Source organism: Polypterus senegalus, chromosome 4 (genome assembly GCF_016835505.1).
Source record: "Polypterus senegalus isolate Bchr_013 chromosome 4, ASM1683550v1, whole genome shotgun sequence".
In the NCBI taxonomy this organism is placed as follows: Eukaryota; Metazoa; Chordata; class Cladistia; order Polypteriformes; family Polypteridae; genus Polypterus; species Polypterus senegalus.
The window spans coordinates 250,365,348-250,437,436 of NC_053157.1; the positions used below are offsets into that span (position 1 = coordinate 250,365,348).

A 72,089-nucleotide genomic window follows, 5' to 3' on the forward strand; every position below is an offset into this window, starting at 1 on the left:
GGTTAGACAGCATAAGTCTGAGACTGGAAGACATTTCTGCTTGTCCCAAGTAACATTAATTGCTGTCAGTCTTACAGAGGCCGTCGCTTCAGTGATGCTGCCTTACAATAAGCAGGCAGTTCATGCTTTCAGTGGGCGCGTTCTGGTGTCGAGGGTGTATCGTCATGGTGTGGGCGTCCCATGAAAGACTTTGTGGGTGTGTCACGGTGTTGTGGGAGGTAGTGATGGGCGGAGTGAAGCCTCATGAAGCATCAAAACGTTTGAAGCAATTGTGTCGGAAATCGTATCGAAGCTTCGAAGCATTTGACACTCACCTCTTTAGTGACCCCTCCTGGCCATTTTCATTAACATTACACAAACTCATGATCCACTTCAATGACGTCTGTTATAACTCTTATTGCTTTTATTTTTTCGCTGCTACAGACTGACAACGAAGAGAAGGGTTCGTCAGCAACTTCTAGTGTCTGATGTCTAAAAATATCAATATATAAATAACTAACGCCGACAAGCAGAATGCACTATACGATAGCAAGAGTTAAAATAAGACGCCTCACGCATGGATTCCCGGCTCTTTCAATTAGTATTTACCTTTGCACTGTATCATTATAATCGCTCCTGTTATTAGTATTAGAATTAACCCTCATCTTTTCTTGAGATCACATTTAATAGCCTTAAATGTTTTCCTTGGTTTGACTTAATTAAAATGGAGTAGACGGAAAATAATGGTTTATCCCTGTACTTTGCCATGATATAGGTAAGCACATTTGAGAAAGAAAAGGTGAAATCCTTAAATCAGTTGTTATTATTCGATCAAGTATTGAAATATTTCATTTATTAGTACTTTACAATATTTTGTGGAGCACGAAAATAACGAATTAGCTACAACGAAATGACGCCGTCAATGGCACAATTAACTAAGATGGTTGCTTTTCAAATTCTGAACGTAGTGCTAGCCCGAGTTCGATCCCACTTAAAGACTCATCAAAATTAACAATAATAAAAAAAGGATCAGAATTGAAATCTTTATAACCAATTTGAACTAAATAATTTTGAGAGATACTGTGGAAGGATCGCATAAGAGATCTGTTCGGGAATCACCAAAATCGCCATCAAAATGCGATGTCTAATTGCGGATGGCAGCTCACGTATTTACATTAATCCATTTCTATTCATTGCCATTTGACGTCCATGAACCCCTCCATTGAATAAGGCAGTGGTTCTCAACCTGTGGGGCGCGAAGTAACAAAAAGGGGGGCGCGAAGATGTGAAAAAAAAAATCTGTTGGAACCAAAACAAATTAACTTAAACTACATTCTGATAATAGAACAATAAATACTGTATAGAGTTAGATAAATGTCGATAAAACTTAAGTAGGTATAATCAAATATGCATCTACATTTCAAAAATGTTGGGGCGCGATTAAAACTGCTATGAAAACTCGGGTCGCAAATACTTAAAGGTTGAGAAACGCTGGAATAAGGTGATAACAAACCCACTGTGGTAGATCAGGTTGAATTTGCTCTGCTGCACCAAACATTCAAAGGTGTCAATCCAGAGCACATCAGAGAGGCTGAGAGACACGGCGCAGATCAGTCACCGGCACACCGACACACACGGGACACTCCAATGTGAGCAGTGCACATATCAAGGTCGGCATTAAAGATTGAGTGCTGAGGCAACAAAAAGCAGCGGGATAAACACATCTGGACCTGCTGTTGAAAAACATTTGCTTTTAACAGCAGCATCCCTCCCTCGTGAACACATCTTCAAGGTCCGGACAGGTGATCAGTAAAAAGTGTTTTTGTCACAGCACAGTGCAATAATAAAACATTTCCTAAAACACATAGTTGTCCAGTCTGTATCATTCCTAAGCAATCTTCCAGTAATAGAGGCGCAATCCCAGTTACTAACACATTAACACTCAAAGCAAGAACACATTCCACCTTATTAATTTAATATTTAAAATTTAAACCCGCCATCAACAACTACAAAAACAGTTGAAATCGTTACTCAAATATTTTTTGTTATAGACATAAAACAAGATTCACATTTCCATTTGATATATCTTTACTAGTGTTCTCGCCTTGCTCGCTTCCGGTCCACGCTGAAATTTGCTGTTTAATAAAAAAAAAAAAGAAAATCAGACTCTTTTGGGTCATAATTTACAGAGGGTGGACGTGGGACCCGAACCCACGTATGCTTTAGTATGAAGCGGTAACGCTACCCGCACTACTACTATTTTCAGGAGGATGGTATATAATGTATGTTTTTTAATGTATACATGTATGTATGTACTGAAGACGAAAACAATTATATATAGATGTATACTATATGACATACCTTCAGTGTTGCATGAAAACGTTGCATGAGGCGAAGAATGGATATTTAGGAGAGTATTATAGTGAGAGATGTGTCGTCACCCGTATTGCTAAAGCTCTTCTTTGCAGCATTATGCATTCAACAAGTCGGCGTTTGTATGATGTATAATTTATAATTGTATTTTTTGCCACAACGTATTATCGGGCACGATCATTTAACATGTATTGATCATCTACAAACTTTCATTTCAATGGGAATTCTGTTGAGTTTTTTAACTCTGTTGATGCCATATGTACTTCAAACGGGAGCTCGTTGAATAAATAATGAGTGGAAGCTTTGCGCAAAGTACTGAGATTGCGTCATGACGGGCTTTGAACGAGTCTCTGAAGCCTCAGACATGCGTACTAGTGAGATGATGACGGAGCTACCGAAGCCTCAGACATGCGTACTACTGAGATGATGACGAGGCTACTGAAGCCTCAGACATGCATACAAATGAGATTGCGTCATGACAGGCTTTGAACGGGGCACCGAAGCCTCAGACATGCGTACTACTGAGATGATGACGAGGCTACTGAAGCCTCAGACATGCGTACAAATGAGATTGCGTCATGACAGGCTTTGAACGGGGCACCGAAGCCTCAGACATGCGTACTACTGAGATGATGACGCGGCTACTGAAGCCTCAGACATGCGTACAAATGAGATTGCGTCATGACAGGCTTTGAACGGGCACGAGGCCTCAGACATGCGTACTACTGAGATGATGACGCGCTACAGAAGCCTCAGACATGCGTAGTACCGAGATTGGATCATGATAGGGCTTCGAGCAGACATGGTCACTGGTTACTGAATCTTTGTAAAGCCTCAGCACACTGAAAGGCATTGACCTCTTAATTTTGAGAGTCTATCTGACACTTAACTCTCTAGTTATATTTTGTAATTCGTATTGACATTACACATTTCAGTTGATATGGTTAAGCTACAATTCAGGTAGTTGCTGAGAATTAATTATTGTTCTTGTGGATTGCTGTGATTTCCTTTGTCTGATACATAGTGTCAAAGATATATTGTCATATATTAACTTTATATATATATGAAAAGATTAGGTAAATCGTTCAACCTTTTATGGAACACTTAATTTTGTTCAAAACCGACGTCATATAGTATACATCTATACATATAATTTTTTCGTCTTCATTAGGAGAATACAACAATGATACTCTCGTATCAATTAAACCATTTTAACGTGCATATGTCAAACAACATATTTCATCCGCCGCAGTAAGAACAGTAGTAGTAGTTCAGTTGTGCAGAGCTCGTTAATTATCCGGATTAGGTGGCTCAGTGGTGTTGTTGCTCAGGTTCGTGTCGCTGATCCTCCTCTTGTGAAAGTTTTTTTTCTATTCCTCCATTTAACAAGCTTGGACGGATAGCGAGCGAATCGAGCTATCGAGGGAAGGTTGGGCCACCGTAGTCGGGCAGGTGGCACACGCCCTAATTATATTGTGTATGTAAAGAGTTTCACTGTAAAATGTAATAAGCTTCATATTTGTGTGTTTGGAGACCCAGGTGTCGTACTGAATTTGTATTGTAGAAAAATAAACTACTGTCCATTATGCCTAAATGTGTCTTTTCGTGTCTGATCGCTATATGGCACTTCCAACTTGGGACAATTCGCTATAAACAGTTTCAGCCAACCAGCGCCTTCTAAACATGCAGAACGACAGTGTGAACCTTAATTGTTGGCGCAGCATCTTCGTTTCAGTCAGTCATTGTCCTGTTAGACTATTTACTGTTAAGTGCTGCTTGAGCTACCGTTTATAGTACAACAGGTGGCCTACGTAGTTCTTAAATCGATATTGAAATGCACACACAAGTCTCCTAAATTATTTATTGAAATGCCTACATTTACAGTGTCCGTTTTAGGAAGTCGTAGTTTTACTTGTTCCCGTTATTAGGAATTATAATTTCTCAGTGTCACATATTATTCGTTACTACTCGCGAGTCCCGTATCATTGAGATTCTGTTTTATATTCTGTATAAGGAAACTTTTTAAAAGTAGCGTTGATTAAACTGACTATAGCAGACTTGTTATCTTCTTAAAATGACTTTATTGATTTGATATTGACAATTAATCATTAGATCAAACATCAAGGAGGATTTGAGTTTGCATGGACTGCGCTGTTTCTTTTTTTCGTGACATCGTGTCAGTAGAGAGTGCGTCACGTTAACAATGCATTCTGTCCTAAGTGACAGCGCACACACTTTTTTATATTTCCTAAAGGCCAATGTGTCTCAATTTTCTCATTAGTATATTTTGACAGTGTCTTTTAGTGAGAATGATTATAAACATATTACCTGTGTTCATTTCCCATGTAGATCTGTAACGTTTGGTGAGTATAAATAAAAAGTAACAACACATATAATAGTTATGTTGCATTGTTTATGATTAACAAAATTCATCGTTTATCTGAAATGTTCTACGTATACAGTCGATTTATTCCACTTCTGAAGGTGTACATTGTCGGTATTACTTTATTACATGTTATTACTTTAACATGGCCTTTTATAACTTCACTTTAACTTAATACTGATACTCTGTATGTTCAATTCTTCATAATAACTATTCACAGTGGCTCCAAAATCCATACTGACCCCTACTCTCTCTTCTGTTTTTTTCCGGTGGCCTGCGCCACCACCACCTACTCAAAGCATCATGATGCACCAACATTGATGGACTGAAAGCCAGAAGTCTACGTGACCATCATCATCAGGTCCTTCCATGAAAACCCTAAATACAAAGAGGACTGTTTGACTTATGTTAGGTAGATTGCCAGAGGGACTGGGCGGTCTCGTGGTCTGGAACCCCTACAGATTTTATTTTTTTCTCCAGCCTCTGGAGTTTTTTTTTTTTTTCTGTCCACCCTGGCCATCGGACCTTACTTATTCTATGTTAATTAATGTTGACTTATGTTTATTTTTATTGTGTCTTCTATTTTTCTATTCATTTTGTAAAGCACTTTGAGCTACATTTTTTTGTATGAATATGTGCTATATAAATAAATGTTGATTGATTGATTGATATTCTCCATTGCATTTGCTCCAGAGTGTAACGTGTGCCAGTGTAACCGAGGGATGGCAGACGAGCTCACGTAATGGGTGACAAGGCACATTCTCATCCTGATGTCCAGGCTCTTGTCATAAATATTCTCATCTTGTGCTTTTCTCGTTCCTGCAAGTTTACTATTATTATTGGACATGTAGAGGAAATGTGTTTTATTTTATGTCTATGAAAGGAAGGACGGTAAAGCCTTGAATGAAACTGAGTGTTGATGCTTTGGGTAACAAGACAGGTTAAGGAGCAGAGAACATTGAATGTGACATTGACTGCGGGGGATTGTGTAACTGGAAGATGGTTTAAGAATACAGAAACGGCAAAAACTTAGTCTTTCAGTAATTCTATTTACATCAATTATTTACTCTGTTGTGCTGCACTTCGGAAGATTACTTATTTACCCCCCCAGCGCAGCCTTTGATAAGATGAATTCACAACTAAAGGAATGTTCATGACAAAGTCAGGTGCTTTTTTGAAAGTTTGGCTCCAGATGTGCTTATCCAGCTGCTCCTTCTTCTCAGTACTTGAGTGATCTTTACGTTCACCTTTGGATGAATTTGCAAAGTTTCTTTACAACTTTTTTGTCTCATTAACGCAGAAATCCCAAGGCTTTCCTAAAATTGCAGAAGACACTGTTGATGGCGCTGATTCTGTTTTAAAGACAATTGTGATTAGTTATGCAGAACACGCTTTTACTCACATTGCTTTTTGGAAATCAATAATACAAATCAGCAACAGATCTGGGAATCACTGAATAGTAAAAACGTTTAATGAGGAATGTCTTGCGCATATACTGGTGTAATGACCACGTCGGCTTTAGTGAAGCATTTCTTAGCCTCTGTGATATGATCGACATGGGGTAGAATAGATTCTGGATTGTTACAATACGTGCTACCTTACGCAAAATATGCTCATCGATTTGTTACAGATTCTTGGTGGACACAATTCCACACCGAGGAAAAAGGTGCCCCATGTAAATCGTTCATAATGTCTCCAAAATATATTTGTTAACTTTCAAACAAGTACTACTTAACTGTTTTATACAAAATCCTTATTTCAACATATGCGAGCCCCAACTAGGATTTGAACTCGTGTTAGCGTATTTTATCAATATAGCACAGACAACCGCTTTTACGCTTTGAGCCAAAGCACTTCAGCAGACTAGTGACTGACCAAATCGACTGCTGACTGCGCGGATATCAATGACGTCATTACGCTAGCGTGCTCAAAATCACGTGACGGGCGCATTTGAAGCAAGCCTCGAAGCGGTGCTTCGATCTCCAGCGCTTCGAAAGCTCGACACAGTGTCGAAACCTGAGTATCGAGCGTCCCATCACTAGTGGGAGGTCCGTGAATGAAGTACTAGATATCTACCGCGAGCAGCAGTTACTCTCTGTTTGCTCTTATGAGACCCTCGTACTGAGACTTTTTCACGGCCAGAAGATCAAGCAAAGGTGCAGAAGGTGAGACAAAGTCGAACGTGGGGATCGCGTGAGGGTGGGAATGGTAGTAGTGAGGAAGATCACGATATGCTAAAACGGCTTTAAATTTGAAGAGGTGCCTGACGCCGCGTGGTTCGCTTTTAAGTGTTGGGTAGTGAGCTCTACGTTTTGGAGGCGGTACAGTAAATTGCACCTTCACGAGTTTACTGTGGATGGCGGGGGGGATCACGCATTTTTTTTAGCTGGTGCTACGTTAATTTATTTTCCGGTCGGTGTTCCGTTTATTGTAAATCTATATCTGACTTGACGGAGGTGCTTTAACTCGGGATTGCTTCTGCTCACTTCGCGCTCGTGCACTTTTCCGCTCCGATCTGTGCTGTCCCCCGGGCACGCGCTTGTTGAGCCGCTCGCTCCCGCACGGTCCCGTCGTTCATTTCTGATTTTTCTCGAGCTCTGCGTGTTCTTCGCGTTTTTTCCGATTTCCTCTAAAGCCGTCATCGGCAAACTTAGTTTGATTTCATTTTTTTTTGTATTTTCATCAGAAAAGATGCTCGTGCGGTTTCACTGTGACAGGGAGACTTTGATTCGTTAGATGGGAAATAAAAAATAAGTTAATTACAATCGGATGCATTACACTAGTAAATGTGCAGTTAGTTTCAGTGTATTTATAAAGCCGCGTCAGGAAAGTAAGGAGTAACCACACAGGAACAGTAGCATTGCTTTGACGCTGGGTGCTGCCAGTCTACAAAACCGAGCGGAGAACTTGCGTACGACATGGTTTGAGGTACCGTGGAAAAGTGCGTGGCTTTACGCCAAGTGTAGGTTTTATACATTGCGATTTGAACATGGAAAATTTCTTTACACAACATTTCTGTGCGTATGCACCATTTATACATGAGGCCCCAGGACACTACCACCCTTTGGCCAATGACCTTCCAAATTATTTGTTAATGCTTGTCCACACACACGCACAAACACACACAGGGAGCCTCTGTATATCCCTGCACTTACCTTTAGAAATGCAAACTAGAAATGGGACTCAGGGTGAACAGGAATAGAAAAGAAAGCATTCACGAGATCAGTAACAGAAAACCACATAGCAGTGGACAGGACTGTAGAGAGAATAGTGGAAGGATTCGGGAGTATAGGAGTCCTAGGGTGTAGAGCAGCATTGACTCCACGAAGCTCCTGAATGAACCTCCACGAGCCATCACCTTATCTAACTGGAAGAATAGGAGAGTTCACAGGGGAGTATTAGATCAGAATAATGGCACCCTGCTTAACTAAGTCAGCATGATCAATGGTAATACCGGCCTCTGCCTCAGGTGAGAGAGGATAGTTTGCATGATGTGAACGGAAAGATGATTTTGGGAAAACTACCAAGGGTTCAACATGAGCTATTCAGCCTAAATCATATTTCTTTTGTGCCCAGAGAGATGAGACGAGTGAGTCAAACGAAAAGATTTGAAAGGTAAACAGCATGGGTGTAGGTTTAGGGGTGGAAGATGAATGACAGAGTGATTGGGTTACAGGTACAACTCATCCTACTGCAGTTTTCTTAACAGATATATCTGGGGTGGACCAAATATCAGGTCCCACATACTCCAAATCCTCCCTTTCCTGACATGCTAATACCCATGGTCTCACATCACGCCACTGAAAGTGAACAGATTTAGCAATGGAGACATGTGGAATGGAACCACTCCTGAAGAAAGGCAGTTGTTGTGATGAAAGAGATATTCTGCTGAGATTTAACAGTTCATTAGGCAGATAGACTCTTTTTTGAGAGTAGCAGTTAAAACGTCTGAAATCCAGACTTCATCATAATGCAATCCAAAAAATTATGCAGTACAGTGAAAAGATTGTGAATACTGTAATCCAAGAGGAACCCGGGACAGCAGAGATTCTTCCTGTACTGAGGAAACATGAACAACCCAGGTAGCATAGGAGGATGTAATGGTGGTGGTCAGTGCAAGGGCAGCGTGATGTTCTGATGTGACCGTCACTCCCATTTTCCTCTTTTAGGGTGGATGTTGACTTTTGTTGACAGGAGGGGTTGAGGGTGCATGTCGACAAAAGTCGACATCCAGAGGTAGAGGGCGACAATCAGCTGTTAATGGCGACAAAACTCACTGTTATGTCACAAGAATTCCCTCTCTGCTTGGAGGAATGTTAGACTCGTTGACTTGGCATCTAATTCTTGCGTGTGCATGAGTTCCGAAATGTAAACAAAGGCAAGATGGCATCGACATCGCACGAGGGAGCAAAGCGAGTGCAGAAAAGAAAATACTCAGCAGATGATGTTTTGCGCATTATCTCTGAGTTGGACTCTGATTTTTCAGAATCTGATTTTGTTGAGAGTGATCAGGAGATTGAGCAAGAGAGTGAGAAGCCGGCATCAGCTGATTGGACACCAGACAGTGCCGCCCCAGCTGATCGGCTGCCTGCTGAGTGCATTCGCACAGCCAATGCACCTATGGCAAGGTTCACGTGGGAGGAATACCCAGACATTGATCCGTGGGAGCCAAAATGGCTGCCGGACTTCACAAGACAGTATGGCTTGCTGTTGGACTCGACAGATTACCAGTCACTGGACTACTGAAGGCTGCTCTCTCTTGATGCCGCTTTTCTGCTACAATCAGACAAGACAAACAGGTAGGCAGAGCAATTTTTTGAATTGCGGGCTGCGCTTGCAGCACATTCTCAAAGTTATAACCAACAACAAAAGAGGAGATGAAGGGCTTTGTGGCATTACAAGTGGAGATGGGACTAGACTGGCGATATACCTTCAGGGAGCATTGGTCCAAATGTGCTCTGCCCTCTGGTGGCTTTGGACAGGTTATGCCACATGATGATAGGTACGTGCTGCTGCAAAGTGATAACCAGAAGCAAATCCTAAGGGGTGAGCCAGGCTATAACCCCATGTATAAAGTTCAGCCCCTGCTCGACGTCATGGAACCGACATATTAACAGTTTCATCAACCTGGCCGTGATTTGTCTGTGCGTGAATCTATGACAAAAATAAAAGGGTCGCCTTTTTTTTCTGCCAAAATATGCCAGACAAGCCCACAAAGTATGGCATAAAGGATTTTGTACTGGCAGAAGCAAACACTGGTTTCTGCCTGAAAGTAATCACATATACAGGAAAGTATTTCTTTCATAGAGAGAACTGTCACATGACAGTCAGGTTGTGCTGGAGCTGCTTCAGGGCTATGAACATTTGGGTCATGTTGTGTACATTTGGACAATTTTTATACATGCCCAGAATTGTTCATGGAGCTACAGAGCAGAGGGATTGGAGCTTGTGGCACAGTGAGGGTGAACAGGAGACACAGGCCTTCACAGGCTGAAGATGAAAAGAGGTGACAGTAAGGTTTTCATGCAGGCTGAAAACTTGGTGGCAGTGGCATGGCACGATGTCAACGGGTAACTTGTCTCTCTACAGTACACACTAACAATATTTGTGAGAAAGTGCAGCAACAGACAACTGAAACCAGTGCAACACGTATTGTAAGGAGTGCAATGTGGCAATGCATGCAATTGGCTGCTTTGAGCGACATCAGACTGCGCAGGACTTTGCTGTAAAACATGCATGTGAAATCATAGAGTAAGCAGGCTCATACAACATGCAAGACAGTAACATTTGTCAAAAGTAAATATTTTTTGCTGATTTAATATGTTAAACAGTTGGTTTGTGTTCTTTTAAAAAAAAAGTTAGTTTTTGGAAAAATATTCAGCCCTGTGAGAAAAGAAACAAACAAACAAAAAAAAAAAATAGTCCTAAAAGAATAGCACAGGCGGGCTATCAAGTCTTGAGTTGACTGGGCAGTAAGGGCTGAGTAAAAATTGATGGTTTAACAAAACGCTTGAAAACGTGACTTGAACAGGAACAGGTGAAGAGAGAAAGAGCCCAAAGATGGTGGTCCCATTCTGACACTGACTTCCCATCTTTCTGTTTAGCATGTGTTAACTGGGACCAGTCAGTGCTCTTCTTATATGTTGCATTTATTTGTGCTTGTAGCTGAGTCCACTAAAAATCAAACTGGCCACTGTCAGCCCCCTGTCCTCCCAGAGCCTCACTCCATTGCCCTCTCACATCATTTCAGCTTGGACCTAGCTTCCTTCTAAGGACCTGAGTCCATTCTGCAGCATTTGCTTTATACATGTCAACTTGCTGTTTCACCGCCATCATGAACTTCAGTCCCCCTACTTTTTTTTGGGTTCGGTCCCAGTTTCTATGCACCATCACGGTTTTAATCTGTCAGGCTGTTGTGCACTATATCACAGATTGGGCACTTGTATTAATGGTGCTTGAAATTCCGTCCTTTCATACTCATGTTTGACTGTGAGGGGGCAGAATCAGGACTTGTGAGGCGTCCCTTTCTCCAGGCTGTGTCTTTGTGCCACAGTACTTGCTCGCACCAATCGTAACTGGGGTCGGTGGTGATCACTACCCTCTCCCTCTTCTTCATCTCTCTCAGGCTGAAACTCTTCATCATTGAAGTCATCAAGATAATGTTCTTCCTGTCCCTCATTAATTCCTCCATCAGCCTCTTGAGGTGCTCATAGGGAGGGGAGCGCATGCTGTCACTAAATCAGGGTTCAATGTATTCTTTTTTATTTATTTATACAGTATATAAATTTATATATATATGGTTCTTACATTATCAAGAACAGCTTGGCTTTGGCTTTGCAGTCCCTCGTTGGGTTTCTGCATCGTTTCCATCTTTAATTTACAGTTCCCATCTATCAAACATTTACATTCTATATGGCCCTCGACTACAGCACCATCTTGTATTTCTACATAAAATCTTCCTAACTTCCTGTATTTCACTCATATCACCAGAGCCTTCTGCTGGCCCCCTGCAGCCTGCTCTGTTTATTCCACCGTTTACGTTCTTATTATTTTTAAAATCTAACCCTGTTTTCTGTTCTATGTAGTGTCTTGGAGAGCCGCCTTTCTTTCCCTTTGGTACATTTTCTGAAAATAATCCTCCAAACAGAGGCTCCACATTCACACCCTGTTTCTTAATACATTCCCCATCGTGACCTCCCCAATGTCGCTTCACTCCAAATCCCTTCCTTTCTCCGGATTGCTGTCTGTCGTTTCCTTCTTTAGCAGATTAACAGTCAAGCTGGTTACCACCCATGGTTTCCACGACAGACTTAACCCGTTGAGTCAGGAATATAACAAGACTATCAGAGTGAAGAATCTCGCCCTCCCACTTAGCGGTGCTTTCCCTGACTGTGAGGTGCTTAACAACTATCTGTTCTTCCCACTCCCCCCTTTTTTATTCCATGCCTATAAAAAGACTCCATCTCGTTCCAGGGAGTGTACTAACTCAGCATTACCAGCACATCACTAATTCTTTCATACTTAATGCTGCTCAGTGTCCTTTTACTTTAGCGATTCTCCAACCAAGAGGTCCTTTCCCTTTTTACTAAACTTCCATCTCTTTCTCCTAATTCCGAGTCTGCTTAGGACTCCGTCTCATTCCCAGAGGCGCTCTTATCGTTACATCCCAAGTTCCTCTCCTGGACGGTAAAGCAGTTGTACTCACCAGTCACCAATCTTGTTCCTGTCTGCAATTTGCACCATCACTTGGGTTCTTGGGGCGGCAGGAGAGGAACTGAGGCTCATGGCTCCCATACAGACATATTTTTTTTATTGTATTTTATTTTTTTTATTTTTTTTTTATTTTTGTATAGCCCAAAATCACACAGGAAGTGCCACAATGGGCTTTAACAGGCCCTGCCTTTTGACAGCCCCCCAGCCTTGACTCTCTGAGAAGACAAGGAAAAATTCCCAATAAAAACCTTGTAGGGAAAAATTGGAAGAAACCTCGGGAAAGGCAGTTCAAAGAGAGACCCCATTCCAGGTAGGTTGGGCGTGCAGTGGGTGTCAAAAGTAGGGGGTCAATACAATACAATACACAGAACAGAACAATTCCTTAATACAGCATAATAATAAAAATTTTAGAAGTACGGTTTAACAGTAGATGATATGACATAATTAGGTTTGGATATTTTAGAGTCCTGGAGACCTCATCCATCTAGCTGCCTCCCCATTTGGCCATGCCACGGCTGAAACGTTGCTCATGAAAGGACCCTCTTTCCCATGATTCCTGTGATCCTCCATCAGGGATGACTTTACCATAGGCAGGCAAACAACTTGGCAGGTGGGCCGTGGCACCAATTGCCACATTTGGGTACCGAGAAAAGAAACAGAATAGGTGAGGGTTAGTATTCAAATATAATTATCATGTTACTTATGTTTTAGTGCTAATGACTAACAACAGAGATGCAGTCTGTACAGTTAATCAGCAGCTCTAGTCAGGATATGCTAAACTGAAGTAGTGAGTCTTCAGCCGGGATTTAAAGGCTGAGACCGAAGGGGCATCTCTTATGGAAGCAGGAAGACCATTCCACAGTTTAGGGGCCCTGTAACTAAAAGCTCGACCTCCCACTGTTATTTTATTAATCCTTGGAATCCTAAGCAGACCGGCATCTTGAGATCTTAATATGCTCAGGTTTGTAAGTCATGATAAGTTCAGACAAGTAAGCGGACCTTGGCCATTTAATGCTTTATATGTTAAAAGGAGGATTTTGAAATCTGCCCTAAACTTAACTGGGAGCCAGTGTAAAGATTTAAGAACTGGGGTTATGTGTTCATATTTTCTTGTTCTTGTAATAATTCTTGCAGCGCATTTTGGATTAACTGGAGGCTGTATAAAGAACAGTTTGAACAGCCAGTGAACACCGCATTGCAGTAGTCAATCCTACTAGAGATAAATGCATGAATTAATTTCTCACAATCCTGTTTATTTAGAAAGCGCCTTAATTTCCTAACATTTTTAAGATGGAAAAAACATGTTTTGGACGACTTTGTAATATGTGCTTTAAATGACATGCTAGAGTCAAAGATAACTCCTAGATTGCGGGCTGATTCAGTAAAATTAATTGGGATTCCAACTGAGTTAAATGACGACAAAATATTGCTGTGATCAGCGCCATTCCCTCCAACAATTAACATCTCTGTTTTATCTGTATTTAAAGACAAGTAGTTCTCATTCATCCATTCCTTTAATTCACTAACACAACTAATTAAAGACAACATCGGAGAAACTTCATTTGATTTAAATGAAAGGTATAACTGGGTGTCATCTGCATACGAGTGAAAATTAACATTATGTTTCCTAATGAGAGATCCCAGTGGAAGCATGTAAAGTGAAAACAGTAAAGGTCCCAGTACTGAGCCCTGCGGGACACCATATTGAACTTCTGTGTATAATGATGGAGTACTGTCTGCACATTTCTGTACATATTGGAATCGATTTGATAAATAAGAACTGAACCAAGCGAGCACGGGACCTGTAAGCCCAACATCATTTTCTAGCCTGTGCAGTAAAATAGAATGGTCAATGGTGTCAAATGCTGCACTTAAGTCCAACAACATAATTACAGTGGAATTTCCTTCATCAGAGGATATCAGAATGTCATTTACAACCCGTGTTAGTGCCGTTTCTGTACTATGACCAGTGCAAAGCCAGACTGGAATTTCTCAAATAAATTGTAATGCGAAAGGTGTGACTGAAGCTGACTGGCGACTACTTTTTCTAGTATTTTAGAGAGAAATGGTAAATTTGAAATAGGCCTATAGTTATTTAGTATGTGTGGGTCTAGGTCTGACTTTTTAAGTAAAGGTTTAATGACTGACACTTTTAGTGCATCAGGTACGTGCCATGCAGTAATGAACTATTGATAACGGTTAGAATAGGCGCTGCAAGAACATCCATTGCACTTTTTACTAGTTTTGTTGGCACTGGATCTAGGGAACAAGTAGTGGGCTTCATTTTAGTAATTAAAGTTAAGACTTCCTGGTGAGTTACAGGATTAAAATTACTAAAGTGCTGAATGCAATGTGCGACAGGGTCTGCTAAGCTAGTATTTGGTTTGTACTGTGATGCTGAGATCTGGGATCTTATATTTTTAATTTTCTCATTGAAGAAGTTCATAAAGTCTGTACTGCTAATATCTGATGGTATTTTGCACTGTTGATCTGAATTGCAATGTTAATTTAGCCACTGTTTAAACAGTACCCGAGGATTTTTATTATTGCTATCTATTAATGTAGAATAGTATTCTGAGCGAGCTTTAAAGAGGGCTTTTTTATATTTATTTACACTCTCTGTCCATGCAATTTGACACATCAATTAACAAATCGATTTCAGAGACTCCAAAGTAACAACACAGCCTGCAGAGGTCAATTTGTACTTCTTTTATCATTAAACAGATAAGCATTAACATTCTCAAATCTTATTTCATTTTAGGATTTTAGGTACTGTGGTGGGTTGGCGCCCTACCCAGGGTTTGTTTCCTGCCTTGTGCCCTCTGTTGGCTAGGATTGGCTCCAGCAGCCCCCATGACCCTGTAGTTAGGATATAACGGGTTGGATCATGGATGGATTTTAGGTAGCAACAACACGTCTTGATGGACCTCAATGTGGTTTCAGCTCATCATCAGTCAAACACCATCACCTCACGTATGCCACCAAACAATATGAGCAGAACTGAAGAGCCAGTTAGCATAAAATGAATCTCTTAGATAGAAGAGTAGGAAACGAGTCTTCAGATGGTCACCACCAGACACATGGAGAACATAAAAACTCCACATGAACAACAATGGGACATGGGATTTGAACTCACGTGACTGAATCTGAGGCAGAAGGTGTGGTAACCACTGCACCACAATGCTGGACTAATAAATAAATAGACGTAGAGTTTAATTTTAATGTTATTGATTTATCAACTATATTTATGTTTTGATTGGTTTTAAGTCCTTATGTTGGTAAAAGTGGTTGGACGGTTAGCGTTACCAGCCAGGAAAGTGACATGTCAGTGAGTCAGACATTTATGAAGAGCCTCAAAAAAAATTAAAAGTGTTTCTTCTGAATTAGACATTTCTTGCAGATCTTTGAGTCGTCTAATGCAATGTTTAGGTCTGAAAATGTATCGACCGAGATTGATTCATGGGTTATTAGAGGAAGAGCATGATCATCATTTACAATTCTGCAAAATAGCTATTGTGAAATATGATGGCCCGGACACACACAGGCGGACACCGTTTCAATCATCACCCCACGTTTATTTAAAGTATATTACAAAAGTCAAGTGCACCGCCACCAAACCCCCAGTTCCCCAAAGTCAATAACCACTGTCTTCACACACAAACACTCGGGCCTCTCCTCACCTCCTCTGCCACGACCTTGTCCTCCTCCTCACCCGACTCCAGCCTTGATTGCAGGGCGGTGGCTCCTTAAATAGGCAGCTGATTGCCGACCGCACCCAGGCACCTGTGACAGTACTCCCCCGCTAGCTAGGACCTCCCGGGACCAGCGGACCATTCCGCGAGGACGAAAACGCCTCGGCCCAGCCGACACATTGCAGCCTAGGGCCCAACCCTGTAAATAAAACAAAAAAACAAGGGGCAGGGACGTTGCCCTGACGCAGCCTCTCAGCTCGTCTTCTCAGCTTGGCCAACGTTCTCCATTCTGATCGGCCCCCTGATGCTCCCTTTTTCGGCTTCCCCATACGGCAAGTCCGCAGTCCCCGCCATGGAACCACTAGTGGGCTTAGGCGTCTTGTCCACCTCCCACGCTGCGGGGTTTTCCTCTGCCTCCGCTGAGAACGGCCCTTCGCGGGACATGCGCACCCAGCGGCACGTCCTCCCATGTCGGAGGAACTGGCTTCCCCAAGCCGCTTCCTCTGCTTAATGTGGGACGCTGCAGCGGTTAGGATCTGCCCATTGTAAGAGGGCAGACCCAGCCCCGCTGGCATCTGGAGCTTTACGGGGTCGGTCTCACTTACCTTCCCTGATGTGCCTCTCCGTCCAGGAGCTCCTGCAGTGCACCGATCCTCTCTTGCCTGCGGCTCTCGACCCGACACCACTGCCATCCCTCCTGAGTCCAGCGTCTCTGCCCGGAGGGCACATCGCTCGGCTGGCGGCGACAACACACGGTACAGTTCTTCTTTTAGCTCCTGTAAAATCACCACCAAGGAGAGAGAAGCAGCCGGTGGTGGGCTTACCTTGTGAGTAGTTCCACCTACCAACTGCTCTCTGTGGGCCTTTCCCTGCAACTTTTGATCGGCGCTCTCTCTCTTACAGAAGAGCGTCTCTCCGGGCAGCTCCACTGCTGCTGCGGCTTCCACAGCCACAGCCTCACCTTTTCGGCAGCCTCCTTCCTGGGCCCCACGTCAGTGAGCTGCCCCTTCATTACAAAGTCCACCATGGGACCTCCCCTGGTCCATGCTACACTTCGTTGCTGCGGGGTTGGGTGCACACCGCCCCTGTGGCACGTGGGTGGGTTCCCCTGTTGTGCCGGGCCTTTCACAGACTTTATCAGGAATACAGGTCCCCACCTCGACCCAGGTGGAGCATCCTGCCGACTACGCTACTGTGAAATATGACGGCCCGGACACACACAGGCTGACACCGTTTAAATCATCACCCCACGTTTATTTATAGTATATTACAAAAGTCAAGTGCACCGCCACCAAACCCCCAGTTCCCCAAAGTCAATAACCACTGTTTTCACACACAAACATTTGGGCCTCTCCTCGCGTCCTCTGCCACAACCTCGTCCTCCTCCTCACCCGACTCCAGCCTTGATTGCAGCGCGGCGGCTCCTTAAATAGGTGGCTGATTGCCAACCGCACCCAGCCACCTGTGACACTATGAATGAAGAAAGACAAGACAATGGCATCACTGATAAAATTCCGAGTACCGACAAAGCTCAATTTAAAGTTTCAGGTGCTGTAAATCAGCACAACTGTGTCTACTATTGCACAGAAAATCCTCACATAACGATGGAAGAACAGCTGAATCAAAGGGGTCAAAGTTTATGTGGTCTTTCATGTAAAAGGTGTGAGTGCTGCATAGGAGGAAGAGCCTGGCCAGGAAGGGGCTGAATCGATATCCTTTGTGAAAGGAAGAGATTAATGGATGGAATGGAGGAAGTGGAGTATCAAGAACAGTTCCTTCCCTAGTATAATAGATGGCAGTGCTCCACTGGTGTGAACCCAGTAAGGACACCTGCAGGGATATATGGGAGTCGTAGTCCTGAGGGACAATCTTGTCAGGGACCTTGGGTGCCACCTGGGGGTGCTGCTGTGAGAGGAACTCCTTGATTCAGGAGACTTCCTTCTGATCCACAGAGGCTTCTGTCAGCTCTGCGCAGGTTCAGGGAGTTAGTGATGAACAGAGTGAAGCCTCACCAAGCATCAAAACATTTGAAGGAACTGTGTCAGAAATCAAGTCGAAGGTTCAAAGCATTTCACACTCACCTCTCTACTGACATCTGCTGGCCAGTTTTATTAATGTTACACAAACTCACGATCAACTTCAATGATGTCTGTTTAAATTTAATTACTTTTATCTTTCACTGCTACAGATTGACAATGAAGAGAAGGGTTCATCATTGGCTTTCAGTGTCTGATGTCAAAAAATATATAACTAATGCCAACAGGCAGAATGTAGAATACGATAAGCAAGCATTTTACTAACACAGAATGAGACACCGGCTATGGCGACCCAGCCCCCCTCGATAGCTCTCGTTGGTCACCATTGGTCCATATTTTGTTAAATGAAAAAACAAAAACAAAAATTCTTATAATATGTCACTCAGAGAGGACCCCCGAATGCAAATCCTGTGATCTCCATATTGTGAGACTCCAACACTACCATTGTGTTCTAAAACACAAGGAGACTGAAATAAAGTGAAAAGAAGTCAATGAGCAGCAGACATTGGTGAGTGATGAAGATGATGGTTAGAATGAAAACCTGCAGCCACAGTAGCCCCCTGAGGACCAGAGTTGGATACCCCTGATGTAAAGTGACCAACAGGGCACCTCACCAAAGAGCTGATGGCTTCTTATAAGGCCTCCCCTGTGAAAAGACCCCAATGTCAGACAATGTGACCCTGCAGCTCTTCTCTTCATGTAGGACTGAAGCCTCTGGAGAGTCAGACTCTGTGAAAGGTTGTGCTTGGACACAAAGTCACAGAGAGATAGAAATATGAAGACCCCCAGGCACAGGATGACTAAAGCCTTTAAAGACACTCAGCACATTGTGTTCTGCTCATTCTTGGTGGGCTCTGCAGCTGAACTCTTCATGGCCGACATCTCTGACTGATAGGACCTGAAGACTGTCTGTGGTGAAGAAGAACAGCCGAGACATAAAGTGAGAGTTGATGAGTCTACCAAAAGTCTTTAAACACCAGAGAGCCCAGCGTGCTGACAAGATGTGCCAGTGGGTATGGTGGGCACTGAGTGGTGCTTTACTGGGCTTCTGCAGGTTGCTGCTCATCAGTTTGTGTCACATTTGAACTGTCCTGTTCTAGTAATTAATGCCTAATGATTGGACTGATGTCACCAAATGCCGTCTTCACTGTCCCCATTCTGTTCTTTTCATGTGCAGGTCCTGAAACTCCAAATGTCCTCCTGCAGTCGTTTGAACCTCTGAGCTCTGAGGAGTTTTTACAGGTGAGTTTGTGTTCTTTGGTGATTTGGTGGTCCTGACGAGTATCTGTGACACTTCATGTCCTCTCCTTGGTGTAACTGTGTGTGTGTCACTGTGTCACACAAGTGCTGGCCCACTTTCATTCATCTCACTTGATGTTATTTTCTCCTTTCTCTGTCCTCTTGTCTTTTTCCACTCCATTTTTCTCTATTTCTATCACTTTCTTATCTCTCTCTGTTTCTAATTCACGTTCCTCTGTTCCTAAGACACCACATTTTGAGAATGAAAGATGAGAATGTGAGATCTGCAGTGTCCAGTGGTGCAGAGGGAATCGGGACAATTCTGACTTGAAGTCTGTCACAGTGACGGGCTGATTCTGGTGTGGCGATGGCCGCTCTGAGTTGTTGGCTGTTGCCTCTCATCTGACTGAGCTGTGCAGTCTTTACAAACAGATTTGAGCTGAGGGCTCCAGTCACATATGGAAGAATGAATTAGCATGTGGTGTGGAGATATCTGGCCTGATTTGACTGTCAGGGTAGCATCTTGACAAGGCAGCAGACAAAGAGGATATCAAATTGCCTTGTAGATCCTCCAATTACTGACATTACGTGTTTAAGTCCTCCTGGCCTTTCACCAGTTTCTTTACTTACACACTCCTATTTGTTTTTTATAATTTTGGTGTTGTGTGAACTTCACATTTCCCAGTTTGTCGATGTGATGTCTTCTAAACATTAAGAATGAACTCACACACCAGTGTGCCTTCAAACTGTCTTCTGTATTTGACGTACTCTTCAAGCCCAAACTCAATCTTGCATCAATTAAATTAAACCTTTCTTTTTTTCTGTGACTCAGGCAACGTGAGTGGCAGCCATTCCAGCAGCTCCCTGTATGACTTTATCTTTCTACCTTTTTCTCTATTTTTCTCTATTTCACTATTTACTACAATCACTTTCATTTATGTGGACTCATTCCCTGGACACTTTTTACTACTTTTACTACTTGGACATGGATTTTTACACGCTAAGACTTGTCTATTCAAGTAGTCAACTTCAAGCGCTGAGAACAAATGCCCACGCCAGTGTGGTTCCCTATTTATCCGACGAGGTAAGAAGGCGGTATCGGGGCAGCAGAGCCGGTGTTAAGATAAAAGCCACGAGTTTAGCGAGAAAGTGGCGTTACAAACCTTCGGTGCCTTCTGTGATCCTGAGAAATGTGAACTCACTACCAAATAAGACCGACGAACTGGCTGTGCTGGTGAAAAATGTCAGAACCTACAGAGAATGCAGTTTGCTGTGTTTTAGTGAAACGTGGCTAACAACAACCATTCCAGATGCTAACGTGGAGCTACCCGGGTTTAGCAAAGTTAGAGCGGACAGAGACGCAAGTACCGGCGGGAAGAAGAAAGGAGGATGACTCGCTCTCTATGTCAATACAAGATGGTGCAACTCAGGACATGTAAACGTTAAAATCTCCACTTGCTGCAGGGACATTGAACTGTTGGCCGTAAGTTTTTGTCCCTATTACTTGCCCAGAAAGTTTGGACACATCTTTGTTGTCATTGTTTACATCCCCCCTCGAGCGAACGCGGAGATAGCGGGTGACACCATCCATTCTGTAGTTGCTAAACTACAAACACAGCACCCCGAGGCACTGGTGCTAATCTCTGGAGACTTTAACCAAGTGACGCTGGACAAAACATTACCTGCCTTCTCCCAGTATGTGGATTGTAACACCCAGGGAAATAGGACTATCGACCAACTGTATGCAAACGTTAAAGATGCATACAGCGCCACCTCGCTGCCTGCGCTTGGAAAAGCAGATCATAACCTGGTTCTGCTTCAGCCTCACTACAAACCAAGAGTGAGGGCGCTACTTACAACTACACGCTCATTTAGGAAGTGGCCCCTGAGGCAGAGCTGACTCTGAGAGACTGGAACTACAGACTGGGACATCCTGCAGGGGTCACATAGTGAGAACATTGAAGAGGTTGTTGACTGCACTACTGATTAGATCAACTTCTGTATGGGCATTGTAGTTCCAGTAAGAGCAGTATGCTGCTATGCTAAGAACAAGCCATGGATTACAAGTGACATCAAGGGCCTTTTAAACCAGAAGAAAAGGGCTTTTAAAGGCGGTGATCAGCATGAGCTCAAGCGCATGCAGAAGGAACTCAGAGTCCAGCTCAGGGCAGTACATGAGAAAGCTGGAGCAGAAGTTGCAGAATAACAGCATGAAGGAAGTGTGGGATGGGATGAAGATCATCACTGGCTGCAGCTCGGAGCGGGGTGCCACCATCGAGAGAGACGTGGAGAGAGCAAACCAAATGAACAACTTCTTCAACAGGTTTGACCACCATAACCCACTCTCACTTCAGAGTACTGCATCCTCCACCCATCCTTCTGCTGATACCAGCATAGGAGAGACATCCCCACCCACAATTACAGCAGCCCAGGTAAGGAGAAAGCTTAGGAGACTTCGTGCCAGCAAAGCAGGGGGTCCAGAAGGAGCATCGCCACGACTGCTGAAGGCCTGTGCATTGCAACTGGGGAGTCCTTCACAGCGCATCTTCAACCTGAGCCTGGAACACATCTGAGGCTTTGGAAAACATCTTGCATCACCCCAGTCCCAAAGCTACCACGTCCTAGTGAGCTGAACGACTTCCGGCCTGTCGCCACATGTGATGAAGACCATGGAGCAGCTGCTGCTTCACCACCTGAGGCCACAGGTCCGCCACACCCTCAACCCTCTGCAGTTCGCATACCAGGAGAAGGTGGGAGCGGAGGATGCCATCATCTATATGCTACACTGATCCCTCTCCCACTTGGACAGAGACTGTGGTGCTGTAAAAATTATGTTTCTGGACTTCTCTAGCGCCTTCAACATCATCCAACCTCTGCTCCTTAGGGACAAGCTGACAGAGATGGGAGTAGATTCAAACCTGGTGGCATGGATCATGGACTATCTTACAGACAGACCTCAGTATGTGCGTCTCGGGAACTGCAGGTCTGACATTGTGGTCAGCAACACAGGAGCGCCGCAGGGGACTGTACTTTCTCCGGTCCTGTTCAATCTATATACATCAGACTTCCAATACGACTCGGAGTCCTGCCACGTGCAAAAGTTCGCTGATGACACTGCAATTGTGGGCTTCATCAGGAGTGGGCAGGAGGAGGAGTACAGGAAGTATTCAAAGACATTCTTAAATGGTGCGACTCAAACCACTTACACCTGAACACCAGCAAAACCAAGGAGCTGGTGGTGGATTTTAGGAGGCCCAGGCCCCTCATGGATGTTCTACTAGACGTTTGTGGCGAGTGCCCTCTTCTACGCGGTGGTGTGCTGGGTAGACAGCATAATGAAGAAGGACGCCTCACGCCTGGACAAACTGATGAGGAAGGCAGGCTCTATTGTAGGAATGAAGCTGGACAGTTTAGCATCTGTGGCAGAGCAAAGGGCGCTGAGCAGGCTCCTGCCAGTCATGGACCATCCACTGCATCCACTGAATAGGATCATCTCCAGACAGTGGAGCAACTTCAGCGACAGACTGCTGTCACCATCCTGCTCCACTGACAGACTGAGAAGACCCCACACTATGTGACTCTTCAATTCCACCCCAAGGGTGTAAACGTTAACATTATTCAAAGTTATTGTCAGTTTTTACCTGCATTTTTATTACTCTTTAATTTAATTTTTTTTTTTTTGTATCAGTATGCTGCTGCTGGATTATGTGAATTTCCCCTTGGGATTAATAAAGTATCGATCTATCTATCTGTCTGTCTTTGTGTCATGAAATGTCAAACAAATGTGTTGTGAAATGTGTTAGTGGAATTCAAAAAATAAAAAATAAACTTGAAATAGAAAGTAGGAGCAGAGAAAAATAGGGAGAAAACTTAACAAAACACAATTCAACAGAATATTTAAAAACATTTTAATTAAAAACTGAACATATCCTCTAACGTTTGATGTTGTCCAATTTCAAATTGTGCAGAACACCGGTGACCCACTGACTTATAACAGGCGGGCTGAGATTCCTCCACAAGTCTACGAGCTCATCATGTGGTAAAGGCAATTACAGTCAATGTGTCCTTCTCCACTTTAGGGAGACCGCCAAACACAGCTGTTAAATGTGTTATTAGTGATTGTGACCCCGATGATTGGCCATTCAAAGATTTTTCTCCAGAATGTTGTTAATTTGTTCCTCTCCCTAAACATGTGGCCAGTTATGCTGGAGCTCTATTGTCACACTGATAGGTTGAATAAGGTCCTGGACACATTTTGGACAATTTTAAATGAGATAAATGATCGATGATTGACGAAAGTGTTTAAGTTGCATGATTGAATGCTTTGTTCATATGGAGCTGGTGTGTATTCTATGTATGGCTGCCTTCCACTCCGTTTCTGAGATATGGATTGAAAAGTTAATTTCCCAGCACACCCAGGATCATTGAAGGGGAGCTTCTTTAAGATGTTTTATATGTTGTTGAGATGCACTGATATTTTCTGTTCAACTCTTTCTCTAATAATCCCCTTTATCTTTGATGTTTTTGAAAATGATAAGCCAGTAGCTTAATGGCTAGTGCAAAAAGCAGTGGTGATAGAGGGCACCCTTGTTGACTCCCACATTCTAGTTTGAAGCACTTTGAGTTCATGTTGATAACACAGACTGAGGCTTCTGGGCTGGTATAAATTTTATCCATGCACATTTGTTTGTTTTGCATCAAAAAAAGGACACATCCCATGGGACAAAGAGCACCCCCTGCTGAATACACAGGACTCCCTACTCCATAAAGTCCTGCAGGTGCCTTAGTAGGAGCATCAGCAGAGAAAAGATAATACCCGGCATAGTGGGGGGCACATATTGTCTGGGAGGTGGTCTTTAGCTTCTCTCCATTCTGTGTATAAACTACCACCAATCACTCCAAATAATTCAAACTGTCCTTCATAAGATCAACATACCAACAAATGTATCTTAAGATTGGTGGTTCTTATTAGGTGACTCAGTTTTAAATCTTTCTTCTACCCAATCAGATGTCAGTGCAAAGAGAGATGGATGAAAATAAGAAGAGCTTCACTGCTCTGATACGGTGCATTGAGGAAGACCACAGGAAACTGACTGAGAGGATCAGAGAACAAGAAAAGAAAGGAACGGAGAAGGCTGAAGGAGTCGTGGAGCAACTGGAGAAGGAGATTGAGGAGCTGAAGAGGAGAGAAGCTGAGCTGAAGGAGCTTTCAGAGACCAAGGACCATCTCCACTTCTTGCAGGTGAGAGTGACACTTTACAGGGAGTCTGATCAGACTGGGGTGTGTGGGACCTGAGAACATTTAGAGTGAAATTGAAAAGATCTGAGGAATTTTTACAGCACACCAAGAACGGGCCATTCAGTTCAGCACAGATTGTCTTTTCACATTTTCTTAACATTTTCAGTGTTCTGTTTACAATCTTAAAGTTCCTACCTCCATGAGCATGACAGGCAGATTAATCTGCAGGTGTTTTTGTGACAAAATTAATTTTCATGAAATTTAATAAATGACATCTAATAAAAGATGGTGAAAACTATTCTGCCAGGCCACGTTCTGGTGTCTCCATCCTTAAACTGATGAGATTCAAATCCTTCAGCATTTCCTCACAGCTCAGACCCCACAGTTCAGTCTCATCTCTCATCTCTCATTTTTCTTGTCTGCTTTTATCTCTCACTACACACAATAGTCCTGATGTCGACGGTGTTTCGCACACGTTATGGAGATTCTCTTCTTGATTTACACTCCACAAATGGTGTGCATTACATAACTCAGCGTCCACTTAGATTTCTCTACTTTATGTTGTTAAAGATGATGATGAGGACACATAGGCTCACAATAATTCCTCACTTCTGAGCTGCAGACCTTCAATTGCATAATCATATTTATGACCTTTCTCCCTAAATGTGTTAGTCTTTACATTTAGTTAAATTAACTTTGTCTCAGAACCATAAAAATCTCAATGCCTTGTTTTGTGTGCCAAGTCAATTCTGCACCCACCTGACGCCTCAATCCTTTTATCTTGACTCGCATCTCATGTTCTATGTGAAGGTTAAGGTTGATAATCTCTGATACTCCATTACATTCCACCAAATATTCTTTCATAAATAACCAACAAGTCAATGACAGGTGTTCTCACCATCTAAACCCATGCTGACTGCCCACCACTCTGATCCTTAATTCAGAAGAGCCCCCTCTTATCGGCATTACTTACTTTTTAAAGTCTCCTTTCTGAAATCCTGTCCCCTCTTCTCTCCTGATGCAGACTTTCTCATCTCGCTGTGTCCTTCCTACTGATGGAAGGACATTGGAAGGAAGGAATGGAAGGACACTGAGCTTCAATGTCATCGCTATATCTCATCTAAGGACCTGAGAAAGGAGCTGTCAGGTCTGAAAAAGAGTCTGGAGATGATCAGCCGGTGGGTCATCATGACAAGGACTCCATCAGGTAAGTGTGATTGTCTGGTGACATTGAGTTTGTTAATGAAGTCCATGAGGAGGACCAGAGTGACAATAAGAGGACATTAAGAGGTGAGATGCATGAAGATGACCGACTCTTTAACAATAAACTGTAAGCCATTGCTGTTAAGGATTTTTCTCTGTATAGCGCCTTTCACTGTGACTAGCTGAGTTATAACAGATTCTCAAAATAAACATTTGCTTTTAATCAGATGTTTTGGAATGTTAAGTTGAAATATTATCTATATATATAATTCATTAAGGCAAGACAACCATGGAAAGGGGCGTGGATTCACTAAGCCGCCGACAAGTGAGACACCTATGGCGCACGCAGGAAGGATCCACGGCCACCAACTCCAAGACCATTGGATACGATGACAACTCGCATGGCCACGCCCACCAACTCGGACACGACAACACAGAAAAAATGGCGTCATTTATATTCGTCTGTCGTAGAGGCCACATGCAGTGCAGGTCAGGTTAATGTCATGTGCATGTCATGCACCTCTGAGCTACGTTGGCTGTTCATAGAGGCATGTTTCTCGCGGAGGTGAATCGCCATATGCAGCGTGTGAAACGGTTTGCAAGGGGTATCCCATGGGATCCTTAAAACAATCCTTTACCACTGAGGTTAAAGCACAATGAAGTAAGCAGTCTTTAAAAAACGACTTTTCGGTTACGACGCACGACCGCGTGCACCATAGCAAACTGTTTTACACGCTACATACAGCTATTCGCATCCGCGACAAACATTCGTCGTCTTAGATGCTCCTGCTGGAACACGGAAGACGTTTCCCTGCCCACCAACACTCCTTTTTCACCGGCCGGTGTCTACCCTCGCTCTCTAGGCATTCACACTGCCTGCCCATTTGCCCGGACGCAAAAACTCACCGACCACCCAGTTAGTCCCTTTCGTCTGTGGTAAGAGTCCACATGCACATCTGGGCCACACGGCGTTTGTTATGCCGCAGGTTCACTATTATGTTGTATTTTGCTCTCTCCAGAGTTCCATCTCTTTTCATTCACTTACTGTTGTATTCTCACACCAACCCGTTTTAGACATCCGTGTCTTTCCAGAAGTGTTTAGCATTCAATAAATAATTATGCATGAGATTGACCGTGTGTCCACCAGGTGCAGAGAGGCGTGGGTAAGCTGTTGAACCCCATTCGGGCTGCAAGCCATGGAATTCCCACTAAGTGTGACTCATACGCCCCTATTCATTACGTCCCTACCCTTTGTGCACACCCCTCTCCTACCGTGGTTGGGTATCTTGGTGGATTATATATAGAAAAGCAGCCAAAACCGAGGGGTATCCCATGGTGTCCTTAAAACATTCCTTTACAACTGAGGTTAAAACACAATTAAGTAAGCAGTCTTTAAAAACCTAGTTTTCGGTTACGACGCACAACTGCGTGCACCATAGCAAACTGTTTTACACGTTACATACAGCAATTCGCATCCGCGACAAACATGCGTCTTCTTAGATGCTCCTGCTCTTTGTTCACACCCACCTCCCACCTCGCTATTACCGTGGTCTAGTGTCTTGGTGGATTATATATAGAAAGGCAGCCAAAACCGCACAGAGCAATGAAAAGTCTACAGTTCCATCTTTTCATTCACTTTCTGTTGTATCCTCAAACCCTCCCTTTTTAGACAACTGTGTCTTTCCAGAAGTGTTCAACCATCAATAAATAATTATGCGGCATTTGTCGCGGGTTCACTATTGTGTTGTATTTTGCTCTCTTCAGAGTTCCATCTTTTCGTTCGCTTAATGTTGTATTCTCACACCAACCCGTTTTAGACAACCGTGTCTTTCCAGAAGTGTTTAGCATTCAATAAATAACTATGCATGAGATTGAGCGTGTGTCTACCCAGCTTGGGTAAGCCGTTGAACCCCATTCGGGCCTCAAACCGTGGAATTCCCACTAAGTGAGACTCATACGCTCCCACTGGTTGTGTCCCAACCCTTTGTACACACCCCCCTCCCACCTCGCTGGTTGGGTGTCTTGGTGGATTATATATACAAAAGCAGCCAAAACTGCACAGAACAATGAAAAGTCTATGTCAGTCAGAGGTACATCTGGACTGTGTAAAGACGGCGACTCAAGTGATGAGTTGGAGGTGGGCACATGAGTAGGCAGTGCATACTGAACGAGAAATGATTGATTTTTGATTTTGGGACTCTTTTTATTTCCTTTGCTTTCCTCACTTTTAGTTCAATGAACAGAAATGTGTTTTAAATGGCTAAGCCGGCTCAGATCCCAACTTAATTGTTTATTTGAGAACAGAGAAGACGTTAATTGAATCAAATTGAGCTCAGCATCAGTGCTTTATAATATCAGAACATCTCAATCTGCTCCTGCTGTCTTCGGTGTCCATTACATTCTGCTGGATGGAGTCCACATTAAAAGTTCACGTTCATCCATTTTCAGCTGTGCTCCCCCTGGGCTCTCATGTTTTATATGCCTGCTGTTGTTTGCTCAGAAGTCGTGTCTTCCATCTGACATTTAAAAGGATTTTACACACCAAAATAATTTTATTTGATATATTTTGGTGGTGAAGATAAGTTAATTTCAGGACTGTGGCAGAACTCTGATGGCTTGAGGACCACCTGAACATTTGACTGAGTGCAGCCTCAGAGCACAGTGACAAGTTCAAAGGTAAAGCGCACTTCACAAATTAAAAATGACTTATGTTTACGCATAAAGATAATGATTTGTTTAAACTCAAGGTCAATTCAAGCAGGCCAGGGCACAAAGTCCATCCTGGCCATCCACCACAACAGACGTATATATGTCAGTCTGTCATTTTCAAACTTGCTTAGTCCTGAGGAGAGTGTTGGTGGTCTGCTGGTGCCTATCCCAGCTAGCGTACAGTGCAAGACAGGAACAACGTGCCAGCCCATCAAAAGACAAACACCCACACATACACACATACACACACACACCCCTGGCACACACACTAGGGCCAATTTAGTGTCACCAGTTCACCTAACCTGCATGTCTGTGGATTGTGGGAGGAAACTGGACAGCTGGAGGAAACCCACACAGACAGGGAGAACATGCAAACTCCATGCAGGGTGGACCACGACTGTGAACCCTGGTCTTCTTACTGTCAGGTAGCAGCACTACCAATGCACCACTGTGCCGCCCTACTGGATAAATGTAGTGTGAAAATAAGAAGAGAGAGTGGGTAAAAAGAGTTTGGGTACCACCCTGAAATACCCTGTTTAATGATGAAGACAAAGTAAAAAGTGTGACCCGACATTTGCGCGATAGACATATGATTGTCGACAAAATAGCGCCGATTAAATCGCGGCGTCAAAATCGCGCCGACAAAATCGAGAAAGTTTCATTAAATATGAATTACTAGTTTAAAGCATATATAATAATGTTTATTTTAGAAGTCAATATTATGAGACGCGGCATGCCATCAGCACGGTACGCAGATAGTCCTTAAGTTCATGCCCTGCATATGTAGGAAGAATTGCAGCAAGACGTCTTGATAGTTGAGCGTATTTAGAGTTGCTGGCTGCCTGACTGCTGGTAATTCTGCTTTGTATACGACGCGTTATGCCAACCTTCGACTGAGTTATTTGTTCGCGGCATGCCATCAGCAGTTCTAACAGTTATAACCTAGCACATAATGTGTACATAATGCGCACATACGCGTCCCACTCTCTTGGCCTCTCTCGCGATTCTGTCATTATGATTTTTGTCGGCGTGCATTTGTCGAAAACCAGTTAGCAGGTTTGTCGGCGCTCATTTGTCCTTTGCGGTTTTGTTGGGGCGCATATGTCTATCGCGCTTTTGTCGGTGAACCGTAAAAAGCACAAAGATGGAGCACAATGATGGCTTCTGCTGCAATCAAAGGCTGTCAAGTTACTTGTGGGTTGGAGCTCCGTCTTCCTCAGTCACAGATCTGTAATGAACACCCCCTTCTGTTGACATTTTATAGTGGTGCCCCAGAAGAGGCGGAGCTTAATTAACGGGCTGTGGAAGTGACGTCACTCATCTTGTGGTCTGTGAACTCACTGAAGTGATGACATAAGCAGGAGCAGCACCCTCTAGACTCAGGGTGGGATTTCTTAACTAGACAGAGCCCTGAAGATGTCAACAAACTGTACCTGCTTGTCAATATGTATCAAATACAGTATATTTATGACATTGTATGTCAGGGCAAAAAACAAACAATGGAATTCAAGGGACCCTCTGTAGACCCCCGTCATCAAATTGTGTTGGGGCAAAGATCAGAGCAAGGGGATAAAGCCATTTGTAAAACTTTGAGTGTTCCCAGGAGCACAGCAGCATCAAGAAGTTTGGGATATGTGTGGATAAATCTGAAGATAGCAGTTCACAGAAAATTCTAATGGAGTTTGGGAGGTTCTGCCAGGAAGAATGGGGTCAACTGGCCAAACCCAGGAGTGCAAAGCTGGTAGTGACACTGAGTCATGAAGACCACCAAAGGGGCTTCCACAAACACCTGAATTAAGTGCCTGAATACCTCAGGGAAGGAGAAGTTTCAGTTTAGATTTGTAATACATTTGCAGACCTTTCTGAGAACTTGTGCTGACTTTGTCATTATGGGTTACTGAGTGCAGATTGATGAGCAAAAATGGCAAATTAAAAAAGTGAAGGGGCCCGAATATGTTCTGATTATGTGAAAACTTATTTTTAATATGAATTGTAAATAAGGATCAAGTGAAGATAAAGATTTGGAGCACCTTAAGAAGCAAATTCCATATAAATTGATGTAAAAAGATAAAAAACAGTTGGTTAAATGGTAAGCTCAAAAAAATTACATTATGGTACAAAATGGTGGCAGCGCCCATTAAGAAGAACACGGACAAAAAGGGATAGGGACAAGGGACAATGGCCCGGAGGTGACGTCAGCCCTTTCTTCAGCATGGAATTATAATCAGATAAGCCTTTGTATCATTTGTGCACGTCTGACAGAATATTCTAAATTACGTTTTGCCTAATTTCTTATTAATTTCATACTTGTTCTATTCTACCTCAACACATTTTATAAATGTGTTTAAGAACTAAACTAAGATCCCACCATACCATCTTCACAGTTTCCATTCCTTTTCTCTTTTCTTTTTATTTTCAGCTCATGAAGGTCCAGTTTTCACCCTCCTGCCTCCTGAACCTCTGAGCAGAGATGACTTTTTAAAATTTGAGTTTGTGCTTTGACTGAATGGATCACCACAATAAAAATCATTTCAGTTTTAATAGACCAGGACAGTCTTAGGATATGAAAGTCTGAGTGTTGTGGCTGAGAGTGATGGGGGTCCTGTGACTGGTGCATTATGGAATAGGGAGACGCAGGCAGTGAATCACCAAAGCTGTCTGTTGAACCCGAGTCCTGATATGTCCATAAATGTTTAAAAAGGAAAAAATAAAATCCACGTCATGTGGTGCACTTACTTTATCACACGGCTGTATATGCAGACACAGTATTAGTTTAAGAATGAAGCACAGTTGTATGTGACATAAATTAAAGCTGACAAAAGTCCTCGTCATCCTCCATTCTTTACTCCACAGAGCAGACACTTTGCTTTGAGTTCTCGAATTCACAAATTTTAACCATTAAAACAAATGAAAATGGCAGAGTAAATTATTGGGGGTCCTGAGAAGTTCAAAGACCTCACTGGACTGTTGTGCCATCTCAAGCTGACTGATTCCTCTAATGAGTGTCACCAGGGCCTTCAGTCACTCAGTCAAGTCCTCACTCTGCTGTGTTGTGTCATTGTGTGCCTCACACTGAACAAGGACAAGAGAAGAGGAGGAGATGGCGAAGGTCACAGCCAAGGGTGGTCAAGGTGAAGACTACAAGACTGCCTTCAAAGAGCTTCATGTTCCAGTGAGCACAGCTACTAATATTCTCAAGATGTTTGAGGGTATGCAGGACTGTAGTCCACCTCCCTGATGAGACCACCAGAGTAAAGCTGACCTCTGATTGAACAGAAGGAGAGTTTAAATGGAGGAGATAAAACAAGAAAACATCAAGAGAGGCTCAGGAGGACCTCTGAGATCAAAGGACAAAAAAGCTAAGAGGACCAAGAATGGGAGAAAAGAAGACATTGGAATGTTGTGAAGTGTCTGCTATGAGCCCCGAACTGAATCCAAGTCAACATCCATGGACAGAGCTGAACATCACAGCTGGGAGAAAAAGGCCATCAGACATCAAGAAGAGTGGGCTGTGTGGGCAGTGAGTAGAAGACTCATCCAGAGCCACAGGAAGGGCTTGATGGCAGTTATTACCTCCAAATAATGAGCGACAGAACATGAGGTGAGGGTCTGAATCACTTTGTGTGAGCCATCGGAATTTGATTTATTGTTTCAAATAATCTGTGAAGGTGAAATACAAAGAAAGAGTCTGCTGTGTGGAATAAGAATGGTGGGTGACAGTCACTGGGGTCAGTTTACACTTATTTGACTGAAAAGTGGGATTTGTGTTTAAAAAGTGGAAGGGGACAAAAACTACTGGGGGGCAGGTCAGTGATACAAATAGTAGAGAGACAGATGTGAAAGGTGCTATATAATATAGAGATATTAAAGTCACTATATACTGTAAGAGATGGGAAAAAAAATGTGATAGATGGAGAGAGCAAAGAGAAAGACAGAATATAATAATATATAATATAAAATAGTATTTCATTCACAGGGTTTTCACAATGGAGAGAAAAAGCTTTTATGTCGTTCTTCCCAGCAATTCTTCCCAGGATGTTTTCCCTAATAACACCATTGCCGAATTTACCGTCAAATTAGCCGCCCCCAATTGAACTACAGGGCCTCTGGGAAGTTGCATTGGCCGAAATTCAGTATCCGCACACCTGGAATACCCTAGATAAACTGGATAATAATTTTATTGTGGTGTCCCCGTGAATAGTTAAATATTATACTATTCCATCGGGGTATTACGTTAGCCTCGAGAAAGTGACCTCCAAGATGAATGAAGCGTTGGCGAAAGAACCCCAAGCCATCGAGGGCGGTTCAGCCAACACTCCAATACCGGAAAACACCATGAGATTCCGGTACAGTGCTCTGGAGTGAAGATTCTATGTCGTAAGCACGGTGAAGGATGAATCTCTGCATGTCAAGGGACAGTTGGGGAGGATTTTAGGAGCTCATGCGGACGTGAACACAGGTCTGGTGAATGAAGCTCCTTACCCCGCGGATATCAGAGCATATCATATCATAAAACATACCTTGTACGTCTACAGTGACATTGTGTCTCACCAAAGAGTCAGAGACAGCTATGTCCCTCTCTTGATATGCGTACATATTGAGGATGAGATGAATAAGATTACCACAATCACCTATGACAGGCCACACTACTCTCCGGTCAGCAAGAGTCAGTTTGATACTTTGACCGTTGAAATAAAGACGGATCAGAACAAACCGGTTCCATTTCAGTTTGGTAATGTCATTGTCAAGTTACATTTCAGACCCTGTAAGAGTTGTATACACGACTAATATAGAAATGAGATCTTACCTGGACCCTAGCCCCTAGGTGCATTATTATGAAGCCCAAGCGGGCAATGGCTTCCCCGGGTTTTCTGTGGCCCCCGTGATATACGGCTCTGGGATCGGCGGAATATTTTGCGGGTTGTTTAGACAAGCTTTACCTCTCTTGAAAAGAGGATTCGAAATTGTCAAACCCCACATTAAATCAGCCGCTAAGAATATTGTCAAAGATGTGGTGGCAGGGGCCATGTCAGGAGCGATGACACGAGGAAGTGAAGAAAATCAAGCGGGGTCGGGTCTGATGGTGATGAGGAAAACTAAACGTAAGAGACCGCCCGGATCACGAGCTGCCCCGATCATCAAAAAGATGCGCCATTCAGCTTTTACATCATTTTCTTCTCTCCGACACAAGGATAAGTCCCGCGCCCGCAGAAAAAAGAAATCGAAAAACATTTTTTAACTCAAGATGTCGTTCGTTCATCGAATGTCTCAAGAGTGTCTGAAATCGAACTGGACTTGTTTACGGTACCCTATACTCAGACTAGCGTAGAAAAAAGCATCTACGTCGCGGTCCCCCCTCTCTCAGCTCTATCGGAGGTCTCCCCGTTGGAGTTTCTGATTACCGGGAATGGGGAAGACTACTTGGACCTGAATAACACGCTTCTACACGTCCGATGCAAAATCGTCAATGCCGACGGAACTAATCCAGGCCCCGTGGCCAGGGTAGCCTTTGTTAATTATCCGATAGCCGCCTTATTTTCACAAGTGGATGTCACCTTAGGAGATCGCTTAATATCACAGAGTTCCAGCCTTTACCCGTACAGGGCCCTTTTTGAGGAATTGTTAAATTACAGCAATGAAACTCTCAAGTTTCAATTTGCTTCGGGTCTTTTTTACAAAGCCACGGCCAACGAACATGAAAACACCGCCTTGGACGGACCAAATGAGGGGTTCAAAAATAGAAACGGATATACGCCCAGGGTAAAACAGTAGAACTCCTCGGCCTATTCATTCCGACCTATTTTTTCAAGAAAAATTAATTCTAAATGGGGTGGATGGCAGAATAAAAATGGTACGGAGCAAAAATGAATTCTGTCTGATGTCCGGAGATGCCGAGCGTTACAAAGTAAACATTTTATCCGCCGCTCTTTTTGTCAAGAAAGTTAAAGTTTCGGTGGCGGTGAAAATAGGGCACGCCCAAGCTCTCACCAACGCCAATGCCAAGTACCTCGTGGAAAGAGTGAATATGAAAGTTCTCAGTATGCCAGCCGGGATCCAAGTGAGCAATCAGGAGAACCTGTTCTTGGGACAAATACCCAAGTACGTGGTCCTAGGCCTGGTGGATAATGATGCCTTTTCAGGAGATTACGCCCAAAACCCCTTCAATTTCAAGCATAACCAGGTGGAGTTCCTGGCCTTGTATTTGGATGGAGAGCAGATTCCCGCCAAACCATTTCAACTTGATTTTGCTAATGACATCACAGCTCGAGAATATTACAACCTCGTGCTGGCCTCCGGAAAGCACTTGAAAGACCAGCCTCTAGCCATCAAACGCTCTGAATTCTCCCAGGGGTATACCCTCTTTGCCTTTGATTTGACGCCCGATCAAGAATGCGGAGACCATTTCTCCTTGATGAAAACCGGGAACATGAGATTTGAAATCCGCTTTCGACAGCCCCTACCCCATACTGTGAATCTAATAGTGTACGCCGTCTTTGACAACATTATTGAAATAAACCAGAGAAGAAACATACTTTATGATTACTAAAAAAAAGCATGAACACCCTGCAGATCGACAAACTCCTGTCCAGTAATCCGTACACAGAAAATCTGTTTTACAGAGTGCTGGCTTGCGACCAACTGCCAGAAAAGATACTCACGGCTCTCCCGTCCATGATCGTCATCAATACTCACCGTCAAAATCAACCCGGAGAACACTGGTTGGTCATACATCTCAGAGAAGACGGAACTGGAGAATTTTTTGATTCCTACGGCGCCCCACCAGACTTTATCTATTTTCCTGAGGAAATATACAGCTTTTTAAACAGAAACTGTAAAGACATTATTCACCATACCCATCAGCTTCAAAGTTGGTTTTCTACCATCTGCGGACAACATTGTATTTTTTTCCTGCATCACAGAGAGAAAGAACATTCTTATAAAGAGGTCATGAACCTGTATTTTAATGAAGTCACCAAGAACGATAATATGGTTAAAAAATTTGTCAACACCTTGTCTAAAAACCCTTATAGGGGTTTTCAGGATCATCCCTGCATGCAAAGTTCTAGGCCCTGTCATTAACTTAATAAAGAATAGACCGCCTGTGTAATCCAATGTAATATTTTATTAAAAACAAAAATATAATTACATTTCAATAATGAATCCATTCATTCTTTTTGCGAGATCTGGTTTTCCTGCCCACAGGTGTATCGGAAGCAGCAGCAGCAGGGACCGAGGCAGAGGCAGCAAAGGCAGAGGCCCCATCCGGGGCAGAAGTTTTGAAACTCTCTAGAAGTTCTCTCATGTCGCAGTTCGTCACGGCAGAGGTCGGAATGTTCAAACCAGCCAGGGCCTTAATAAATTCTTTCCACCCCCTAGGTCTCCGATAGGACGGCATGTTGTGACGGGCGGTTAAGTTTCGCATTAGATCGACCATATTTGTACCGGGTAACGGTTCTCCACGAAACATAAACTCTCCCAAGCCATTCCAGTAGGTCGTATTAGGGTGATGCGACATTTTCTGTAAAATAATTTCGGTATATTTCTTTGATTTATCTGGAGCACTTTTAAAAATTTCGTCATACACCCTTTCTTCTGGGGTACTAGGGGCCTCTTTGAGAGCTCCAGACGGCTCCTCCTGGCTCTCAGCAGGCAGCAATAACATCAGAGAACCGGATTGTTTATCCGCTTTTTTCACAAAGATCAGGTATCTTTGCAAGACGGTTGTATAAAGTTTTACTTTTGCATTGGCTCTCAAGTCAACGCGTTCAAGTATGAGTTTCATTTGTTTATCCAGTTCACTTTCCGTAGCTCTTAAAAGGTTGTTGGATGTTGGGGCTTTCTGATGCCATTGAGCCATTTGTTGTTGAGGGACCAGGTACATCTTGCGCGTGTATTCCATATTTATAATCTCGAACCTATTAAACTAGTAATGAAAGGAATGGCAGCGCTTAATAGGGCTCCGAGAAACCCTCCTTTCTGATTTAAAAGGACTTTTTTCTTTTTAACTGTGAGTTTTTTATCGCCGAGTTTTTTAACGGAGCAACGATGCTTCTTCAGCAACTTGAACTGTCTGGAAGTCAGGGGTACGTGGCCTTTTAAAGTATTGAGAGCTATTTCGGCCAGAGCGTAAATGAAATCGTCCAGAGCCTCGCTCAACAGCGCTTTTCTTCAGCGACAGGACACTCTATGCAGGGTCTTGAGCAGAGGGAGATTTCGTTTTATTCTGCACGACATGCCGGCTCTTTCTCAAATACTCGGGAAATTGCCCGTCTTTATCTTTTCACAACGTAGGCCGCAGGCCAGTTGGGAGGAAACATTCCAGTACGTAAACGAAATTCATCAGGCGTCTGGGCTTTCAGATCCACCAACAGATAACCGTAAGGGGACCACGTAGCGTCCTCAAAGGCCTCCAAGAAAAATTTCACCCTGCCGGGGTACATTTGACGCGCTAAATTCATAATTTGCAGCTTATCTCTCCAGTTTTTAAACAGGGTGATGTAATTGGCATTCAGATTTATCATTCTATTTTTCTTGCCTTGAAAAAATAAATTTTGGACCAAGTAAATGATGGACAAATTCCGGTGATGAGTATATTTTGTGAAGGCCCTCTCTATCTCTTGGCTATGGCTCGCCTGTTCCATCAAATCGTCGACAATCACCAAGTTCACTCGGTCAGGTGGCAGTAGTTCATCGTCGCTTAAGGAGGCAGGTAATCCCTCCAAAAATCTGATATTGGGAACTTGGGCTAACAGTTCGTTGTACAGAGTCTGCCAGCAGCTATAAAACCAGACTATATTGTCAGGGCAGCGAGAAAGTACATGGTCTGCACGCTCCAAAAGCTTTTTCACATAATGCGATTTTCCCGAATAGGAGGGCCCAGAGACTATTTTTGAGAACGGATACTGAAGTCTAATGTCAAAACACTCTTTAGTATCCATAGGGGAGAGATGTGAAATCGGGCAAGAGAACCCTTTTGTTGTACACCACTCTGAATCTTTTTCTGAGTGGACGATTTTGCAACGTCAGGTTCTTTTTGTTCCTATGAATCTGCGTGCCGTGAACCGTTATTTCTTTCGTGACATCGTGTTCTACAAAACTATGCACTAGATCCATTAATGAGTATAGGTTTACCGCTTGAACCGTTTCGTGATTGAGAGTAATGCCCTTTACCTTCATGCAGACCTTGCCTTTGAACGTTTTGTACGCGTACGTTTTCGGACCCCCCGAAACAAATTCTTCTATGAAGTCGTCAGTATCTAGTTCGCTGGTGAGTTCACCTAAATAGTCCCCGAGCGGCGGAGTGTACTGGCCAGGCGAGGCTGTGAGGATAACAGAATCTGTATCATGATACAGAATCCTTGGCCCTAAACGATCCAACAATTCGTACAATTCTAGGTGGACATAGGCTGTGGTGAAAGCAGCGATCACCACATTGATGGGCCCGGGTAGAACGTATCTATCATCGGCATACCTCCACTGCACTTGAGCGAGTTCATCGCTGATAAAGCCAAAATAGGAGACCCGATACACGTCTGAGAACAGGTAATCGAAGAATTCTTGGGTGTGTGTAACAAACGTCATGGTCAGCTGGTTAGGCTTCTGACCAAATTTTCCCCAAAGAGAATTCAGAAGTAGCTTGGGAATTTGTCTCTTAGCGGGGTTGAAGGCTATGTTTTCACTCTCCAATAATACGCCTTCTTTTAAGAAATAGTCATCCACATAGCGCCGGTGGGACGCTTTGTCCCGGGCCCACGATGGCCAGCCGGAGGCCTCCTGTTTGCCTTTCAGATGAATTTTGATGTACTCAGAAATTAAATCTGCGGTTCTCTGTTCGTAATGCCATATCTCATGAATTTTTAAAACTCTGTACCCTTTATCTAAGGCCTTGAGTATCTCGACGCTGCACCAGGTTTCTGTTAAAGACCTTTCCTGCTCATTGTGACGGCAAAGGCCGGTGGACGTCTGGGTTTCTGCACACGTACGACACAGAACGAACATCAATTTATCACAAATTCTTAAAGGGAGGACCGGAAAATACAAATTGCGAGGGGCTAACATGGTGATTTTAATTTGCCCGAAGTATTTCTTAAGATCACCAAACTCCTCAAAAACAAAGGTCGGGTGGCTGATCGGGTAGGTTTTTGTTTTGTTGACGTAAGGGTACAGACTTGTAAAATCGTAATAATGCATTTGCTCGTCGCCTTGAGCCTTATGATATAATTTGATCGCGTTGGTGCACCCTCCATACAGGGCGTCACGGGGATTGATAGGTTCAAAGCGCCTTAAGAAATCCTGAAGTTTTGAGTCCTCTTTTTTCATGCGTTCCCATTGATGTTCCCAAAGCACTCTCACCGTCAGATTAAATGTTTCATGCAATTTATTGAGTTTGTCGTCAAACGTTCGAAACAATTCGGCATAAGGCGTCCCCATGAGAGGATGTTTGGCTTGCGCCTCATAGCACTCTGAACATCTGTGATAAAAGCAGCCAGCAAACTCAAAGGCCGTCGGGACACCCTGAACTTCGGCGTAACCATCTAGATAAAAGGATCCCATCTTGACTTCACCGTGATTCAGGGCGTGCCGAATGTTTATTTTTTCCTTCTCGGAAAGAAACATTAGCCATTGAATAGAAGCATTAGAATAAGCTTTGTGAGTGCTTTTGTAATGATCACTCGGAATGATTCCGATTGCATTATCAGGCATGCAGTTTTGTCTGTACATGGACAGGCACAGGGAAGTTAGGGTCATACACTGAAAAGGATCAATATCACCGATCCTTAGCACTTCCTCTCTAAATTTCATGCACGCCGTTCTCAAAATAACCACGTCATTTCGACAATAGTAGGCCATTTCTTGTCTAAAGTTGAAGGTACCGCTTTTAATCGAGTCGTACCAAGACAAAAACTCCTCTCTTTCCTGGCTCATCATGCACTCAAAACCGTAATATTTAGGTTCGGGGTACGGTTCAATGTAATTTTGATTTTCAGCAGTGTTAAAGAAATGGGGAAAGTACCCTTTTTGAGCCTGGAATCCCAGGGCTTTGGGCATATTGCTCAATTTCATAGGTAAGAAGTTCAACGAATCAATAAATCTCAAGTTATAATCTTCTTCTATAAAGCACATTAGTTTACAACCCTGAAATGTAACAAACGGAGTTTGTCCGCTCTCGACGAGATATTTCATAAGGAAATAGCCGTCATACCCCTTAGAATTGTGAGCTATGAACGTGTAATCTTCATATTTTGGACATCGATATCTGTGGAAGAACTTTGCTACGCAGTCCTCACCGGCCTGACTCCACGATTGACCGTTCCAGTGCATGCAGTGGGTGTAATTGGGGATGTGGGTTCCGTCATCTTGACGGCACTCAAAATCGTAGAACACATAGTTTTCATGGATCGGTCTTTGCGGTAATCTTTGAATAAAACACTGATGATTTTCATCCGACTCTTTCACGACCGCTCTACAAACGCGGCAGTGTTTGGGTCGACACTTGTGAGGTTTTGACTCGGCATTCACCATGTTTTTCTGGTTGCAGAGAGCGCAGACTTTATGGGTATCGCAGAGGCTTTCAGACCGACGCGTCTTTTCATTAAATTTATGCGTTTTGTGGAGTTCGACAGAAACAATGGCAATCGGAACATCGAAAGCTTCCCCGTCAACCCCTCGACAGTCTATAGATAAACAGACGTCGCAGTGCTGCTCGCAACGATGTCGTGACGGGCTAGAAAATCCCGTATAGCAGAAATCGCAGATGTAGTCAAATCCCAGAAAGCCTTTTAGATTCAAAATACCGTAATAATGCTCATGGTGCAAAAACAAGAACGCCGTCTTTGGTTTTTGGCCCTGAGACGCTTCAAATTTTAATAGAGCGCTAGTGTTCGGTTCCCGGTACCAGACGATAATTTTGATACCCATGAGCCTCTCAAATTTTTCTACATCTGAAAACGTTACTTTCTGATCCGTTGATAACCCGACCCTGACGTGCAGTTGACGAGCCTCTTGGTCACACAATTTCTGATTGTTTCTGAATCTGTCATTTAATACAGCCAGCAAACCCCTGGCAAAACAGCACTGATCATCCGGATTGAAGGAGATCCATAGGTACTTCCATTTCTTTTGAATGATTATATCGTTGAAAAGGGTACGTGCTTTACGCTTAGGACCCCCACCACCAGCCGGAACCCTGACTACCTGAACGATTAGTGTCAGACTGGAATCAGCTAAAATAGTGGCGTGACTCTGGAGAAGTAATTCAATTTGATGAAAAAGTTCTCCACAGAAAGCGTGCCCGCCGGGGTTAGGGAAAAAACACTGGGGTTGAGAGATTCGGCACGTAATTCTAGTTGCACTAGATCCTGAGGATTCAAAGTGTTGGTAAAACTGTCTAAAATTTGCCGAAGGGTCTCGTGTATATGATGAAAACTTCGGCGAATGAATCAAGTGTGTAGGCCTCAAAAAAACTGAAGCGGTGTCTAATCTCGATATTGTTAAATTTTGGACGCTCCGTGATAGACAAATTATTTAATCGAGAGGTGCAGGGTTGCAGAGAGCTTACTGACGGCTCTGGAGATGAAGGATTCTCCGTATGTGAGGTAGAGGTTTGTGGAGAATTTACTGACGGCTCTGGAGATGAACGATTCTCCGTATGCGAGGTAGAGGGTTGTGGAGAGTTGGTTTCGAGACTCAAGTTTACCCCGGATGAATTAGTCACTCCTGATCCTGTCTGAGGATGCGGGGGTGAATTACCCGACTCTGTTAAGGCCTCAACAGGCGAGTGTTGAAGATGGGCCTTACTGGGCCCTGAGGTACCTGATGTACACAATGTATGTGAGACCCCTGAGGTAGAAGGTTGTGGGGATATTACATTCGTGTCTAGGGCATGAGTCTGTGGTGAAGGGAATGAAAACGTTCTGTCCTCAGAAGAGGTATTCTTCAAAAGCTCCAGCAGAGCGTTAACTACGGCTATTTCATCAGAATTTAGAGCCTGGAGCGAATTATTACTCAGGTCAAAATTGTAGATCGGGTGTGTTACGGGGAATGGTGATTGAACAATTTCAGGAGATCGTGGAGGGGTGGGGATTTTAGGGGGCTTTATAGAATATTCGAGGTTATCAGACATCTCTTTTAATAGTCTCAGGTTTTCACTGGATGGTCTTTTCCTACCTTTACGCCCTGCCGGATATTCACACCCACTGTCTGTTTCCCGCCGTTGCGGTCACTGTCACTGCTGTCGCTGCTGCTGCTGGACCCGTTTTCAGGCATGACCTAAATTTAATCAAAGGTTACAGTTATGATCACAGAGTATAATAATAATAATAATAATAATAGTAATTTGCAGTCAATGTTATTTTTCATGCAAAAAAGTAATATAAAACCTATCCTTTAATTTTGGATTAGAACCATGTAAAAAGCATACAGATGCATCAAATGTAAGCACATTTCGGGTATGGAATTGTACATAGGAGCCTCTAATTCTCAAATTGCTCCAGTAACAGGCCAAGGTTTTCAGTCAGCTCTTGCAGTCTTTCTCGATGTCTCTGTTCGTGTTCAGGCCGGAGGGAATATCGTGATGAATAACAATTTTGACGCCGAGATCCGTGGTCAGAGTGAGTCGTTGTCAGCGAAGGGGACACCCGGCGGACTGAACGCCGTCCGCTGCTGTCAGAGGGGACGGGAGAATGCCGTCCGCGGCTGTCAGAGGGTGTGGGAGAATGCTCGACGCTGATCTCAGAGGGGGGTGGTGTTTGTGGAGTCTGCCAGTTACGATAGAGGGCTAGATTTTCTGAACCATCCAACAACTGCGTTAAAACACCCGGGGAACCTGAAAATAAAAGTATGCCCTTTTCAGTTAAAGACCTCTTTTCACAAAATCTGGAGATACGTCTGTACCCCTGTGTTTTTCTTCGATAAACTAAAAATGATACTTACTGCGATTGGTCAACTCGGGGGATTCCCTTTGAGAAACTGTTTCATTCAGTAAAGGATTTTCGTCTACAAAAAAAAGAAAACGTATACGCTCATTAAAACAACAGTCCACACACACACACACACCCAGGCCGATAATAACCCAGGACGTTTTAATACGAGTCACCCCCTTTTCACTCCCAGTTCAAACCTATAGAAGCACGGCATTATAAAAAACTGCGTTTCTTCGATACACTGAAAATGACACTTACTGAGGATGTAGAACTCAGGGGATTCCCTTTGAGAAACTGTTTCGTTCTGTAAAGGATTTTCGTCTACAAAAAAGAAAATGTATACGCTCTTTAAAACAACAGTCCACACACACACACACAATAAATAATCCAGGACGTTTTAATACGAGTCACCCCCTTTTCACTCCCAGTTCAAACCTATAGAAGCACGGCACTATAAAAAAACTGCGTTTCTTCGATACACTGAAAATGACACTTACTGAGGTTGTAGAACTCAGGGGATTCCCTTTGAGAAACTGTTTCGTTCTGTAAAGGATTTTCGTCTACAAAAAGAAAAAGTATACGCTCTTTAAAACAACAGGCCATACACTCTCACACACACTCTCTCACTCACACACACACACAGGCAGATAAATAACCCAGGGTGTTTTAATACGAGTCACCCCCTTTTCACTCACAGTTCAGACCTATAGAAGCACGGCACTATAAAAATAAATAAATAAATAAATAAATAAAAATAAATTCTATTTTAATAATGCTTACCGTGCCCGTCTGGGACGATAGCTTCTGCAAGATAGTCAGTATGAAGAATGATAATATTGCATTTTAGCCATTCCAAATTACAAAGCAACGTTCAATGAATGCCAATAAGACGCACCATTTTGAGAGACATTCATCTTGTTTTTTTCTTAACGGTTTGCAGACGTGTAAGACCTATGGGCTACTCGCGGTGTTATTTTATACGAAAAGAATTTTTTGAAGTTTGAACGGTAATTTATAATCACAGATATGGAACATTTTGGCAGACAATTTACACGGCCAGGTATCTATCTGCTGAAAAGGTAATCTCTGCATCTCCAGTAAATATTAAACAGCCATCCTTTTCTCTAGCCAGACCTTGAGTTTCCCAGATAAAGGATGATCCTAAACTCCCTTAAAAGAGATGAAAAAAATGACATAAGCAGCTTCAAAGTGCCTTTCTTTACTCCCAGAAGGACCTCAAAAGAATTCCTCAGCGGCGTGGGAGTCATCCTATGAGTTGCACAGCTAAAGGATGCAATCATCCCTGCCGGAACCTAAACTTCACTTTAAAAATGAAGCACAGCTCATGACTTTATGGTCTCAAGGGGGATGGGTGCTCGAAACGGCCAGAGAGAGAGCGCTTGGCACGCGGCAGTTAGGGGTGTGGGGTTGGGTTTTACCAGCCCCGTGTCAGCGTTCTGAAGGCTTCAGGAGCCGGCATGCGCACGCAGACTTTCCTTTCTGTATGTAGAGAGAGAGCAGGGCCTGCTCGCAGGGGGTCTGTTAAAAGCTGACTGAGAAATGCTGACATTTGGTCTTTCTCTCTGGGATTCTGTCTAGGATTTTCTGTGAGATGGAAAAGGCATCTTGATTTAGATGAACCAAAGATGAGATAGATATTTTAAATAATAGATACATGGGTTCTTACCCAAAGCAGGAGAGGCTATAAGGTAGCTCGGCCCGGCTGGAACGTTGGGACCTGGGGCCTAGATTCCATTTTCCTGGTCAGAGTCTTTACAAAATGCTTGGCTGTTTTATACCACCCTTTCTGAAGTGGCTGGGAAGTGTGGGAAGGCTGGCCGTCAAGTACGGCCTGACCCGCAGGGGCTGAAACAGGGTGCGATCGCACTGGCTGGCTCAGACCGTTTCTGCCAGATGACAGTTTGTCTGTGAGATGGGCAAAAAAGCCTGGAGCTGCAAGTCATAAAGCCAAGATGAGATAGATATTTTAATTTCGTGTTCATGTTAAAATCATAGATAGAACCGAAGAAGAGGCATCGCTTTTTTATACCTCACTTACAGAAGGGCTTTCAGCAGGGAGCACGCGTCCTCCGGAGAGAGGACTGGGAAGTGTGGGGAGGCCGACCGTCAGGTGCCGCCTCACCTGGGGCTGAGGCAGTCCCTTCAGGCTGACAGGGTACGGATGGGAACGTGCTGGGACTGGTCCAGGGACGACCTTGGGCATGTCTGGGCTTGTCGAGGTAAAGGCTGTAACCTGCCTGGCTTGTTTTTCGGGAGAGGGGGGCTAGGAAGTGGTTGGGGGCTGGTGGGGAGTTCAAGGAGAGGGTAGACATCCATCAAACGGCCCTTAAAAGTTTTCTGGCCATGCAGGTGGGTGTGGGGTGGGAGCGGGTTCAAGCAGGGGGCAGACATCCATCAAACGACCCTTGACAGTTTCCTGAACCAATCAGGTGCCGGGGCAGTTTCAAGGAGGGGTCAGACATCCATCAAATTCCCCTTGACAGTTTCCTGAACCAATCAGGGGCCGGGGGCGGGTTGAAGGCAGAGTCTGGGCGGGGATTGGGGTCCCATCACCCATCCGCCGCCAGGGGGCGGAGCCAAAGGGGAGGGGCCGGGTCACATGGAGGGGCTGGGGAATTCCGACGTGACGTCATCAGGAGGCGACGGGGCGGGACTTCTGGTCTAGCGTCATCAGGACGGGACTTCCAGTATGACGTCATAGGGGGCAGGGCTTAAAAGTCATTAATCATTTTGATTGACAGTTTGACAGAAACCCCCTGGCTTATACTACTAAGGCACCATATAATAGAAAAAGGAGGAAGGCAGTGTGGTGTGGTGGTGAAGACTTTGGCGTTCAAACTCTGAGGTTGTGGGTTCAAATCCCAGTACTGACACCACTGTGTGACCTGAGCAAGTCACTTCACCTGCCTGGGCTAAAACTGGAGAAATAAAAGACAAGGAAACAATGGAATCTCAGATGATGGGAGTCACCATGGATAAGAATGACAGTCAAATAATAAAAAGAGATGACAGGAAACACACTAAAGAAAGAAAGAGAGAGACAATGACAGATGGGAGAGGCACTATATGATAGATAGATAGATTTAAAAAAAAAACAAATGCAGATTGGCAACTTATATTGAAATAATTTATGTGTCTGTGAATTATGGCAGTGTATTGATATTAAATGAACTTTCAATTTACTTTGACAGTATAAAGTGTAATTTTAATTCAGCCAGCGGTCAGTGTGGACATTCCATTAGAACTTTGACCTCCACGTTGATCTTATGGTGTTTATCATAATTTCCGATGACTCAAATGACTTCCAAATGTTTAAATTGCCTGCCTTTCACTTATTGTCTTTTGATGTCTTTTAGTGATTTTATTCTTAATCCCTAAAGATTCTGTCCAATCAAATGAGCTCTTTACTATTATTGTCTCCTCAGCGCAGCTCCTGATTGGTTCTTGTTAATTGTCTGTGTTGTGCTCCGCCCCCAGTCCCATTACACCCTCCCAGATTTCCTCACTCGTTTTCTTTTCTCTCCTTTCAGACTTCTGTCCCCTCACACTGGACGTCAACACGGCAAACAGATACCTCCATCTGTCTGAAGGGAACAAGAAGGTGACATGGGAGTGGACAAAAACTGAATATCCTGATCATCCTGATAGATTTGACAAGTGGTCTCAAGTTCTGTGCACAGAGGCTCTGACTGGGACTCGCTGTTACTGGGAGGTGGAGTGCAGTGGAGACTTCATGGTGATTGGAGTCGCATATAAAGGACTGGGCAGGAAAGGATGGGACTGTGAGTGCGGCTTTGGACAGAACGACAAGTCCTGGTGTTTGTGGTGGTCTCTTTTCTGGTACTTTGTGCGTCATAATAACCAGTGGACTGTAATCGGCGCCCCCCACAGCCCCAGAATAGGTGTGTATCTGGACTGGCCTGCTGGCTCTCTGTCATTTTATAGCATCTTACACACTGAGAAAGCAGAAAAAACATTATTAATTGTTATGATTATAAGCATCCATCCATTATCCAACCTGCTATATCCTAACTACAGGGTCATGGGGGAGCCAGCCCACCCCAGATGATTATAAGGATTTAACTCACAAAATACCAATGACTGTATTTTGTATTAATCATGCTGCAGAGAGCTATATGATTTTTATTTCTAAAAATATAAGACAAAATGTAATTTATGAATGAATAAATAAGGATTATTAATCTAATCAAACAAATATAATCTTATGAAGATATTAAAGTTATAAGAATGTAATCTCTTTACAACTAATGTAATAGGGAATAAGAAACTGCTTAAATTGGGTTTGTGTGTGTCTACTTAGAAGGGCACATTCCTTAGAAATGGGAATGCCTGGCAGTTCTTGTTTTTGCTCTCCTCCTCTATGTCATAAATTAAAGATGTCGCCCGTAATCTGTGTATGACCTCAAAATGAACTGTAATGTCTTCTTTCTGTTCTCTCCTTGGCTAATGAATAAGCTAAGTAATATAAAGAGGATTTTTTTTCTTTTAAGCAAGACTGTCTGTTCTGACCAGCCAGTGGCACTGAGCTTGGGGGGTGGGAGGGGTGGGGGGCTGCAGTCTCTCTATCTCACCAAGAATAAAGAACTTGCTTTTTACTTTATACAGTATATTGGGGTCCGTTTCTTTGTCGTTCCTGACTTCCAGTGACCACAACACAATGACCCTCCTGCACAGGTTCAACACCTCCTTCACTGAGCCCCTCTATCCAGGGTTTTATCTTAACTCCAGTGTAAAAATCAGCCATCTGACACCATGTGACCACTGACCAGTACCCCCCAATAGTCACTTGATGTCCCCACAAATGAAGGTCCTCTTTGTGTTTGTAGTTTGGGGTGAAATTAAATTTACAGGATGGGTGGGTTTGGGGGGGGGTAGCACCTCTGTGATTGAATTTGTGGATGAGAATGAGGGGCGAGTGCGGCTGTCAGGGTCTCCATTATTATTGGGTCTGAGTAGCCATTCAGGTGTGTGTGTGTGTGTCATAATGAAGTACAGTGAGTCCTCAGACCTACAAATACCAGTCTGACCAGCAGGGGTCACTTTTGATTCACAGTCACATGTCCTTCAGGCTGACACCCCAACAACTACTGAGGCCCCCAAGTGTCACTGAATGTCACCTGTTAAGTAGGACAGGCGTGTGGTCCTGCTGGATCAGCACAACTGAAAGGCGCTATACAGACTCAGTATGGAGAGCTCTTGAATAGTGACTATATGTAGGAGCAGAGAGTGACAGATGAGACTGGAGTGTTGTCCACTCACCAGACGTTTTGTGACCCTCCATTGGTAACTCAAAGGATCCTTCACTTCAGAATGAATTCACTGTGAATGTCTGAAGATGAGGACTCACCGGTCAGTCAGATGTCGGCCATACTGACAGAGTTTGGTGTTTTAGTTGATGTCACATTAAACTTAAAACTGCACCTCCTCCTTGTCCCCAGATTTGTCACTCTTGGTACCCTGAAAGCTCCAACATCTTCACAAAATGAATTCTTGGTCAGTTGGCAAACACTTGACATGGGTGCACATGTGTGGCTTTCCAGTGAACTGGCACCCCGTCCAGGGTTGGCCCACCTCGTCCACAAACCTGAAATTGAAAAGCAGATAAGAAAGACAAGGAATGGACAGAAGGGGTCACTGATTGGTCAGTCGCCAAACTACTGCCTCTTGTGGCCACTCTAAATATTACACAGCAATTGATAAAATATGGAAATCTAAAAGATAAAAGCAGAAAGCATTCAGTGAAATCCTGAGCAGTGAAACATGAAAGGAGAGAATGAGAAACAATCAGAGAGTCAGACGAATGGAGACTTTAACAGGAGGATTGAGGGGTGGGACTGAAGTGCAGTGGCGCCCTCTAGTGGACACCCGCCATATTACACACATGGGAAAGGTCAGCAGTGAAGGGGGGAGAAAAGAATAGAGTGCAGTGTAAAAGAAATAAGAATAAAGTAAAAACACAAGAATAAAACACCTGAAATAAAGAACTTTAAATATTATATCTAAAACTAATTAAGATTTAAATGAATTAAGAGCAAAATAAGGGCAACGCGATCACACAGTCACATGACCTTCAGAGCTGACAGGTGAGCTGATTCTTCTGTAGCCAAACTGCCCCCTCTAGTGGCCACTCTCAGTATTAAATGAATGGCAAGGCTGAGGGGGAGGAAACAATTGGGTTTGATCAAATGGATATTTAGTGCAGATTTCTTAATATTGTCATTAGCTTTAAGGACAGTGCAGCTTTGTTAGGTTATGGAAGATACTCTATGGGAAAAGAACATTTATTTGAATTAAGCTTATAATAATGGTTATGTATTAACAAAACACAAATCTAATAATTCTTTACTTTTTATAAGATGAACTCCCAATGGTGTTTGGTGAATAAACAGTAAGAATGACTGACATTTGTCAAATCTGCTCCTCTGTGACCTTCTGACTTGTCCACACCTCTGGTCACATCTCCTGTGTTGTCTGATCTGAAGATATAACACTCCATATTTATGATCCATTTCTTAATAGCGCTGGAAAAGTCAGAATATGCTTTTTAATTCTCAAGACAATGGGGTGAGTAACAAATAAGATGTTGATTTGGATTGAATATTTGATTTGTAAGTCTAGCAGTGAAATCGATCATTTAGACCTGAGCAGTGCTCTCCATTCCACATCTGAGTGTCTGCACTCTGTCATGTGTCCCGTGTGCCCTGTGTGTCCACTTTGCCCTCGTTTGCCCCTCCAGCCTGAAACTACTGAGATGTTCATTTACTAATAAAGATGGACATTAAATGGTGAATTTGACAATCATGGACACCACAAGAAGTTGAAGAGCATTGAGGGCTGAAGTCAACTGTGATGTTTCATTTTGGGTTTTGTTTCTGCTTTAAATGAGTTCGCGTTTTCTTTAAACTTTGTTATATTTTAGGAATTGTTTTGTAAACTTTTTTTGCTTGAGGTTATTGATTTTTTATGCTTGCCTTTTTATTATTACAGTGCAGCCTCGGTTTACAAGCATAATTCGTTCCGGAAACGTGCTCGCAGTCCAAAACACTCGTACATCAAAGTGAATTTCCACATAAGAAGTAATGGAAACTCAGATGATTCGTTTCACAACCAAAAATTATTCATATAAAAATGAGTAATACAAAATATAATGTAAAAATACATAAAACAAATTAACTGCACTTTACCTTTAAAAAGAATCATGGCTGGTGTGAGTGAATTTCTAAACTCATGTGGGATTCCACCCAACGGGACGACATGCGGAAGAGTGTCCCAAAGCAATTGCAGTCTCCCAGCACTGTAGCAGTTCGCCATATAAGCGCATCCAAAAAGATTGCGGACATGCTATAAGCGCCTGTCGTCAATGGGTGATACAAGGAACATTATAAAGATCCCACTACAATAAATAACAGCGCTGTTGCTGTTTCAAGCTGAATAAAGCTGGTGTTGTTAAAGTACTGAGACTCAGCTTCGTGTTTTGGGGCGCAAGACGGGGACTCGCACTTCACAGCACACACGTGCTCGCGCACACACACACACAGTCACAATGCTGTAGTAAACAGTAAACGCTCGTACGTAAGTTGACTATATGAGTGAGGCACACAGACTCAAATGGAGAATAGGAGACGATTGCCCTCAACAGACGCGCGAGCGAGAGATAAGAGAGAGAGAGAGAGAGAGAGAGAACCATCAGCTCAGTTGTGATCACATGATGCTCAGCAGACAAAAGTGTATCCATACAACTCGTATTGCAAGACATCGCTCGTTTATCAAGTCAAAATTTATTAAAAAATTTTGCTCGTCTTGCAAAACACTCGTAAACCAAGTTACTCGTAAACCGAGGTTCCACTGTATTTACATTTACTCTCTTAGGAAACACTTTAATCTAAAAGACATTAAAAGTAATAAAAGGTATACTGAAAACTCAAAAACTTTCTTTCTTTCTTTCTTTCTTTCTTTCTTTCTTTCTTTCTTTCTTTCTTTCGTGACAGTAGTCAGAGCCTTGCGTGAGTGCTGGCGTCGTAGTGGCTGTGCTGATGCCAGTGTCCCTCAGAGTCACGTGACGTTTGAAATGAGCCTCTGTCGTGGTGTGTAAAGCCTGTAAATTGTGTTCTCAATCTTCATGATATTTAGCTCAAGACTAAACAGATGACTTTAAACTCAGGACACTGCCATGGACGGTTAACATCAAAGTTAGTCTGTTCTCCTGAATTGTACCCATCACAGTGCCATCTGTTTGTGCTGAGCAGGAATTCAGGAGACCCTCCAGCTGTATTGATGATCTGATCGCCTGTGGAGTGAAAGGCACCAGGACTACATTGGTGTACAACTTGGGAGATGAAGACATGCTGTGGTCCAAGCTGTGGCTGATTACTTTACAATCTGTGAACAGAAGGAGATGCTATGGGGCTGGAAATTACAGCTTGAGACAGGAGATGTTAAAACATTAGAAACTTTATTACTTAAAAAAACGGACGTAACTCAAACAAGATTAAAGAGTCTGAGCGAATTCATCCATCATATTGACAGCCAGCCAATCAGGTGTATATTGCAATCGCGTTTTGCAAAACTCCCGTTGAAATTTTATAATAGATAGGCCTCATCTTAGAAGAAGAAGAGGAAGATGAAGAGAACAGAATGACGTCTGCTGAGGGCACCAGCCACGTGCCACCGTTTTCATGTGATCGTCAGCCAAGCATCTCATGAACAACTTTGAGTGCTCAATCAACGCCGCCCTGGACATTCATCGTGACATCTTTAACTTTCGTAGTCTTTTCCTGAAGACTATATATCTCCAGACTTTGTTCTCCACATTGTGTTTGATGCTTTTCTCTGCTGTTATTATTGCTCTTTAATAAACACCACGCTGCTTTTAACTTTCTATACTTTGTCTTCATATCCAGAGTGATTGAGGTAATAAAGTAATTTGTGAAGAGCACATGGCGCAGTGTGAAGTGCCATATGATCCAAACTGCCAGGTTTATCGCGCTGTGGACGAAGAGCTCAGTCCAGTAATGAAGAGTGTGTTAAAGTCAAACATTCACTGGTGATAAATGGCCGATAGCCTTTGTATGTCTGAATATATTCTTGGAGACCAAAGCTGATATTTAGGGGTGAGATATATCGGAGACATCGCCCGTTGTTCGTGCCTATGATAAGTGAGTCTCTCGGAGTGCTGGGGAGAGTGGACTGTGCTTGTGTTATTCATACGGCACTCGTGTGTGTTAAAGTGCTGCGAATAACGTGCTGTGTGTACGTCTTTCATACGGTACTTGTGTGCTGAGGGTCTGTGTGTCTGCATATGTCTCTGTCTGTGTGTGTTCATCTTAAAGTCCGACAGGAGACCAACCTGCTAACGAACTTCACGAGCACACTGACCCTTAAAGAACAGAGGTAAAGGGTAAGGAGAGGGAAATTCCACGATAATACAGCCTTGAAGCGACACTTCAAACATCTGCGCTTTGAAAGCTCGACACGGCATCGACACGTCAGTATTGAGCAGACCACCACTACTTGTGACCCCCTGGAATTAGGATACGGTGAATAAAAAGTGAAAGACTTCGAGGTCTGTGAACATTGTTGGAAGAAATGACTTTCACCGCAGACAATGTAGACGTCTTAAACTAGAAGACAAATGTACAGTTTGAGTATAAAATCTGTGGAGGTGAAGTGAGTTTGAAAGAATTTGGAAGAATTCACCCCAAGTGTCTGGAAACTTCTGACATCAACTGTTTAGAACCCCAAATTAGAAGAAGATGGGATGGGATGGAAAAGGCAAATAAAACATAAAAGCAGAGATTCTTAAATGTACTTTGACTTTGATTTCATTGCAGACAGTATGAAGCCAAGATATTTCATGTTCTGTCTGCTCAACTTCATTTCATTTGTTATTATACATCCATTCCTGCATTTCAGGCCTGCAGCAGATTCCAAAACAGTTGGGAAGAGGGGACAAATTAGGGCCAGTAATGAGGTCAAATAATTAAATAATGATGGGATTTCAAACAGGGGATTGTAATCGTGATTTGTACCCACAAAAGGCTGAGTCTCTGAGGAGCAAATATGGGCAGAGGATCTCCAGTTTGTCAACACACAAGTGAGAAAATGATTGAGATGTTTAAAAATAATGTTCATAAAAGAAAGAGTGGAAGGGATTTGCAAATCTCTCTCTCTGTGTTGTGTAATATCATTGAATGGTTCAGCAATCGGAGGAATTTCAGGGTGTAACGTACAAGGGCAGACCACCCGCGATCTCCCACCCATCAGACCACAGGCACTGCATCAAGTACACTCATCAGTAGCTGACTTAACCTTATGAGATGACGAGGGATTACTTTGGCAACCCTTTATCAAGCACAACAATATGGAGTTCATCCACAAATACCACTTCAGTCTTTACCGTACAATAAAGAAGCCTCATGTTCACCGTGTCTAGAAGTGGTGTTGACTTCTCTGGGCTCAGAGGGGTCTGAGATGGACCATCGCACAGTGGAAGTGTGTATTGTGGTCAGACAAATCAAGACTCCAGATCTTTATTAGAAGAAATGAACACCATGTGCTCCTGACCATCCAGACTGTTATCAGCAAGTCCAAAAGCCTGCAGGGCATGTCATGGTATGGCGTTGTGTCAGTGCCCAGTTATACTTCTGTAATGGCAGCATTAATGCAGAAAAGTACATTGACATTTTAGAGCAACATGGCTAAGGAAGAAGAGGGCACGGCTACTGGACTGGCCTGCCTGCAGTCCTCACCTGACCCAGTAGAGAATGTGTGGAGAATTCGGAAACCAGAAATGCGACAACGATGACCCCGTACTGTGGCACACCTTAAGATGTGTTTGGAAGAAGAATGGGACACAACAGCACCGGAAACGTTTCATCGCTTGGTATCCTCAGTTCCAAAATGTCTTTCATGTGTCGGGAGAAGGAATGGCGACTTTACAAAGTGGCGAATGCTTTACCAACCCCACTTGTTTGGAATGTGTTGCAGGTCTGAAATGAAGGAATGGATGGACATTAAGAAAAGAAATGAAGTACGGCAGAGAAAACATGAAATATCTTGTGTCTGCAATGAAATACAATTCAAAGGACATTTAAGAATAACTGTGTTTTATATATATATACTGCACTGTATATACGACGTATATATATATTGTGACAGATAGGGGACGCTATCCCTCCTGTAGCTGCGTTTTTCCCAAAATTATCAAAGTTCTGCAGCTTCAACTCAAAAATGGGATTCAACAAAAGCCTGACGCGCAGAAATGATTCCACAGACAAAGTATCTTCGTTTTTTAAAGTTTAGTTAAGTTTTAAAGTAAAACAGTTTACACAAAAAAAAGGAAATTAAAATAGCAAAAAAGGAAAAATTAATGTTAAGAAAAGTTCAATTCTAAGCTTAATCTTGTTACATCTCAAATCGTTACTATTTACTTAATATTTCTGTACCATTTCAAAACGGGCAGAAAACTGTATGCTTATCCCATTTATAAGCTTAAAATGGATCTTTCAAGTCCCTCTTTAATGGGACCTGTTCTAAACCTACTGAGCTTATTATCACACTGTTACTCAGTTATAGTAAGAAGGTTCTATCTCTTGTTAACTATAGGAGGAAAAGACTATACCATAAGCTATGACTATGAAAGACATTAATATTCTATTTAAATTAAGCAAACATCAATATAAGTTTAACTCAAAACTTTAACTTTCTAAAATTGGCTCTTACACCTCCCTTGAACCCCTGTCCAAGACTCAAAACACCAGATAAAAGTCCAAATAATTAACTTTTTATTATTACACAGTGCACAAAGCACCCTCTCCTCCACAATACTCATTAAACAAATCACAATACTCTACAATTACAATCCTCCACTCCCAGACGCGTTGCCCTCCTACCACCCAGATTAGCTCTCCGTCTGGGAGCTCCCATAATCCTTTTATATTCCCTGACCTGGAAGTGTTCCAATTCCTGGGTCAGATAAAAAGTCCTTTTCTTCACTCCGGAAGAACATCATTCCCCTTGTCCATGTGACTCGGACGTACTTCCGGGGCGTAAGGCAAATAACCATCGTTCCTCCCTGCAGTGTCTCCTAGTGGCCCCCATGGTATCCAGCAGGGCTGTGTATAAAATCTCCAATGTCCATGATGCCCTGCTGGTCTTCGGGGGACCTCCATACTGCTGGGAGGGCTCCACCTGGCAGCTTGGGGGTATTGGCCGGGATTAACGGCCGGCCATACGCCACAATATATATACATTATTTTTTGCATTTTCCATACCTTCCCAGTTATTTTCTTCTGATTTGAGGTTGTATCAGAACTGGTGGTTGTGAAGATGCAGGTTCTACACGATGCTCCCATCTAGGCTTCTGGGGAGCTCTCAAACCCGACACCGCTCAGTAATGTCACTGATGAGCTAGACAGTGAAGACATTAACAATGACGCAAGCGGATGGTGCAAAAAGTACGAAGTGCTTTTATTAAAAACAAAACCCCAAACAGCGTCCAAATAAAAAAGAGCAGTGTCTCAAATAGTTCTTAAATAAATAATCTGTTAAAACAGGTGAACTGTGAAGGTTAAAATCCAATAAAAACATCCTTTTAAAATGAGGTTAAAATTATAATGGCTGGAAGTAGTCTTGTCTTAAAACTCTGTCGCTTTCTTCTTCCTACTGGCAGCTTCTTCTCCCTTAACCTTTGTTCCTGTTCTTTCCTTTTTTCTGACCCTCCTGTCCACCTCGCACTTCTACTATATATTACAAGGACGTGGATCAGGTGTGGCGATTAGCAACTCCCAGTAACAATTACAGATGCACCCGGGAACTGCTCCAGCCACACTACTACACCCCCTCTAAGCCACGTGTGCTGCGATTATCTATTTTAAAAACTGGCCTTTTTCATTTGAGCTGTGGACCCGCTATACCACAGTGGTGTGTAATACTGGAGCTCCTTTGGCAAATGTTCTGGCTCTCTTGTTCACCCTCTACACAACAGACTTCCAGTACAATCCCAGCACTTGCCACCTGCAGAAATTCTCAGAAGACTCCTCCATCATTGGGTGCATTAAATATGGAGACGAGTCAAAGCACAGGAGGCTTTTGAAGGACTTTAGCTTCTGGTGCTGGGAGAACCACCTGCTGATCGAATATCATCAGGACAAAAGAGTTGGTGGTGGACTTCTGGCAGGCCAAAGAGCCTTTGAGACCACTCGCTGTTCAGAGGGAGGACGTGCATGTGGTGCAGAGCACAAATACCTGTAGGTCCATATGAGCAGCAAACTGGACTGGTCTGACCACACCGTGGTGCTGTACAAGAAGGTCCAGAGCAGACTGGACTTCCTGAGAGGACGCAGGTCTTCTGATGTGTGCAGTAAGCTGCTGGAAATCTTCTAAAAGTCAGGAGTAGGCTGTGGGTTGTTCTACACTGTGGTCTCCTGGGGCATTCAAACAAAGCACAAGGCCTGAAGAAACCAATCAGAAAAGTTGCTCCATCACAGGGCAAACTCTGGGCACTGTTGTGGAAAGAGGATGGGGGCAAAACTGGAGGTCATCAGGAAAAAACCCTCCAGATGGGGCTCTCTGGGGGGCACTGTAACCCACAGGCTCGTTGCACCACAGTGTGCCAAGAAGTGCCTTGGGGGTCTTTGCTGCCCTCTCCAAAGCTTCATCCTGACATCCTGAATTAAATGCTGATATTCTAAGTTTATTTTGCATTTTCTGCACAATTTACATTGATTGATTGCTTCATTGATTGATTGATTGTGTTATTTGTCTTGTGAGTCCACATCCTTGATTTTTATATTTCTGCTGCTATATGTGTCCAAAGTTCCCCTTGGGATTCATAAAGTTTATCTAAATTAAATTAGGTTCCCTCTTTAAGATTTCTTGCATGACGTCCCAGTCAATGTGCCCTCACTTTGAAGGGCAGCTTTGAGTCAGAGAGGACCAAACTATCAACTTTCTTGAGTCTTCAAGTGAGTTCAGTCTTGTGAAAGTGAGAAGTTTAAATGAGACCATTAATCAGGAGCTTCTCACACATAACAAACAATTCAACATGGCAAAGCAGGCCTGGCTGTTTAGTCACTTGTTAAGAGTCCTCATTTCTCTTGGCACACTCATGCCACTTTAACGATGCCAAACCTTTAAGGATGATGTGCAGTGCTGTGTGGATTTGTTTTTTTGCTCAGGGGTCAAGGGAAGACCCTTGTTGGTAGTGGAGTGAACTCATTGTCTTTCCAACGTGCTCCTTAGTCAGGTGTTTGGTCTGACGTTGTCTTCCTCAGCTCACTCTTAGGCTCTTTGCCTTGACTCTTTTTGGCACAGGAGTTTTTGGCACTGAGGCCCCCAACTCAGCATAATGGCACAGAGCTAATAAAGCCCCCCAGAGTTGTCAGAGAAGTTTCAGAATGTCCAACTCCAATACCTATAAGGAGGATACAGGCTGCTTTGATTTTGAATAAAACAGCAGATCAGCCAAAGATGATGGAGTCGGCTTTGTGGCTCCTTATGTTGAATGGACGGTGTTGTGTCAGCCACTAATATCCAGAGATGATCTGCTGGACGGCAGTGTGAATAATGTTCACCTGCTTTGTGAGTTTCAGCTAGAACTGTGATCTGGCAAGAGGAAATGTGGCTAATCAGATGTTTGCACATCGAGAAACTGCAGCAGACTCAATAGTTAAAGAATCAGAGCAGACATTGACAAAAACCAAAGTGCTTAATGGAGTCATAATGAAAATCACTAGCAGTCACTGACTAGACGATACAATCATGGCTGAAATTATCGGCAACCCTGGAATTTTCCCAGAAAATACACCATTTATCCCAGAAAATTGTTGCAATTACAAATGTTTTGGTATACACATTTATTTCCTTTATGTGCATTGGAACAACACAAAAAAACAGAATGAGGCCTACGAAGAAAAGAACACAGTACCTTGAGTTAAAAATGGTGGAGGTTCTAAGATGTTTTGCTGCCTCTGGCACTGGATGCCATGACTATGTGCAAGGCATCATGAAACCTGGAGACAACCGCATCCAAGGATCCAATGGAAAGATTATTTGACATTTCTGGGACAGGCTTTACTCCAATAAGACTTTGTGTGTGCCTCCAAAAGCTTTCTCTGGAAGAGAACCCTTTACCACATTCAGTACAAGTGTAAGGCTTCTCTCCAATTTACTGTTACTTCTCCTGTTATTATAAAGACAACTCAGGTGTAAGAATTGTTTGCCACATTCCAAGCAATGGTGAGGTTTCTGTCCGGTGTGACGTCTGATGAGACTCTGTAGGGTGCTTTGTTGTGAGAACTGCTTATCACATTTAGGACAACAATAAGGTTTATCTCCAGTATGAGTTTTGATGTGGCACTGAAGTGTGCTTAAAAATAATTCTCACATTCAGAACAGCAATGAGATATTTCTTCAGTATGGATTTTGGCATGTGGATAAAGATCTTTCTGACTTGTTTAACATCTACCACATTCAGAACATACATACTGCATTTTTTCTTTAGTGCGAGTTTGTGTGTTTACTTGAACACAGCTAATGTTTAAAACCTTTCTCCACATTGAGAACATCAATATTACTTCTCTCCAGTATCAATTTCTGTAGGCCATTGAAAACTGCATTTGTCTGAAAATTGTTTGGCGCATTCTGGACAACAATGAGGTTTTTAATCTGTGTGGATTTTTCTGTGGTTCTGAAGACTGCTTCTCCTTGAGAACGACTTACCACTTTCTGAACAGCAATGAGGATTTTCTCCTGTGTGGATTATTCTGTGTTTCTGAAGATTTCTTCTGCTTGAGAACGACTTACCACATTCATGACAACAATATGTTTTATCTCCAGTGTGAATCTTCATATGCTTATTAAGATCACTTTTCTGTGTGAATTGTTTGCCACATTTTAAACAACCTTTTTTTTCTGTGTGATTTTGGATTTCTTTCTCCACTTGCTGTCGATCAGTTTTGATGGCTTCTGTCTGTGTTACTTCAGTAGCAGGGAGAGAACTGCACTGCAAAAAGTCTGCTGTCAGGTTCTCTGATCCTCTTGCTGATTTCTTCATACCTTTCTCTTTGTATTGAAGGAAGGGCTGACCAAATGAAGGTGGACAGAAGCTGCCATTCTTCTGTAAATCTGAAAGAACACAAACATTTTAACTATTATTATAATTATTATTTTCCTGATATGTTTATCCAAGGAGACTTACAATGTTTGAGACACAATTGGTTACATTTCTCTTGTTCTTCCAACTGGAGCACAGACAGGTCATGTGACTTGATTATGGTTGATTATAGCTGAATTTGAACCTGTAACTTCATGGTTTGATGTCCAAATTCCTAAGCACTACCCGCCTTTTAAAATAAATGAAACAGCACAAGTAAAGTGGGGGCACACTAGTCAGAGTTCCTTATTCACACTGTGGTGTCATTTATGGTCTGGTCACTCCATGTGTGGTCTTTACATGTTCTGCTGCTGTCTGTTCCATTTCTCCACCTTTCTCTCAAATGTGAAAGACTGACCAGATCTGATCAATCGATCACAAATCAAAATCAGCCAATTTTTACTCCAAATGACCTGGCCGATGATCAGCAAATTATCTGATCTTAACATCTGATCTTGAATGATAAAAAGCATGCGAGACAAAGTTCCAACATTACCAAAATACAGAAACACGTCCTCGTCAGTCTAACAGTTTTATTGCCTTCCTACAAGAGATAAAAAAAAATTTGTGGGTTGTAATATATGTGCAAAAAGAAGTCAGTGATGGAGGATTCTCTGCTAACACTTTCAACAATACAAACCTTATTCAGCATCTCAGAAGTCAATACAGAAGGGACTGGTGTGAAGAACGAGCTGTTCAAAGGCTGAGGAGACCAACAAGCTTAGTCTAGCTCAGTCGCCTACTCTCACTCGGCCTCCAATAATGGCAAAACTTAGAAAACTCAACCTTATAATACTGACAGCAAGAACGCCAAAGACTTACTGTGACTGCAAAACAGTGGAATTTGTAAGCCTGGACAACCAGCTACTTTCAGTTCTGGAAGATGTCACTTTGCAGATCATTTAGATCCACAATTCCATCTGCCAGTGAGTGTTTGTTGACTGATTTATTTGTATAATTAATTTACCAGGCATTAGCTATTTTGAATAAAATCCCTTTTATTAGCTGTAAGAGCTATTTTCCCAGTTATACAAGATTCATAAATATTTTACTAGATGACAATGAATAATCCATGGGAAGTTCCTATAACCTCCACAAGTAGTATTGTATTGGTATATTCTTGCCATTTCTAACAGCTTTGAGTAAACACTATTCTTTAGTTGTGACAGCCTTGCCATGTGTAAAGCATAGAGGGCATACGGTTTTAAACCGTGACTGTGCCTGAGGGCCTACGGGCCTTTTGAGTGTATGAAATAACTCTCAGAAAACAGTGCTTATTTAAGAACTGTACCGTATATTTAAGGCGTACAGAAAGAAGAAGTAAAGAACTTTTAAGTACAGAAATAGGTAAAGTTTCTCAAAAAAAGCTAAGTTTAGAGAAGATACATTTTCCTTTTTTTTGCCTTTTATTCTATGTGTGTAACTATTTTTCCTTTATTCTTGTGTGGATTATCTGCTTTAACTTATTATCTTTAACTTTCACTAAATACTTTAAAAATGAACCTTTGGACTGAGAGATTTCTTTTGGCACGCATTTTGCCCGCGTTCGACTTCGCCTTATACTTTGGCATCTGCACTAAAGTTTAAAACCTGCCTAAGATTGAAAGCTTGAAAATTGCCCTGGATTATAAAAAGAAAGTAACCTGCGTGTTCTACGCCTGAAAACGGACTGCGGTGAAAGAAAGCAATGACAAATTGAAAGGACTCGACAGGTACCCTTAATCTTTGTCTTTCATCGGAGTATTACATATTTGAGAATTGCTAGCACTCCTCGCAAGACTGTATCTATATATATAATTCACTAAGGCAAGACACCCATGGAAAACACGCCGGAAGGGGCATGGATTCACTAAGCCGCCGACAAGTGAGACACTTATGGCGCACGCAGGGAGGAGCCACGCCCACCAACTCCAAGACCATTGGATACGACGACAACACGCAGAGCCACGCCCACGAATTTGGACGCGACGACACAGAAAGAACAGCGTCATTTATATTCGTCTGTCGTGGAGGCCTCATGTATTTCTGAGCCACCTTGACTGTTCATAGAGGCATGTTTCTCGCGGAGGTGAGTCGCCATATGCAGCATGTGAGACGGTTTGCGAGGGGTATCCTATGGAATCCTTAAAACAATCCTTTACAACTGAGGTTAAAACACAATGAAGTGAGCGGTCTTTAAAAAACGAGTTTTCGGTTACTACGCAAGACCGCATGCACCATAGCAAACTGTTTTACACACTACATACAGCAATTCGCATCCGCGACAAATATACGTCTTCTTAGATGCTCCTGCACTTTGTACACACCCCCCTCCCACCTCACTACTACCATGGTCGGGTGTCTTGGTGGATTATATATGGAAAGGCAGCCGCACGGACGATTGTGTGTTGGTTCATTCCATGCATTGTTACAATGCTGCTTTTCTTGCTGATTTATTACATTACCGATTTTTCAAATGTTAATTTTCTCCCTGTGCTTAACAATTATTAAAAAACCGGCCTGATTATGTGGCGTATGGTACGCCGCGGGTTGGCTAGCAAATAATAAAAGAGCTTAAGTACCTTGTGGGATCACCATGGCATCTGAATCCGGGAGCCAAAGGAAATTTCAAACCCCCGAAGAAAGTCTTAGTGGTGTGAGCGGAAGTCACAATGATTATGGAGTTTCAATGGAGGACCATCTCCATGACGACAGAAAGCTGTTCAATTCAGTGACAACTAAACTTCAATCAGAAATGGATTACAAATACAAACGACTATCCGATGCGATGACATACATAAAGAACTTACAACAAAAGGAATTTGACTGTGAAATTAATCAATTATCAAGAATCAGTTCTTTAACCTGAAAAAGGAATATAAAAGGTAAAGCAACAAATTTTCATACTTCCAGAGCAACGAAGATAAACGGAGAATGCTACAAAAGGACTTTGATGCTAAAATGGAAACTTTTCGTACATTTTTGGGAAATACGCTGGATTGGATATTAGAAGTACGTCAAAATAAAAGCCTCAACCAGCAAGTTAACTTTTCTGGTAAACAATTCAGGAATTACAGAACAATAGATGATGTTTCTCCTACAGTTAAGACTCCCAAATCTGTGCAAAATCTAAAAATTGCGCAAGTTCAGCGGCTACTTCAATTCGTGCCATCAGATCTCAAGAGGCAGCACACACTGTGCTTTTGGCTAAAGCAGAGAACCAAAGAAGGCAACAGGCCCTAGATATGGAAGAGATGCAGTTGAAAGCCAAACGAGAAGCTGAAGAAATACAGTTTAAAGCACAGCTGAAAGCTAAAAGAGATCAACTGGCTTTGGAGGCAGCTATCGCAGAATCCGAAGCAAAATTGAGAGCTCTTAAAAGACGCAATCGAAGTTCAGATAAACCAAATCCCCATTTTGTTAATCAGAAACCAGATGTGAGAAGCGCAAAACCACAAGATGCAAGTATTTGTGACTTTCCACGTTACAAAGAAAATAAAAACAATCCTCAGCAACCGCTGTATGATCAACAAAATAAAGCACCTGCACCTCTTCAACACCCGCTTTATGATAAGCGTTACGATCATCAGTATAAGACTCAAGTGCCTTATGTGCCATGCAATAAGATCCCAATATTTGACGGCGATCCCTTGAAATAAGTGGATTGTATTGGAGCAATTGACCAAGGTATCAACGAGGTGATAGAGAAGTCGGAGTGGATTATTTCGGTCCCTTTTTTGTCAAAAGAGGTCAAAGCCTAGTCAAGAGGTACGGAGTGATCATCACAACTAGAGCCGCACACATACAGATTCCTGTATCCAAGCCATACTCCGATTTATGTGTAGAAGTGGTCAAGTTAAAATCATGCACTCAGACAACAGAACAAATTTTGTCGGAGCAGAAAGAGAGCGTACGAGAAGCTACAAAAAATTTGGAACACAAAAAAAATCAGTAACGCAATGATGCAAAGAGAAATCAAATGGATTTTTAACCCACCATCAGCCTGTCATCAAGGTGGAGTGTGGGAAAGACAACTCAGAAGCATAAGAAAGATTTTAAATTCGACACTAAACTAACAAACACTCAATGATCAAAATCTTCACACAGTGATGTGCGAAGTGGAATCAATACTCAATAACAGACCTCTTACAGAATCATCAAACGACACTAACGATTTGGAATCACTCACATCCAATCACTTACTGTTAATGGACACACAACCTGAAATGCCACCTGAACTTGTTTCAGAAGATGAACCATATTCAAGACGACGCTGGAAGCAAGTTCTATAGATGGCCGACTTGTTTTGGAAAAGATGGACAAAAGAGCCAATACTGCAAGAACATCAAAAATGGTCCACATCTAAAAGAAACTTAGAAACTGGTGATGTAGTATTAATAATAGATCAATCAGCTCCCCTACATTAGTGGATAATGGGACGAATCATTAAAACAATGCCAGATGCCAAAGGGGCAGTAAGGAGAGTTTGTCTGCAAACTAAGACCAGCACACTGGACAGACCCGTGAACAAACTGCACCTGATCCAGGAAGAATCAAACAACTGAAATGATTCAAATGATTAATTTTTCTTGATGCATACCCAATTTTAATTGTGTTAGAGTTTTTATAGTAGAATCTAAGTTGTAAGTTTCTAAAATTTGGTTTAAGTTCAGTAAAGTACTGAAGGCTCTTATTAAGTAAAGTTACTGTAAAGTAACTGATTTCTGCCCTAGCATAAACATTTAGTGGCCGGATGTGTAAGAGCCAATTTCCTAGTTACTAGCAAAATACCCGCGCTTCACAGTGGAGAAGTAGGGTGTTAAAGAAGTTATGAAAAAGAAAAGGAAACATTTTAAAAATAACGTAACATGATTGTCAATGTAATTGTTTTGTGACTGTTATGAGTGTTGCTGTCATCAAGGATTTGATTATCATTATTTCTTTCAATCAGGTTCGTATTTGGAGGACGTGTTGTGTTCAAGTTATATTCCGTGTTTTTAAACCATTGTAAAGATAACAGGTTTCATTCATCCAAGTGTTCACTACCCAAATCGGTACTCGTGAATCTAAGATGTTTAACAGGCATTCCCGGAATTAAGTTGTGGATTTGCCTGCGAATATTTAGTGGCAGCGTGTCTATGAACTTAATTTAATCTTAAGCTTTACACCTTGCTTTCCTATTGATATGTCTACAAAGGCTTGTTCAGCTTCAGAGGGTTGTTCCTTTCTTACTGCATCAATAAGCCGCTCGTCTTCCTCTTTATCTGAGACATCACACACTGCATGCACGGGTTTACCTTTCCCAGTCCTGCAAACTTTAGTGAAGTGGTTCAATTTACCACATTTTTTACACTGTCTTCCTTTAGCTGGACATTGACTTTTTCCACCATGTGCTTTGTTTCCGCAGTAGCTGCACTTATGAATATGCTTGTATGCGTCACACGCTTCATATTCTTTTGCTGCCTTCTGAATTGTGTAATGCGTTTTTTGTTCAGCGCTCTTTGGAGCTCTTGCTTGTTGTCTGCGTACTGCGTTCACAGTCAGTTCACATGAGCCGCTTGGAGTACATGCATCGAAGGTTCTCAGCTGTGCTTGTGCTATCTCGTGCAATCTTGCGATGTCCACGGCTTTATTTAATGTTAGCTCAGACCAGGCACTTAAAAGTTTCTCTCGCACTTTTGCTGAGTTTGTGCCAAACAGTAGTCTATCCCTGACCATCTCATCTTCGTTTGCATAAGCACAGTCCTTCACCAGCAATTTTAACTATGTTTCAAAGTGTTCAAAAGTCTCGTTTATACCTTGTGTCTTCTCACTAAACTTGTATCTCACGAATATCGTATTCGTCTTAGGCATGACAAACGCCTCGTAGCGGCAGCGTGTCTATTGGATTGCTGCTGACGGATGGCCTTTTACGTGCAGGCACTCAATTACGTGGGAGGCGTGGGTATGGGGGATGCAATATAGACAGGCAGCTAACTATGTGGGAGGCGTGGTGATGGGCAACGCAACTCCGCCTCACACGGCGACCGAGCTGCAGGCTATGGCCATTTATATGTACATAAGTAGGATTCAGTTATGGCCGTTACGTGTAGAATTTTGAAATGAAACCTGCTTAACTTTTGTAAGTAAGCTGTAAGGAATAAGCCTGCCAAATTTCAGCCTTCTACCTACACGGGAAGTTGGAGAATTAGTGATGAGTGAGTGAGTGAGTGAGTGAGTGAGTGAGTGAGTGAGTGAGTGAGTGAGTGAGTGAGTGAGTGAGTGAGTCAGTCAGTCAGTCAGTCAGTCAGTCAGTCAGTCAGTCAGTCAGTGAGGGCTTTGCCTTTTAGATTCATAAATATTTTACTAGATGACAATGCATAATCTATGGGAAGTTCCTATAACCCCCATAAGCAGTATTGTATTGGTTTATTCTTGCCATTTCTAACAGCTATGAGTAAACATTATTCTTCAGTTAGTGACAGCCTTGCCATGTGTAAGGCATAGAGGGCATACAGTTTTAAACCTTGACCATGCCTGAGGGCCTACGGGCCTTTTGAGCGTATGAAATAACTCTAATAAAACAGTGCTTATTTAAGTACTGTACCGTACGTTTAAGGCGTACAGAAAGAAGAAGTAAAGAACTTTTAAGTACAGAAATAGCTAAACTTTCTCAAGAAAAGCCAAGTTTAGAGAATATACATTTTTCCTTTTATTGCCTTTTGTTCTACTTGTGTAACTATTTTTTATTTATTCTTGTGTGGACTATCTGCTTTTAATTTTCATTAAATACTTTAAAAAGAACCTTTGGATTGTGAGATTTCTTTCAGCACGCGTTTTGCCTGTGCTCAACTTCGCCTTATACTTTGGTGGCGACATTAGCCTTTCAGTAAATGTGTAGGTAGATGGGAGGAAAGGGATACAGAGTTTTACTGAGCTGGTACATAAATATAAATTGTTATCAAGTGGACGTTGATTAGTTATTAATTGTAATCAGCCCTCTTATTGGCTTGTTGGGTAGAATGGTACGAGCCTAGTTTTTAGACCTAAATAAAATAATACTAATTATGCATAATAAGCATTGAGTGTGAATAGTCACTACACAGTTATGAATTCTGTAACAGATATCATCATCATAATGATTTTTTCCACAAATTAAACAATAGTACAAGCTCACGTATTTCACAGATGATTGCAAATCTCAAACACATCAACTGCTCAATGCCGGTGTCTCAAACACACAGACACACTCGGAGTGACAGACGACAGCCGAGAGAACCAAAAAAACTCCACCAACAGAACGGCAGAATTCATAAAGAAATTGTCAATAAAGATAAAAACAATATTTGAGTCAGCAGCATCAGAGGTGAATCTTTATCTCTGTGAACCTCTTAACACAAGAGGTGCTGGGCTACTGGCTTTCTGGAGGACCAATAAAAGTCGTCGTCTTACCTGTGCCCTCCTTATACGAGTGGGGACAGCGAGTGTCTGTTCAATACAGCAGCACACGTCACACTGTCCTCAGAACATGCAGAGATGCTTATATTCTTAGATAAGACCCTGAACCATTCACCAAGACTGTCTCAATTTCTACAAATATCTAATTGAACATTATTTGATTAGAAATGTGGAGTATTATTAAGACATGCCTTGTTTTTGTTCCATTATGTGTGCATTATGGGTAAATGTTCTTTGTGTATGCTGTATGCAGTAGCACTTTATTATGGAATGTGAAGTTTATGCATAGCTAAAAATAAATTTATTATTAAAAAAAAAAAAAAGAAAACTATTATTATTATAGGGCGACACGGTGGCGCAGTGGGTAGCGATGCTGTCTCGCAATAAGGAGACCAGGTTTCGCTTCCCGGGTCCTCCCTCCATGGATGTTTGTCCCCGTGTCTGTGTGGGTTTAGTCCGGGTGCTCCGGTTTCCTCCCACAGTCCAAAGACATGCAGGTTATGTGCATTGGGGATTCTAAATTGTACTTGGTGTATGGGCATGTGTGCGTGTGTGCGTGTGTGTGTGTGTGTGTGCCCTGCCCGGGATTTTTTCCTGCCTTGCACCCTGTGTTCGCTAGGATTGGCTCCAGCAGACACCCGTAACCCTGTAGTTAGGATATAGCGGGTTGGATAATGGATGGATGGTATTATTATTTATGATATTAGCAGATCCTAATGGAATGGGTGATCAATATTGACTCTAAACACTCCAATCAGAGACTCTCTACCCAATAATGTGTCTCAATTTGGGATTTCTCTTCTTAAATGTAATGTATGTGATGATATTTATATCCTCTAGAACCTACTCTGGATGAAAAATAAACATACAAAAATATACGCTTGCATTACGGGGCACAGTGTTTAGCACAGCTGCTTTATTAGGCCCAGAGGGGACTGGGCGGTCTCATGGTCTGGAATCCCTACAGATTTTATTTTTTCTCCAGCCGTCTGGAGTTTTTTTGTTTTTTCTGTCCCCCCTGGCCATTGAACCTTACTCTTATTCGATGTTAATGTTGTTTTATTTTGTTTTATAATTGTGTCTTTCATTTTTCTATTCTTTAGTATGTAAAGCACTTTGAGCTACTGTTTGTATGAAAATGTGCTATAGAAATAAATGTTGTTGTTGTTGTTGTTTATTGTTCAGGGGTCCTGGGGTCAAATCCTGTCCACAGTTGTTCTACTTAGGGGCTCTGAATGGCATTTCTGGTTATTCTGGTTCTTCCCCTCATCCCCAAAAACATGCAGGTGAAGTGGAGTGGTGACTCCAAACTGACCTGATGTGACTGTGGGAGACTGAGGGGCCCAAGATCATCTCCAAGTGAAGATTTCACACCACTGCCAACTTGTCCAGGCCATGCTGCCTCAGCAAGTTCAGGCTGAGAGCAGAACATAAGATGCTGAAAGAAGACCCTGAGACCCCCTGAATGTCATCATCGCTCGTATAGGTAGCTCTTGTCACTGTTAACGTCAAAGTGCACGAGATTACCATTAGAAAGATTAAGCACATATTAGGTGAGCACTGGCTTGAGCAAATTCACTATGATTTAGAGCACAGGGGTGAGGATTTTATTCTTACTTATTTATTTCTTTTTGTGGACATTTCTGTCGCAACTGCCACACAATTTAAGAAATATACATGTCTTTAACAAAATATGACTTTTGATATTATCATCGAACATAATGTGCTGTTGGCCTAACATACGTCACAGCTTCAGTCAAAGCTTCATGATGTTCAACACATGTGCTCAACATTTTAGATTTTTGCGTATTCACCCAAATTATTGTAATTTATCATTTATTGGTAACCTATTGTTTGTTATCATGCACCCAAGGAGGTGGTCTTTATCCAAGTTCAATTAACCATGTTTTCAACTCTCATTTCAATCTTCTAAAAACATCAAAGCACCCACCGTTAGAATTTATAAACGCTCTCTTTTTTTATATTTAATCACATTACTCACTCATTCCCACACTCCCAGGTGACTCTTCTCCTTCTCTCCCATTTCCCTCTGTGATTTTCTCTTCAGACTCCGATAACTCTGATTTCAACTCTGCAGAATTCTCCTGTGTAGCCAGTCGTCCCGTATTAGTAGACCAGAGCGTTAAACTGGATGGAGATTCTTCACGGGCATCTTGCTTAAAAATATCCTCAGTTTCATGCTTTTGAAGTTCAAGACCAACTGAGAAATCATTCAAATCCTCAGCTTTAATGGCAGCAGTCACCTCCTTGCACTCCTCCTCCTCTTTAAAAACTGAAATTCTTTCTTCGTGATCCTCCAGCTTCACACACACATCCTCTGGTATGAGCCGCCCACAGTCCTCTTCTTTAATGTCCACCGTTCTTTCATCCACGCCATCTTCATTGGCAGAGGCCATGCTCTGTGGGAAACTCTTCTCTTTCTTTAAGTGTCTGCCCTTCTCTTCTCAGATTCCCTTCTCATAGGGACAGCCTTAAGCTGGAGGCCATTAGATACTTCAGTGTATGGCCATGTGAAATGGGAAAGCCCTGTGAACATAAAAGTGGGAGAATTAACTTCATAAAGTCGGTAAAAATAATGAGCACACTTCAGGGTCACAGTGCCCTCCATAAGGTTTGGTTCAAAGACACATTTCTCTTGATTTCCTCCTCTGCCTCACAGTTTAAAATTCCAAATCAAACAATTCAGATGTGATCAAAGTGCATTGCAGACCTTCATTAAAGGGGATTTGCATACATTTCAGTGCCACCATGTAGATATGACAAAACTTTATCTACATAGCACCATCATTTCTGGACACAGCAATGGCAGGTCTATTAAAGCCATCATATTTAGGGATTTGTTGGCTATGGACTGACATGAACGTCAAACAGGAGTACGGGGTACTGCTGGAGTATGTGAATTTCCCCTTGGGATTAATAAAGTATCTATCTATCCACCTATCTATCACTTCATTGACACATTCGCACATTTCAGTGCAGGAAGTGTTGTAAAGACAAAGAGACCATCAGGAATTGTGAAACAATTCATTTATTCATTCTAAGATAAGAGTACATGGAGCTCCTCAGAAACTACTTGGTGATAATGGTGGGGAATCAGTGACATGGCAGAGAATTTTAACATTGAAACAAAGACCACTGCTGCATACAGTCCCTGGGGTAATGGACTACCTGAGAGACCCAATCAGACACTCACAGCAATTATACAGAAAGTGATAAAGAATACTGGATGTGACTGGTTAGTGCCAGATTAGCGCCACGGGGCACTAATGGTAAAGAATAACATGCACAGTTATTTATGGGTATAGCTCATATCAGCCGGTGTTTGGCTGAAATCCAAATCTTCCTTGTGTTCTCGTGGACAGACCACCTGCCCTAGAAGGCACCACTAGGAGTGTGTCAGTGGAGCACATATTCCAGCGCTGCACACTCCAAGAAGAGCATTTACTGAAGCCGAGTGTTCAGAGCGAATACGGAGAGCACTCCAGAGACAGGTTAATTCTGAAAATGGTAAATCTGAGACAAAGTGGACCACAAAAGAGTGGACTGTGCAGAATGGAAAGACCTGAAGATGTCATTGGACAGGATGGAGTTGTGAAATGTGTCAGACGTGGAGGTGCTCTTGGAAGGGCCCACCATTCTAGACTACGTAAAGTCACTGGTAAAGGTGACAATCGACATACCACCAGCAGTGAGAGAGATGGAGAGAGAGATTTATCTAACACTACATCAGATAATGAAGACACTGGAGATGAAAAGGAGACTCTAAACTCTTCAGTCCCAGTAGAAGATGTTGAGCAAACTCACAGGTTAAGACGGATTCATTGTGTTTGTCTAAAAAAGGGGCAAACTGAGATATGTGGACAGAGATGGTGGCATACAGATAAAGTATTAGATTGGGCTGGCAAAGCAGAAATTGGTATAATTTAGAGTTTACTGATCCTGACAGCACTGCTGACACAGAAGGGTCTGTCGACACATCAAGTGTGGATAATCTGCAAGATGAACCAGAAACTAATGAACTACAACTTTGGGACTTGTGTGTGGAAATCACAGAGATATCAGCTGAGTCAGCAAAGCAGGAAGAGATAAGCAGCTGGGAAAGAAATGGAGCATCTGAGGAGGTGGAAAACCACAAGATGGATATGGCCTTTAAAAAGAGACTTCAGCAGGAATCGTACCTAAAGACCACCTAGTGGCACGAGGGTCTGAGGGGCAAGATAGGAGTGGGCTCAACAGGGATTCACCAACATGGGCATCAGAAACTGCTCACCAACGTCCCTGAGGCGGCACTGCCAGTTTAAACAATGAGGAGAGACAGTTGAGCTCCAGCCCATAATAGTCGAGTTGCGGCTCTGCTGAGCTCTGCAGCTTTCACATTTTGTATTTTGATGGCTTCAGGTGGTCCGACACAAACAGCGCGAGTGGCTCGAGTCCTGTTCTTCATTTAACACGGCCATCTCTAGTAAGCCAAAGTATCAAAGTGTACAGAAATACTGAAAGTAGCTGAAAGGATAAAAGACATTAAATAAAACAACACCGTTTCAAATATCACAAAACTGTACTCATAATGCAATGCCAGCTGTAGATTTTACTGTATCCCTCCAGCAGCACTAGCTTGTGTAATGTTTGTATTTTTTATTTCCCATTAAACAAATCAAAGTCTCCTTTTTACAGTGAAACCGCACGAGCATCTTTCCTTAGAAGAAAATACAACAAAAAATAATTTAAATTATTTCTAATAAGTCTCAATATGAGACAAACTGGTGGAAATTAAGCCTGAACGTGCTCTGTAAAGTTACATTATGCGACTTAACTTTAATACAGTTTGCCGATGACAGCTTTAGGCGAAACAGGAAAAAACACAAAGAACACACAGAGCTCAAGAAAAATCAGGAGTAGCATCCACCTGCAGAGCCACAGCACCATACGTCATCGCAGTTGTAGACCCGCAGTTACAAACCTGGAAGTGACATCACCATTGTTTGAGGACTTCGTAAAATTACTTTTGGAAGGTTTCGGAAGGTCTCAGCCAAGCCCGGAAAGTAACGTCGGGTTTAGGACCCGTTCAGAAATTAAGCGATAAAAACGAGAAGGACAAACCGTACATCAAATCAAATAATGCGCATTATTGTGAAGTTCAGAAGGTTTCTGCCATCATGTTGTGTCACACATCAAACTAAACAATACGGATCGTTTATGTGAAATATTAATATTAACATTCACGTTGTGTTCAGGTCTGTGGGAACCGTTTAACATGTCGTCAAAACTAAAATCATCAATATCTGTGTTAATTGAAAATGTTTTTTTAAGTCTACATTCATGAAACGAAATATACAATATAATTACAATGTTTACATCACATTAGAGTTTAGTAATAAAAGTGATTATGTTTTTTAAAATGTACTATGCATGTATGCAATATTGTTCTAAACCAATTTAGAATTAACATTTAAGCCAATGTAATATTTTTAAACATGTACTGTATGTGAAGAAAATGGTAATACATATTCTACACCGAATTATGCTTTATATTAATTGCCTTATATAGAACTGCTCTAGTTTTTGTCAGTTATTATTATAAACAATGGGTCATCAAAAGAAAAACAAAATAAAAATAATAAGAAGAACACAATTTATTTATGTAGCACCCTTCCTATGTCCAAAATTCAGAAAGAACAACAGGATCGATATGACATTGTCTACAAATAAAATCTTCACTAAATAAAGATAAATACAGGATACACAAAACATTCAAATAGAAAAAAAGACAATAATCAAGACTAAAACAATACTACAAAAAATCTTAAAGAAATAACATAAATTGTGATAAAAATTCAAACCCTGAGTACCTGAATAGATAGAGGAGGTAAACTGAAAGAAGGGGCCGAATGTCAGGTCTGTTTAATGTCCTCCTAAACAAATGAAGTGAGTCAGCTGATGTCAGGAGGTCAGCCCACAGTCAGGGCGTT

The 72,089-nt window shown here is 42.5% G+C and overlaps 1 protein-coding gene and 1 long non-coding RNA gene across 2 annotated transcripts; both read left to right on the forward strand.

Moving 5' to 3' along the window:
* Window positions 1-6,703: 6,703 nt before the first annotated feature.
* On the forward strand, window positions 6,704-24,532 carry LOC120528453. Its single transcript, XR_005633527.1, has 3 exons — window positions 6,704-6,900; window positions 19,354-19,418; window positions 24,424-24,532. It is a non-coding gene; the product is annotated as an uncharacterized LOC120528453 (long non-coding RNA).
* An 82-nt stretch (window positions 24,533-24,614) lies between these two features.
* Window positions 24,615-55,781, forward strand: LOC120529037 (stonustoxin subunit beta-like). Its single transcript, XM_039753099.1, has 4 exons — window positions 24,615-24,657; window positions 25,679-25,861; window positions 46,040-46,473; window positions 55,524-55,781. The coding sequence occupies exons 2-4, from the start codon at window positions 25,822-25,824 to the stop codon at window positions 55,779-55,781; spliced, it is 732 nt and encodes a 243-aa protein (XP_039609033.1). The 5' UTR covers window positions 24,615-24,657; window positions 25,679-25,821.
* Window positions 55,782-72,089: the final 16,308 nt, after the last annotated feature.

Bases quoted from the DNA above. Each gene is read 5' to 3' on its own strand.
- LOC120529037 (XM_039753099.1), top strand. From the start codon at position 25,822: ATGATCAGCCGGTGGGTCATCATGACAAGGACTCCATCAG. The intron at 25,862-46,039 runs GTAAGTGTGATT...CTCTCCTTTCAG, and splicing joins CATGACAAGGACTCCATCAG to ACTTCTGTCCCCTCACACTG. The intron at 46,474-55,523 runs GCAGAAAAAACA...ACAGACTTCCAG, and splicing joins GCATCTTACACACTGAGAAA to TACAATCCCAGCACTTGCCA.